Source organism: Heloderma suspectum, chromosome 2, assembly GCF_057233095.1.
Source record: "Heloderma suspectum isolate Gila_16-S chromosome 2, 16-S_ref, whole genome shotgun sequence".
NCBI lineage: Eukaryota > Metazoa > Chordata > Lepidosauria > Squamata > Helodermatidae > Heloderma > Heloderma suspectum.
Window position 1 is genome coordinate 360,859,205 of NC_139459.1, and position 71,500 is coordinate 360,930,704.

General features: G+C 49.4%; 1 protein-coding gene across 1 annotated transcript; it reads right to left on the bottom strand.

Moving 5' to 3' along the window:
- Positions 1 to 23,972: 23,972 nt before the first annotated feature.
- On the bottom strand, positions 23,973 to 55,119 carry LOC146355642 (vomeronasal type-2 receptor 1-like). Its single transcript, XM_084829950.1, has 5 exons — positions 54,588 to 55,119; positions 49,734 to 50,025; positions 47,548 to 48,092; positions 46,891 to 47,005; positions 23,973 to 24,239 (listed from the first exon to the last, which is right to left on the bottom strand). The coding sequence occupies exons 1-5, from the start codon at positions 54,803 to 54,805 to the stop codon at positions 23,973 to 23,975; spliced, it is 1,437 nt and encodes a 478-aa protein (XP_084686076.1). The 5' UTR covers positions 54,806 to 55,119.
- Between the last annotated feature and the right edge of the window lie 16,381 nt (positions 55,120 to 71,500).

Sequence of the window (71,500 nt, forward strand, 5' to 3'; positions counted from 1 at the left end):
GCACCTCCCCCCCACCGCGAAGCCAAGCTGCGAAAAGGTAAGTGACTTTCGTACATCCCTAGTTGCTAACAGTAGAGTTGTTAAGTTGTAAAAGAGGAATAAAGCTTTGAAAAGAATCCCTTTGTCTGTGTCTGGGATTGGCTACTGGATTAGACTGAAAGAGGCCACCAAGGAGCCCTTGACAGTTATTTGGGATTCAGGCAAAGATGTGCACAGCCTTATCCAAAACCATAGAGTCCAGACAATGCTTCAAAACAAATGGTCACACCACTACTCCCTTTGGAACAGCAGGCACTACCCCCACACATCGGGATGCATTAACCACTCCGGATGGATGGACTCACCTCTATCCAAGGCATGGGGGAGGTCCAAGAGCCCCCCGCCCAGCCTCCCAGCTTGCCTTGCAATGTCTGCCAAGCGAACTGCCCCACCCGCCTCCACAGGGGTTCACTGCTGGAGTCCTCAGCACACATGGGCCCAGCATGCAAGCCCTCATCTCTTCACAAGGAGGAGATGGCTAGAGAGGCTGGAGTGCTGAGGCCTCATCCAGACCATGCCAGCTGGTAAGGGCTTCCTCGACAACCAACAGGGCAACATGAGGCCTCAGTGCTGTATATGCCCTAGCCACACTTGCCATCTCCTCCTTGCAAGGAGGAGATAGTGAGAGAGGTTGGGGTGCGTGTGGTGAGAACTCGGGGCTGTTCCCAGCAGCTCAGCGACCAGCTCTGTCAGCGCCACATGGCTCGGTGAGTGGGGTCAATGGGGCTGGGTGGGGGGAGTCTGCTGGCCTCCCAGATGAAGGTGGGGCTTGTGACTTCCCCATTTACCACAGGCTGCACCCACCTGGTCATACCCCATCCTCCACAGCTAGCTTTTATTAGGAGGACATGTAATCGGGCACATTGCTGCAAACTCCCTGTGCACTTCATAAGACCACAATCAGAGAAATGGATCCCAATGGGTCTTCTACAACAAAAACATTAAGTTGACTGCAAAGTCAAGAGATTGTATCCTGATGGTGGTTCAGAAAACAACAACAACTGGTTCTCGAAGGGTCTGGGGCTTCATTTGTAAGGGGTTTTTGGAAGAGGGAAGCTACTTGAGCATGTAACAGTGGCAGAAAACAGGGTCTAGTGGCTGCCTGCACTGCCATGCAGAGGGAACAATTATCTGCTCTAACCCATATTTGGTTATCTTCATCACGAGTCTTTATGGAGGTGTCACCAAAGAAAAAGGGAATACCTGCCAGGGCTGCAGCCTTTGATGGTCCCGCCTTTCTCCTTCACCCACCATCAACATCCGCTTGGGTCAGGATGAATATGCAGCATGTAAGGCATGGGCCACAGCTTCGATGCCGCTATAAGTAACGTAGCTGTCCTGAGGCAGGGCTCTCTCAATCTCCTCCCGGGGCTGCATCACCTGTTTCTCTTTCTCCCTGCAACCTGTCCAAATTTTCATGGACAAAACATGCATTGAACTGAAACACTCAAATGTTCGATCCCACAACCATTCCAGAGAAGAGGAGACTGGCTCATAGTAGTCATATTTGGTCATTATTTTAGTCTTCATGCTGAAGGACAAAGATCCGTGGAGGAAATGGAAGTAATGAGGTTCCTGAGACAAGTTGTAGTCCATGTCCTGAAAAGCTGGCGTGATCCAGACTTTTGCCCCAGGTGGGTTCTTTTCGAGTGTTCTTTGTATAAACAGCAATGGTAAACAGCCATAGTGGGAGTCCGCATAGTAAACAATTACCTTCACTTCTTTCCCCAAGAAAGAAACGTCGATCTGGAATATGTAATTTAAGAAATGTCGTCATAGTCTTTTGGAGAAAGTGACACAACTTCCACTGCTGATCATCATGGGTGTGAAGGCACCCAGGAACCTCTCCCCATTCTCAGTGTCTGGAGCAAAGAGACCGACCCACGTCCACCTGAAAAACAGGAGCAGCTGGATGATCCCTGGGTACTGCGTTTCTTCCTTCGGGGCCATGCGGTAGAGAAAAGGGAACTGACTTTTGTCATTAGAAACAGGAGTAGCAATGCTGTAACTGATCTAGGGAGAAAAGTAAAGTAAGAGACGGTAGTTTAACATCAGTTTGTTTTCTGGATGAAAATGAAATATTTTTGGCTAAAATGGAAGGACGATTATGTGCCCCACATTGGGTTCCCTAGAGAGGAAAAAAGGCAGGATATAAATGAAATGAATGAATGAATGAATGAATGAATAGTATCTAAATCAATGCCTGTCAGTATGAGGCAGAATATGTGGACGGGGAGTGCAAAAATGTCTCAGGCTTCATTTGTGGTGCAGCCCAAGAGGAACACTGAGGTCCTGTACACGCATTCAAAACACTATAGAGTGATACTTTCGTGTTCAGAACCCCCCAGAATGAAACTTACCTGAGGGTCCAGCGGCGGCGGCGGCTGGTTTTTTGACCTGCTGCCCCGGCAGCAATTTCCATCCTGCGCTTTGCCGTGATAGGCTACATAGCCTATTTACGTAGCCTATCACGGCAAGCAAAAAACCCCTTATTTTTGCCGTAGTCTACGTAATCTTTACGTAGACTACAGGGACCAAATAAGGAACGCGAATGGTGGCTCCCTATGGGGGCCGCCATTAGCGTACACGCTTTTTTTTTTTTTAAAGTCACCCGTGATAGGCTACGTGACGATTAACGTAGCCTATCATGGCTGACTTTGCATATCTAGCCATGATAGGCTACGTTAATCATTACGTAGCCTATCACAGGGGCGTTTTTTTGTTTTAATTAAACTCCTGCATTATTTGAGAATAATTCTTTATGACAATAAGTGCATGAAACCGTCACAGCAAGCAGAGCAATCAGAATACACTAATGCCAGTAACAAACATCCATTTAATGTCTTGCATTCAGGGCTTTCCATGTGCACGCAAGCTGCAAAATACTGCTACACTGCTGCTGTTAAGGGCCACACCTTCAACAGATGCATTATTTGGACAATGTCAGTATGGTATAATTCCAGCCTCAACACTACCTCAGATGCAGATGGCGGTCACTGGCAGAGTGATAGCCCCAAGGCTCAGCTTTGCCTGTCTCCTGTAACAGAAACAATGAAACTGTGCAACTGAAGCTATAAGCACACCAACAGGCTGTGATAACTAAGATCTCACCAAACCTGTATCTCCTCCAAACCTACGCCAAATATTCTCCTACAGCTCTACTTCTATGGATCAGATGCCCTAGTTTGTTTTGAACATGATATGCTCCTTCGTATTCAGATCAGGTCTCAGTACAATGATGTAGCACTTGGGAAGAAATATGCAGCCCAACAGCCCAGCACTGCAGGCCAAGATCGAGAAGACCTGCACGGCCACCATTTATTTCCCCTTGGTGCTCAGGTAGGAGGGCACAAAGGACAGCCAAACACTGCAGAAGACCACCATGCTGAAGGTGATGAGTTTGGCTTCATTGAAGGCCCCAGGCAGCTTCCTGGCCAGGAAAGCCACTGTGAAGCAGAGGCCTGCCAGGAAGCCCATGTAGCCAAGGGCAGTATAAAAGAAGACAACAGATCCTTCGTTGCACTGTAGGATGTTCTGTCCCGGCTGGGAATGCATGTCAGAGTCAGGGAATGGGGCAGAGCTCCCCAGCCAGATGGTGCAGTGTAGGGGTGAACGAAAGTCACTTACCTTTTCTCGCAGCTATCATAATAAAAAAATAAGCGTTGCCCTTATTTTTGCCGTAGTCTACGTAAACATTGACGTAGACTACAGCAACCAAATAAGGAATGGGAATGGCGGCTCCCTATGGGGGCCGCCATTCGCGTACGCGCTTTTTTTTTTTTTTTTAAAAGTCACCCGTGATAGGCTACGTGACGATTCACGTAGCCTATCACGGCTGACTTTGCAAATCTAGCCGTGATAGGCTACGTGAATCATCACGTAGCCTATCAGGGGACGGGTTTTTTTTTTCTTTGATTGCAATGGCGGGGGCGGCAGCCGGTCGAAAGACTGGCTGCCGCTCCCGCCCCGCTCGAACACCGGACGAACTGCCAGCCGGACCCGCCGCCGGGAGGGACATTCAGGGAAGGTAAGTCCCGTCCCCGGGGGAGGTGCGGGGTGCGGGGGGGGTGCAGAGGATTTCTCCCTGAAACTTGTTCGGGGGGCCGAACACGTTGGTGCTCGGCCCCCCGAAGTTTCGGGGAGAAATTCTCCGCCATCCCTATGCAGATGACAACTTGGACACCAGAACAAGAACTTACAATGGAGTTTGCAAGACTCTTCCCCAGCCATCTCTTCACTCTGTTCCCTGGTTTTGTGGCCAGGAAAGCCAACACCACCAAAACAACACCAAAAATGTTGGTTTTGGCCAACACCGAAGAAATGGCAACTGAGAAGATGATGCTGAAGGCTGTTTGTCGGAGAAGGCAAGTCACTTTCCTGGGCCGCCCTATAAACAGGAAGGAGGACAAGAAGGAAAGCATGATGAAAATGAGGAGAATGTAGGAGAGGTCTCGGTTGTTGGCCTTGACTATTGGAGTTTCTTGGTATTTCATGAAGATTCCTAATACAAAGCCCGTGGATAAGGACAAGAATAGAGTAAAGGAAATCAGGACAATCCCCAAAGGTTCTTCATAGGTGAGGAAGGTTATCTCCTTGGGGACACATTGATCTCTGTCCTTGTTCGGATGTTGATCTTCCAGACACTTGATGCAATGGTCGGCATCTGAGAAGACGGAGAGTGAGTTCAGCAGGATTCACATCCACTGTACCTCCAGAAAAAATGTGCAGTTGGGCAGTAAGAGAGACAAACATTCCCTCACAGAGGACCTGTTTTGTGACCAGACCAGTCTATGGCCTCATCACCAGGCGAGGACCTTAGTAGTATCAGGGCCAGGAAAGGTAATGTAATATCTCTGCTGGGCATTACAGAGTGGTTGTCAGTCAGAGAAGAACAGAGAAGAGTGGGCTAGGTGGATTGATGGGCTGACTTGGAATAAACACAGCTCCCTACCTGGTTGGAAAAGTGAAAGTATTAATCCTAACATTGTTAGTGGTAAAGGAGTGTCTGTGAGGTTTTCCTGTTCTTATCTTCATAATAATCCTGTAAGACATGTAAAGCTACCTGGTAGCTGAATGGCTTGTGATTTATGTATTTATTCAACTTATGCCCCACCTTTCTACCACAAGATGGTGCTCAAGGGACTTCTGGTTACATGTGAAATCTGGAGTAGGAAACTTCCATAAAGGTTTAGTATTTTTTAATCAAGTTTTACTAAAGAGGTTTTAAAAAAACCAGAAGATTGAATCAGCATTCGGCAGGGGAGTTCTCTGATACCAGAAAGTAGGGGTTGCACCATTTTCACATCCCCTTTTCTGTCAGGAATCCCCTGCTTTCCTTCCACAGGATCACAGCACAGTGCAGACAATTCTCTGTGTATAATGGAGAAAGGCCTACCATGTCTGTACATGCTGCCCTCTCCCAATCATGGAAAAAGCAGAGTGGTTTTATTTGTGGGGCATGATTTGTACCAGGAACAGTGTGCACTAAGCTTCCCCCTTGCTTTGCACCCCAGAGATTCACTCCCGTCATCTTTTCTTTCCACTCACTTCATGGGATTAATGGTGGAGATTAAAAACAAACTGAAGCCAAGTAGGGGTCAGAGTTCCAAAAGTCTTTAGCATCTGTTCCAAAGGTGTATGAATATTTAATGTGTTAATTAAAATGTTTTTGAGACTGCACATCAGAACAATGATCACAACAATGTACAGACCAGAAGAATAAAACCTTGTAGAAGAGCAAGTAATAACAAATAAAATTAGCATTCAGTCGAATGGGACAAGTCTTCATTAAAATCACGCTATGTACTAGAAGGGCATTATGTAGGGATGTCAGAGAATTCCATGAAGGTTCATACTAGAAGAATGCCAGTGCATTCAGCCCCCCGAAATCCGTCACGGAACGAAGCCCCCCCACAAAAGGCATGCAAAACGGAGCACTTACCTGCTCCCGTCTGCGCTGCTTTGCGAATGGCGGTCGTCCTGCAGCAGCCATTCGCTACCTCCTCTTCAAACCGTGATATTTTCCCCCTGTCGTGATCGGCTACGTAAATATTTATGTAGCCTATCACAGCTCAACACAGGGACGCAAATGGCAGCGTCTACGACAGCCGCCATTTGCATCCCTGCAGGGTTGCCCAGCGGCCGGATGTCCGGTTGTGGGTTGTCGGAGCTGGCCGGAGGTGGCCGGAGGCTCTGTGGCTTGGCCACAGAGCAGAGCCTGCCGGGCAAGATTCCAGGGGGAGGGACCGAGCGCCTCCCCCCCCGTCGAGGATTCCGGCGGGTGGGAAGGAGCATCTCCCCTCCACCGCAGATGCCCCTCAGCAGAGCAAAGTAAGGGATTCATACATCCCTAGCATCATGAAGTATTTCAGGCTGAGCAGTAGTGAATGGCCAATGACCATAAGGGATTCCCATGATGTTTTACACTAGGAGCAACAGTCATTTAAGAAGCCTTCTCCTCTTACCTACTCATGGAATGTTTTGCTAAAGGGGTTTATGAGAAAAGTAAGAGAGAATAAATTGGGCTGTGAAGACTATTTGGCATATTCAAGGAGTTGCCCTAGGGAACTCCCATTCTTCTGATCTTGCCAACCTTCCTGAATGGAGATGGTTCCTTCCGCACATGGAGCGCAAGCATAGCAGCATGGTGGCTCTCCTTCTTGGACCTCCTTGTAGTATCCATAGCGACAGCTCTCAGTGCATCTGGAATGCAGCACGGTCTAGCAACAAAGAGAAGGAGCATCCAGGAAAACAGTGTATGAATATTTGTGCCTATGGAAATGAGTCCTCCAATTTAGACAGGACCCAACAGGGTTTCTAGCGCTTGTGACCGTAAGTGATTTAGAAGTGATCCCAGGTCTTTGTTTCAGAGAAGCACTATTTATGCATCACAACATGGCATGGACGTTTTTGGTTTGTTTTTTTCAAAAAGTTTATGCCACCTATACTATACATGTACTCAAGCCAATATAAAAACTGGAGGGGAAAAGGTACGACAATGATATAAACTAAAAGACAATCCCAGAATAACAGAAATTACAAACAACAGTAATAAAAGGACAAGCTTCAAGACATGTGCATGCAATAACGGTGAACGATGGGGGAGAGAGATGAGCTTTTTGTGGGAGGATAGGCACCACCATAGGAAAGGCCCTCTCCTTTTCCCTGTTTTGATCTTCATTGGCAGGGCAGAAGGCAAAGGAAGGATTGGAGGCCTCATGGCACAACTGGAGACAGAAAGGCATTTTAAGGAGTGGGGTACCTGATGGATTTATATCCCCCAAATATGTTCAGTACCTTGGATAACTGTTGTATAGTTCTGGATGGTTCTGACTAAAACCCAGAAGGGATCCACAGCCCCGCCATAATCAGAGCCATCAGTCTCCACCGTACCAAGTAGGGATGGCAGAGAATTCCACCACGGATCTCGGTGAGGCCGAATGCCAGTGCATTCAGCCCCCTGAAATCTGTGGAGGAACGGCCTGCCACCCCCCTGCCACCCTCGGATCCCCTCCGGCATGAGACTTACCTGGGGAGGATCTTCCGGGCGGCGGCGGCTCCAGCGGCGGATCCAGCAGCAGCAGCTGCGGCAGCGGGTCTTCGACCGGCTACCGCCGCCACCATTTGCAGTCTTGTCGGCGTGATAAGCTACGTAAGTCTTTATGTAGCCTATCACAGCTGACTACGGGGACGCAAACGGCGGTGCCTATGGCTGCCGCCATTTCTGTCCCTGCTAGCCAGTGGCCAGATGTCCAGCTGCTGGCAGAGCCAGCCGGCGGCTCCGCAGATACCTGAGGATTCTGGGGGGAGTCTGGAATCTGGCGAGGATTCCGGGGGGAGGGACGGAGCACCTCTCCCCCCCAGCGGAACCTGGTGGAACCAGATAAGGGAGTATCATACATCCCTAGTACCAACACACAGAATACATGGAATTGAATGAATAAAAGCACTACGTAAAAACCAACAATTCAACACAAAAGGATCACAACATGAAATTTCCATTCAAATAATAGAAAGTCCTCTTGAAACAGAAAGGACTTCCTGCTTGAGACTCATGGCAGACCAACATCTCCAGGGATGTTGCCACACCACAAAAGGACTTCCTGCCAATTGTCACCAGCCAAATCTCAGCTGGCCTTGCCACTTGGAGCAGGCCTCATCAGATGCTCTAAGACAACATATCCAAGAGTCATGTGGAAGATGCCATTTTTACTAGGTCTGTTAACCACGTCAGTCTGAAGCCTGAATCCCTAGCGTGTCTGGGTGTTGCGGTGCAACGCGGTGCAATTCCGGAGCAGGTCAGGATCAGGCCAAAGAACTCCAATATGGGTTGGATCACTCTGAAGAGCATTGGGGGTGCTTCAGCCCGATGCGGACAGCAACCCCACCCTGCTGTGTGAGCCCCTCGCTCCTTACCTGGTCTCCAGGGAATCACATGCAGCCATCACTCTCTTAGATGGAGTTGCCATTTCCTTTCAAAATGGTGACTCTTCTTCTTCCAGTAAGACAAAATGCCATTTTAAAAAATAAATGCAAGGTGACCGCCTTGCAGAAGCCAATGGGTGCAGGCACTCCCAACAGATCCAGGTAAGGAGTGGGGGTGGCAATGACAGTGGGGATTACTCTCAGTGGGGGTTTCCCCCCTTCTGCTTCGGGTCTCTAGATGTTGCTTCAGAACCGGAGAAGTGGGTAAACCCAGCTTCAGGGGCGGTTGAGGCGAGTTCATGCCGATTGGAGTCTTCTAAACTGAGATCTGAATTCGGTTGGGTGGGCTGTGCATGGCCCTAATTTTTGCTACCCTGATCTTAGAGGGCTTCAAATGGATCAGCACCTTAATCTGCACCCTGAAGCTGAGTGTTAGGCAAGGAATCTCTTTTAAAACAGGTGTGATGCTGTCTCTCCGCCCTGCCCCAGTTGTCAACTGAGGGGTCACCAGACCTCTCTCCACTGCCTTCAGAGGAAGGCCCACCTGGCACCTCCAAGCCTCCTCTCTGACCTCTGTACGTCTCGAGTTTAGAGGAACGTCTGTCTTCCTGTGCTATTGCTCCCAATTTGCTCCATCTGAATAGGATGATGGCGTTCTGCAAATGGTTGGGGGCGGGAGGCCAGGGACAAGCAATACATCCAAGCCAGATTATTTGCTATATAAATGGGATAGGGGAGATAGTAGGGATGTACGAAAGTCACTTACCTTTTCGCAGCTTGGATTCATGGGGGGGGGAGGCTGCTGCGGATGCAAATGAAGGCTGCCGTAGTGGCCGCCATTTGCATCCTGTGAAGCTGCTGTGATAGGCTACGTAAGTATTTACGTAGCCTATCACGGCAAGCCAAAAAAAAAAAGTGTACGCAAATGGCGGCGGCTATGGCGGCTGCCATTTGCATTCCGTATTTTTCGCCGTTTTAGCTTACGTAAATATTTATGTAGGCTATTACAGCAAAGAAAAGGGGAATGCAAATGGCGTAGAGGGTACCATTTGTGTTTCTTTTTCCCCCCGCTGTTTTACCCTACACAAATATTTACGTTAGCTATTACTGTGGGAAAAAAAGAAACGCAAATATTTATGTATGCTAAAATGGCGAAAAAGGGGGAACCCAAATGGCAGCCGCCGTAGCCGCAGCCATTTACGTACACTGTTTTGTTTTGAGGTTTTTTGACCTGGCGTGATAGGTTACGTAAATACTTACATAGCCTATCTCTGTTAAGGCTGGGACCCTATATGTATCCCTGCGGAGCCCATGATAGTCTACGTAAATATTTACGTATCCCATCATGGTGAGAAAAAGGGATGCAAATGGCGGCGGCTGTAGCCGCCGCCATTTTCATACACTTTTTTTTTTTTTACCTACTTTTTTTTTACCTACTTTTTTTTTTTTTTACGTTATAGGCTACATAAGTACTAACGTGGTCTATCACAGCGAAATACAGGGACAAAAATGGCGGCTGCTACAGCAGCTGCCATTTGCATCCCTGCAGACTACCCAGCGGCTGGATGTCCGGCTGTGGGCGGCCGGAGCTGGACGGCGACTCCGCGGCTTGGCCACAGAGCGGAGCTGGCCAGGCAGGATTCCAGGGGGAAGGGACGGAGCACCTCCCACCCAGCAGAAACACAACGGAACAGAAGGTAAGTTTTCCATCCATCCCTAGCCAAATCCGATCGACCATTTGTGTGCTTGACCCGTGCCCTTCATGGCTTATTAAATCAAACAAGGAGGGGATGTCCAGCTGGCTCCAGGAGTTTGTAAATTCCTCCTTGAGAGAGGGAGTGGTGCCGGCCGCTTCAAAATAGGCGGTAATCAGACCACTCCTAAAAAAGCTGAACCTGGAGGATGTTAACAATTATAGGCCAGTGGCCAACATCCCCTTCCTGGGCAAGGTGCTCGAGCGGGTGGTTGCAGAACAGCTCCAGGCACCGTTGAATGAAACGGATTATCTAGATCCAGGCTTCAGGCCTTGTTTTGGAATGGAAACTTCCTTGGTCGCCCTGTGGGATGACCTCTGCTTTGAGAGGGACGGGGGAGTGAGATACCATCTCAGAAGCGTTCGATGCCATTGACTATGATATCCTTCTGCACAGATTGTCTGGGCTGGGAGTTGGAGGTGCTGCACTGCGGTGGTTCTGCTCCTACTTGGATGGCCGACTCCAGAAGGTGGTGCTGGGGGATTACCACTCTGTGCCATGGCAATTGTGCCATGGGGTTCCACAGGGCTCTATTTTATCCCCCATGCTGTTTAACATCTGCATGAAACCGCTGGGGGAGCTTATCTGGAGGTATGGGCTGAGGCGCCATCAGTATGCGCATGACACCCAGCTCTACCTCTCTTTCTCATCAAACCCAGCTGAGGCAGTGGTGGTTCTGAATTGGGGCCTGGGCACAGTAATGGACTGGATGAGGGCCAATAAACTGAAACTCAATCCAGACAAGGCGGAGGTACTGTTAGTGGGTGGTTTGTCTGCCCGGCTAGGTGATATTCAACCTGTTCTGGAGGGGGCTGCATTCCCCCTAAAGCATCAGGTTCATAGTTTGGGGGTGCTCTTGGATCCAGAACTGTCACTTGAGGCACAGGTGAACTCAGTGGCACGGAGCACTTTTTATCAGCTTCGGCTGGTATCCCAGCTTCGCCCTTATCTGGACAGAGATAGCCTAGCTACAGTTATCCATGCTCTGATAGCCTCTCGCCTGGATTACTGCAATGGGTTATACATTGCAGGGCCTGCAGGAGAGCCAGGGCCTGCAGGAGAAGCCACCACCACCACAGGGGAAGAGGCGTGCTTGCCGCCGCTGGGCCTGCTGCCGCCGCCACTGCCACCACCACCACCAGGCCTTCCCTGTGGACTTCTGCCTGGCAGACCGCCAGTCCCTGCAGGACCAGGCCTTCAGGTACCGAGCCAGCTGTGCTGCTCCACCTGCCCCTCCCTGGAGGGGCTACATAAGCTGGCTGGCTGAGGTGGCCTGGGAGAGCCAGGGCCTGCAGGAGAAGCCACCACCACCACCACTGGGGAAGAGGCGTGCTTGCTGCTGCTGGGCCTGCTGCCGCCGCTGCCGCTGCCACCGCTGCCACCGCTGCCACCGCCACCAGGCCTTCCCTGTGGACTCCTGCCTGGCATTTTTAAGGGGATTTTAATTGTTTTGTTTGTTTGTTTTATTTTGTTGGGGGGGATTTTGTTGTGTTTTTAGGGGTGGGTAGCCTGCCTGATAGGCGGGAGCGAGGGGGCATGTGTCCACCTGATGGAGGCAGTGGGGGGAGTGTTGGGGGCCAGAACATACTGAGGCTGGGTGGCAGGCGCTGGTGGAGCGTCTAGGGGCAGGCTAGAGGAAGGGAACAAGGGGAAGATGTGTAGTATCTGTCCCCTGCTCTGGGCCTGTCCAGAGCCAAAGGATGGCTGGGGGAGGCGTGACCCCATCTTCTGGCCTTCGTTTGCTGCTCTGCAATGCCAGGTCTGTTACCCAGAAAACCTCCCTCATCCATAACATGATCCTGGATGAGGGTGCAGACCTGGCATGTATTACGGAGACCTGGCTGGCCGAGGCTGCTGCTCCAACCCTTGCAGCCATGTGTCCAGCTGGATTTTCATATGCACAGCAGCCGAGGGCTGGGGATTGGGGAGGGGGAGTGGCTGTTATCTACCGAGTGTCCTTGGTCTTCACCAGACCCCCTCTCCAGGAGACCAAGGTTGCTGAGTGCATGTATTGGAGGTTGGGCCCGAAGGGCAGTCTGGGGATTCTGCTCGTCTACCGTCCACCCCGCTGAACGACTGACTCCCTGGCCGAGGTGCTTGAGGTGGTCTCTGATGTGCGTGTACAGTCCCCTAACTTACTGGTGTTGGGGGACTTCAACGTACATTCGGAGGCCATCCTCACAGGAGCACCTTGGGACTTCATGGAGACCATGGCCTCCTGGGAGCTGCACCATATTCTAACTGGGCCCACCCATGTAGCCGGTCATGCACTAGACCTTGTGTTTGTTTCTGGAGAAGCGGGGAGTGATCTGGAAGTCGGGGGTATATCCACCACCCCCTTGTCATGGTCAGATCACTATCTGGTGATGTTGGACTTCTCGGTTCCACAACCCCTCCGCAGGGGTGGAGGACCCATTAAAATGGTCCGCCCCAGGCGTCTTATGGATCCAAATGGATTCCTGAACGCGCTTGGGGATTTTCTGGGGCATGCCAACGGCCACTCGGTCGAGACCCTGGTGGGTGGCTGGAATGCCGCAATCACTGGGGCATTAGATCGGGTGGCTCCGAAACGCCCTCTCCCCCTGAACAGGGCTCGGACTGCACCATGGTTCAATCCGCGGTTACAAGCTCTGAAACAGGAGGTGAGACGGCTACAGCGCCGGTGGCGGAAGTCTCGCTCCAAAGACGATCAGACATGGGCTAGAGCTATATCTTCAGCCTATCACGTGGCGGTGAAGGCAGCAAAAAAGGAATATTATGCTGCCTCCATCGCGTCTGCAGAGTGCTGCCCCAGGAGGCTGTTCCAAGTGGTCCGGAGCCTGGTCAGTCCTGTGGCTCCGGAACCACTGGAGAATTCTAAGGCCTCCTGTGAGGCTTTGGCAAGGCACTTTGCAGATAAAATTGATCAGATTAGGTGTGTTACTCTGCACACTGTGGATACAGTTAGTGAGCAAGAGGTGGCCTGTGGCAAACCGGTTTTGTGGGATCGGTTCCAGCTTCTTCCTCCTGATGAAGTGGACAAGGTGCTTTCATCTGTAAGGCCGACCACCTGCTTACTTGATCCTTGCCCATCTTGGCTCATTATGAGCTGCAGAGAGAGACTGGGTGAGGGGATCAAGGCGGTGGTGAACGCCTCCCTTGAGGAGGGAGTGATGCCATCAGCCCTCAAGGAGGCAGTGATAAGACCGCTCTTAAAGAAGCCCTCCTTGGATCCTCAAGTTCTGAACAACTTTCGCCCAGTCTCAAATCTGCCATTTTTGGGCAAGGTGATTGAGCGGGTGGTGGCGGTGCAGTTGAAGGCACACTTGGAAGAAACTGATTATCTAGACCCATTTCAGTCGGGCTTCAGGCCTGGGCATGGGACAGAAACTGCCTTGGTCACCTTGGTGGATGATATGAGGAGGGCTCTGGATAGGGGTGAATGCTCCTTCCTTGTTCTCCTCGACCTCTCAGCGGCTTTTGATACCGTTGACCACGGTATCCTCCTGGACCGCCTGGAGGGGTTGGGCATTGGAGACAACGTATTGCGGTGGTTCCGGTCCTTCCTCTCCGGCAGGTACCAGAGGGTAGCACTGGGAGAGGAGGTTTCGGACCCGTGGCCACTTACTTGTGGGGTGCCACAGGGTTCCATCCTCTCCCCGATGCTATTTAACATCTATGTGAAGCCACTGGGGGCTATCATCAGGAGGTTTGGGGTGCAGTGTCATCAATATGCGGATGACACGCAGCTCTACCTCTCATTCAAATCTTCACCAAGGTTGGCCGTAGAATCCCTGTCCAAATGTCTGGAGACGGTGAGTGGCTGGATGGGGAGGAATAAGCTGAAGCTGAACCCTGACAAGACCGAGGTACTTTTGGTGGGAGACAAGAAGAGGCTGGGGGATGTTGACCTGGTGTTGAATGGGGTACGGCTACCCTTGAAAGACCAGGTCCACAGCCTGGGGGTCATTTTGGACTCCCAGCTGTCCATGGAGGCTCAGGTGTCAGCTGTGAGCCGGACAGCGCTGTATCAACTCCATCTGATATGACGGCTGCGCCCCTTCCTTCCCAACCATCTGTTCCCATAGGTAGTACATGCCCTGGTCTCCTCTCGTTTAGACTACTGTAATGCGCTCTACGTGGGGCTACCCTTGAAGACGGTTCGGAAGCTGCAGCTGGTACAGAACGCGGCGGCTCGCCTGATTAAAGGCAGCCGCCGGCGAGATCACATCACTCCAGTGCTGAAGGAGTTGCACTGGTTACCAGTTGTTTTCCGGGCCAAATTCAAGGTGTTGGTTTTGACCTTTAAAACCCTATATGGTTCCAGCCCAGCCTATCTTAAGGAGCGCCTCCAGCAACACCAGACAGGCCGCTTAACAAGATCAGCCTCAGATGGCCTTCTCTCTGTCCCATCAGCCAGGACAGCTAGACTGGTGGGGACGAGGGAGAGGGCCTTCTCTGTGGTGGCCCCCACTCTGTGGAACTCCCTCCCTAGGGAACTCCGTCATGCCCCCTCTTTAATGAGCTTCCATCGTGCATTAAAAACGTGGTTGTTCAGGCAGGCATTTGGAGTGGGTTAGGGTATTTAAAAAAAAAAAATTATGGTAAAATTTTATTGTTTTAAATTGTTTTATGGTGGGTTGTACATCACCCAGAGTGGCTGGGTGACCAGTCAGATGGGCGATTAATAAATTTAATAAATAAATAAATAAATAAATAAATAAATAAATACATGGGGCTGCCTTTGAAAGCAGTCCAGAATCTTCACCTTTTGCAAAATAGGGCAGCAAGATTGTTAACAGGGACTGGCCAGTGAGCTAATATTACACCAGTACTTTTCTAGGGATGTACGAAATTGCCCTTACCTGTATCCGCCGGGTTCCGCTGGGGGGGAGGTACTCCGTTCCTCCCCCCAGCATTGCTGCCATGGGGTGGAGGCTTGAGCCCCTCCCCCCCTGGAATTCTGGACGGCCGGCTCCACTCCGAGGGGATTCCGCAGAGCCGCCGGCCGGCTCCGCCAGCAGCTGGACGTCCGGCCGCTGGCTAGCAGGGACGCAAATGGTGGCGGCCGTAGCCACTGCCGTTTGCGTCCCTGTAGTCAGCCATGATAGGCTACGTAAATCTTTACGTAGCCTGTCTCGTCTGACTTAAAAAAAAAAAAAAACATGTGCGTACGCAAATGGCAGCGGCTACGGCCGCCGCCATTTGCGTTCCTTATTTTGGCCCATCTTAGTCTACGTAAATAGTTATGTAAACTAAGATGGGCCAAAATAAGGAACACAAATGGTGACGGCCGTAGCCGCCGCCATTTGCGTACGCTAGGGTTGGCGGAGAATTTCTCCACAAATCTTTGGGAGGATGAGTGGCGACGCATTCGGCCCCCCGAAAGTGTTGGGGAAATTCTCTGCCGGCCCCTCACCCCCCCCAGGATGGGACTTACCTTCGGCGAATGTCCCTCTTGGCGGCGGGTCCCGGCGGCGTTTCGGCAGTGTTTCGGCGATGGAGGGGCGGCGGCCGGTCTCCCGACCGGCTGCCGCCACCGCCATTGCAAAAAAAAAAAGTAAAGTAAAAAAAAAACACACACCCGTGATAGGCTACGTAACGATTTACGTAGCCTATCACAGCTATATTTCCAAAGTCAGCCATGATAGGCTATGTAAATCGTCACGTAGCCTATCACGGGTGACTTTGAAAAAAAAAAAAAAGCGCGTATGCAAATGGCGGCGCCCATGCAGCGCCACCACTTGCGTTCCTTATTTTGGCACGTCTAGTCTACGTAAACATTTACGTAGACTACGGCGAAAATAAGGGAAGGCTATTGAACTTCAGGGGGAGAACTGAAGCGCCTCCCCGCCACTGCGAAGCAAGCTGCGGGACGAGGTAAGTCCCTTTCGTCCATCCCTAGCAAAAGCGTGTTTGTTTGTTTTTTAAAGTCAGACATGATTTACATAGCCTATCACGTCTGGGTTTTTTTGTTTTGTTTTTAACACTGGAAATGGCGGCAGCTGCCAGCGGTCGGAAGACCGGCCACCGCAGCCACTGCCGCCTCCAGAGCCACCGCCGCCTGGAAGATCCGCCCCAGGTAAGTCTCGTCCCGGGGGGAATCCGTGGGGGGGCGGGGGGAAGGCCATTCCGACTGGCATTCGGCCTCACCGAGATCCGTGGCGGAATTCTCTGCCATCCTTATACTTTTCCAGCTGCACTGGCTGCCAGTCCATTTCCGGCCCCGATTCAAAGTGCTGGTAGTAACATTTAAAGGCCTTAACAGCTTGGGGCCAGGTTATCTGAAGGATTGCCTCCTCCCGTGTGTTCCTGCCCAGGCCCTGAGATCATACTCAGAGGCCATTGTCCGTGCGCCCCTGCCAAGGAAGTGAGGCTGGTGGCTGGCGTGAAGAGAGCCCTTTCTGCGGTGGCTCCCCAGAGGTGGAATGAGCTCCCTAGGGAGGTTTGCCCGGCACCTACATTGTACTCCTCCTTGCGCCAGGTGAAGACCTTTTTATTCTCCAAGTATTTTAGCCTTTTAGCTTCCTAGTCTTTTAGCTTCAGTGTTTTAAATCTGTATTTTAAAATCTCTGCATTGCTGAATGATTTCATTCTGGTTGTAGTGTTCTGTTGTGGTTTCAAGCTTTCATATTTTACATTGTTTCATGCTGCGATTTGTACTTTTAATTTTTGGGAACCACTCAGAGAGCTGAATGGAATAAACAAATAAATCAAAGGCTTCTAGCACGGGCATACGTAGTGAGCCGGTTTTTGAGCAGAAAATCTGAACTCCACAGAGTGGAGGGTGAGTTGTCCTGAGTATCACAGTAGAGTTGGGCAACGCCCCCAACCCTATCCCCAGGTCAATTAGATTCCCAGGCTAAATGTTTCGAGCACCTGTTGGGTAAGGGAGAAGCCCCCGTACTCTTGTGAGTGTGTCAGCCGGTTGGTGTGAGAGAGGAGGGGAGAGGCATTGCTCATGGCTAGAAGGGGGCATCTAACAGAGACTCTTGTAAGATCCCGCTTGCTGGCTCCTTTGGTCGTGCGCTAATGAGAAATAGTCAAGCAACCAGTCTAGAGAAAATTGTGCTCCTGGGACCCTGACAGACATTCCCGGTGCCAACTGCTTTGTCACCTGAAGGGAGGTGTGGATCTTCTTTGTACATATTTATTCTTCATACATTTTCTATCCAGAAACTGCCATTTTTTGCACAATTGGCTTGTTTCAGCTTGATAACCAAAAGACTTGAAGACTGGAACTGACAGGATCAGGACTACAGTTCAATACAGCATAGAAACACCCATCCATGGACCTTAAGATCATCCTCAGCAGCCCTTCTCCGTGGGCCTCTGCCAAAGGAAGTGAAGCAGATGACTACTAGGAGGAGGGCTTTTTCTGCTGTGGCACACCGGCTGTGGAATGAGCTCCCTAGAGAGGTTCGCCTGGCACCTACATTGTATTTCTTCCTGTGCCAGGTGAAGACCTTTTTATTTTCCCAGGCATTTTAGCATTTTCGCTTTCTAGACTTTTAGCTTTGCTGTTTTAAACCTGTATTTTAAATTCTTGCACAGCTGCTAGTTTTTATTGTGGTTGTATTGTTATATTGTGGTTTGAATGTTCTATATATTTAAAATTGTTTTATTGCGGGAAGTTTGGTTTTAATTTTTGTGAACAACCCTGAGAGCTTCAGCTATTGGGCGGTATAGAAATAAAATAAATAAATAAATAAATAAATGTTTAGAACCTGGGGGTGGGGGTGTGACACACAAGACAGGGTGGATATTCTTAGAGCTTAAGAGATAAGGCCAATAATAGGACACAAATCCTTTCCCCTACCTCATTAAAATGGCTGGGCCAGGCAATGGCTTCCTGCTTAATGGTGAGTTTCAGGTCTGGAGAGGCCTGTCTCTCCACACTCCCAATAGTCACTCTAGCATGAGACTCATTGGGAAACATCATCACCCAATTCACGATATCAAACTCAGCTGCCAGTTCCCCAGTCTTATCCAGATACAATAGCACCCTCTATGCTATTTGTATGGATGGATGAAAGTCCCTTACCTGGTCCCTTAGCTTGCTTGGCGGTGGGGGGGGGCGCTCCATTCCTCCCCCTGAAATTCTGGCCAGAGGGGAGGCGACACATCCCTCCGGCTGAAATTCTGGCCAGGGAGGAGGTGCCCCGTCCTTCCGGCCGTGAAACCTCTGCTCCTGCCAGGACACAAACGGCGGCGGCCATAGCCGCCGCCGTTTGCGTCCCTGCAGTCAGCCGTGATTGGCTACGTAAATGGTTATGTAGCCTATCACGGCTGACTTTGAAAAAAAAAAAGCACGTACGCGTTTGCGTTACTTATTTGGGCACGTGTAGTCAATGTAGACATTTCCGTAGACTACGGCAAAAATAAGGGCATTGCAAATAGTGCTTCCCCCCCCCCCCCAAGTCAGCCGTGATAGGTTACGTAAAGATTTACATAGCCTATCACGGTGTTTTTTGAAAATCTAGCCGTGATAGGCTACGTATATCTTTACGTAGCCTATCACGTTTGAATTGTTGTTGTTTTTTTACACTTGGGAATGGCGGCGGTGGCACCCCATTGGAAGACCGGCTGCTGCCGCCAAACCGCCGCCGGGACCCACCACCGCCAGAGACATTCAACCAAGGTAAGCCCCATCCCGGGGGGGGGGGCGCGGGGGGATGGCGGACCGTTTCTCCAACAATTTTGGGGGGCCGAATGTGTTGGCATTCAATCTCCCGGAGATTCGTGGAGAAATTCTCCGACATCCCTAGCTATTTGCGTTCCCCTTTATTTTCATGGTCATTTGTTGTTGTTGTTGAGTCGTTCAGTCATGTCCGACTCTTCGTGACCCCATGGACCATAACACGCCAGGCCTTCCTGTCCTGCGCTCTCTCCCGGAGCGTGCTCAAGTTCATATTCATTGCATCGGTGATGCTATCTAGCCATCCCATCCTCTGCTGTCCCGTTCTCCTTTTGCCTTCAGTCTTTCCCAGCATCAGGGTCTTTTCCAGAGAGTTTTCCCTTCGCATTAGGTGGCCAAAATATTGGAGCTTCAGCTTCAGTATCTGTCCTTCCAATGAGCACTCAGGGTTGATTTCCTTTAGGATGGACTGATTTGACCTCCTTGCAGTCCAGGGGACTCGTAAAAGTCTTCTCCAGCACCACAGTTCGAAAGCATCAATTCTTCGGCGCTCAGCCTTCCTTATAGTCCAGCTCTCACAGCCATACATTACTACTGGGAAAACCATAGCTTTGATTAGATGGACCTTTGTCGGCAAGGTGATGTCTCTGCTTCTTACTATGGTGTCTAGGTTTGCCATAGCTTTCCTCCCAAGGAGCAAGTGCCTTTTAATTTCATGGCTACAGTCACCATCTGCGGTGATCTTGGAGCCCATGAAAGTAAAATCTGTCACAGTTTCCATTTCTTCCCCTTCTATATGCCAGGAAGTGATGGGGCCAGATGCCATGATTTTAGATTTTTTTAATGTTGAGTTTCAAATGAGCTTTTGCACTCTCCTTTTTCACCCTCAACAAGAGGCTCTTTAGATCCTCTTCGCTTTCTTCCATTAGGGTGGTATCGTCTGCATATCGGAGGTTGTTGATAATTCTCCCGGCAATCTTAATTCCGACCTGTGATTCATCCAACCCAGCGTTTCTCAGGATGTACTCTGCATATAAGTTAAATAAGCAGGGTGACAATAAGCAGCCTTGTCGTACTCCTTTCCCAATTTGGAACCAATCGGTTGTTCCATGTCTGGTTCTGACTGTTGCTTCTTGACCCTCATACAGGTTTCTCAGGAGACAGGTAAGGTGGTCTGGTACTCCCATCACTTTAAGAATTTGCCACAGTTTGTTGTGATCCACACAATCAAAGGCTTTAGCATAGTCAATGAAGCAGAAAGAGATGTTTTTCTGGAATTCTCTTGATGATTTCCTATTCCTCCTGTGTTGGGGATGGTGGAATATATATATATTTTTTTAAAAATAACCCTTTTTAACATGTATGCAAGTCATCAGCTGCCATTGTAGGCCTTGTTTTCATTTTGTTTTCTTCATCATGCCATGTTTCCTGGTGTTTGAGAGGGAGATCAAAATGGCAACAGCCATTAAAAAAAAAAAGTTCCCCAATTTGCCAGGGATATTGACTGTTAAAAAATGTCTGGAGGGACATGTAGCGGGTATGTACTGACCAATGAAAAGATAGTAAAGTAGGCTGGCATATTTAAAAGTAAGTAAATTCCTTTGAAGAAATGCTAATTTCAGGTCTTCTGTGTGCGCCCGTGTGTGTGGCATGCGCATGCATGGGTCTCCGGGTCTCCGTCTTCCTGCCTTTGTAGTTCTATGTGTTTCAAGGGATTTCACTTCTGGTTTGAGTTCAGCTTCACTCTCTCCATTGCCCAAAATTATCTTTAAATCACTTCTCTTTTAGCTTTGCAAGCTTTTGTTACCGAATATCACCCACAGAGTATCACAGAGATGTGAGTAATATGGGGAGGGGATGTCATAGATTAACTGTGCCCTCTTATCCATGCTGTTTCAGTACGTATAAATAAAAATAACTATTCTTTTGTTATTACTTATATAGTCCTTATAATGTATACAGTATTTGAAGTGTTACGTGCTCGGGAACATTGCCTCAAAGAACAGCTGTGTCCCACTCACTTTTACTCACTGGAAATAACATCAAAGTGGAAACTGAAAATGAAGCACTCTTCAACGCTTCTAGAAGGAAGACCATTTTTCCAGTTGGTACTCACTCAACCTGTAGAACCCTGAAAGGAGGGTTACGGACACTTGCTTTTGCCATCTTAGCTCACTGCAGACAGGATGTTCAAAAAACACAGCTCCTCAGCTCAGCTTGGTGCCCCAAATAATCAATCTGCCCCCCAGCACCCCCCCCTTGCTACCTGAAGGATCATCTCCTCCCATATACACTTGCCCAGACCCTGAGATCAGCTTTAGCAGTCTGACTGCTGAAGCCCCCTCCAAAGGAAGCAACGTTTGCAACATTTTCTGGGGTTTGCAAATTTTTACAGAAAGTTCCTGCCCAGTTTTGCTCGGCTGACTTCTCTTGTCATGGACCTCCTTAAGGGCAGGAAATCTTCTTTTCATTGGACGGCATCAGCCCAACAGGCTTTCGAGTAGGGATGGGGGAGAATTTCTCCCCGAAACTTGGAGGGGCCGAGTGCCAACTCATTCGGCCCCCCGAAATCGGTGTTGAAATTCTCCACCCCCCCACCCCCCCCGGGATTGGACTTTAGGGATATACGAAAGGGACTTACCTTGTCCCGCAGTTTTTTGCGGGGGGGGGAGGCGCTTCGCTTCTCCCCCGACTTTCATGCGAGGGGGGGTGTCTTCCTGCCTCGCCCGGCCGAAATTCAGGCCGGGCGGGAGGCGCCCCATCCCTCGCCGGCGAAAGTCAGGCCGGGTAGAAGCGCCCCGTCTACCCGGCCGTGAAAAAAACAAAACAAAACCCACCCCCGTGATAGGCTACGTAACGATTAACATAGCCTATCACGGCTAGATTTGCAAAGTCAGCCGTGATAGGCTACGTTAATCAAAAGGTTATCATGGGGGTGTTTTTTTTTTTTTTTCCTGCGGCAGGGTAGACGGGGCGCTTCTACCCGGCCTGAATTTCGCCGGCAAGGGATGGGGCACCTCCCACCCATCCTGAATTTCAGCCAGGCGAGGCGGGAAGCCTCCCCCCCTCATGAACTTCGGGGGGAGAAGCGAAGTGCCTCCCCCCCACCGCGAAAAAAGCTGCGGGACAAGTTAAGTCCCTTTCGTACATCCCTACTTTCGAGGAACATAAGAAGCTTTTTAGTTCTGAGCAGATCCTGTTACATCCCGACCCAAGGAAGCCTTTTGTAGTGCAGATTGATGCCTCTGACTTTGCGGTGGGGGCGGTGCTCTTTCAGCCAGATCGGGAGGGCGGCGGGCTGCAACCCTGCGCCTACCACTCCAGGAAACTGAACATGTCTGAGAGGAATTATACCATTTGGGAGAAGGAACTGTTGGCCATCAAGTCCACTTTGGAGACCTGGCGTCATCTCCTGGAGGGGGCACAGCACCCAGTCAAAGTTAGAACCAACCATCGCAACCTGGAACATCTTCAGACAGCCCATGCCTTAAACCAGAGGCAGATTAGGTGGTTGCTTTTTTTTTCTTGGTTCCACCTTAAGATTCGCCATGTGAAAGCCTCCGACAACCTACAAGCGGATGCTCTTTCCCGTAAGCCTGACCTCCAGCCAGGGAGTGAGGAAAATCCCCCCCTCTGATTCTTCACCCCCAAGGCCTGGCGGTAGCTGCGGTACCTCGTTCTTGGGAGGAGCTGCTTCTCTCTGCACAGGCTCAGGATGCTTTTTTTCACACAAAGGTGGAGGAATTGGGGCTAGCCTCTGCCCCCCCACTCTACCCCCTTCTCTTTGCGAGGTGGGCTGCTTTACCATTTCAGCCGGGTCTATGTGCCTTCTAGAACCCTCCATGAGAAGGTCCTCTATCAGTGCCACGACTCCCCCACAGCTGGGCATTTTGGCGTCGCCAAGACCCTGCATGGAGTGACAAGGGATCTGTGGTGGCCTCGTGTGTGTTGGGATGTCAAGTCCAATGTCGCCTCCTGCCCAACCTGCCAGAGGGCGAAGGCCCCCTCAGGCAAGCCCTACCCCCTCAGGACCTTGGAAACTGCTCTCCCTTGACTTCATCACTGACTTGCCTCACTCACACGGTAAGAGCACCATTCTGGTGGTGGTGGATTTGTTTTCTAAGATGGCCCATTTCATCCCCTGCTCTGGGTTGCCCACAGCCAGGGAGATGGCAGAGCTGTATTTGGCGCATGTTTTCTACCTCCACGGATGGCCTGAGGGTCTCATTTTTGATAGGGGGGCCCAATTCACTGCCCATTTCTGGAGGGAGCTACTGGCGTTGCTCCATGTGACGCTCCGTCTTTCCTCCGCCCACCATCCACAGACGGATGGTCAGACCGAGCGCACCAATGCGACTCTGGAGCAATATCTGCGCTGTTATGTAAATTACCAGCAGGATGACTGGTTTTCCTTGCTGCCTCTCACATAATTTGCTTATAACAATGCCTGCCATGCTTCTACCTGCCAAACTCCATTTTTTGCCAATTTTGGTTACTACCCCAAGGCTTTCCCTTCCACCCTAGCTCCCTCTTTGGTTCCGGCAGCCCATGACTTTTTAGAGAGATGTGGATGGCTGTCAAGGGCACAGTGATAGACCCAAGGCCCAGATTTGCCTGTTTGATGTTATAGGAACATGGACTCTATGCAACCTATTTGTTGTTTATTCGTTCCGTCGCTTCCGACTCTTTGTGACTTCATGGACCAGCCCACGCCAGAGCTTCCTGTCGGCCGTCGCCACTCCCAGCTCCCCCAAGGTTGAGTCTGTCACCTCCAGAATATCATCCATCCACCTTGCCCTTGGTCGGCCCCTCTTCCTCTTGACTTCCACTTTCTTTAGCATCAGCATCTCCATATAGGAGACCGTGCAGCACTCTCAACCCTGAGGGTACACTACCAAACAACGATTAGCCAAAGGAAAGCCATCTGAGCTAGTCCACACAGAAGCAATTCAAGAGACCCCGGAAACATTATCGCATCCAGAGTGAGCAATACTGTTCATCATTCTGCGGTCGCGATGGAAGCACAGAGGTACGTCCATTGGTGCGTGCCCAGCAGCAAGTGCAGCAGCGTTGTCGTGCTCGAGGATTTCACCCACCTACTGGTACTCAGTAGCGCATGGGCAAACATTGAGTATCAGTTAGTGAGTGACTCCAGCAAGGTGCAGCCCAGTGCTGGTCTCTGCTCGATCCAGGAGAGACGTAGTGGCCTCCTCGGTGTCCAGGATGCACAGCTGGCCGTAGCTTGGAGGCTCATCTGACCGCAAAGTGCTCATCAGAGGCTGAACTGAGCCTTGCACCCTGAACACAAGTGTGCTGGGGCCTTGCGGCTGTGCAGTCTTGAGTGGTGCAGACCAGGAAGTCCAGCCTAGAGGCCCGTTGTCCTTGCAAGTGCCCGTCAGGAATTGCTTGCCCAGAAAGGAGCCATCAGTGTCAGTGTTGCGGGTGAAATCTAGGGATGTTGGAGAATTTCTCCATGAATCTCCGGGAGGCCGAATGCCAACGCATTTGGCCCCCCGAAATTGGTGGGGAAATTCTCCGACACCCCCCTGCCCCCGCCCCCAGGATGGGACTTACCGTGGCCGAATGTCCCTTGCGGCAGCGGGTCCCGGCGGCGGTCCGGCGGCGGTTCGGTGGCAGCCAGTCTTGTGACATGCAGCCGCTGCCGCCATTTCCAAGTAAAGTGTAAAAAAAAAAAAAGTGAAAGGCTAAGTAAAGATTTACGTAGCCTATCACGGCTGACTTTGAAAATCTAGCCATGATAGGATAAGTAAATCTTTACGTAGCCTATCACTTTTTTTTTTTTACACTTTACTTTTTTCTTTCACGGCCAGGGAGACAGGGCGTTCCCCCCCCCCCGGCCAGAACTTCGGTGGGGAGGGGCGGGGCGCCTCCCCACCTGCCAAGAATTTTCAGGGGGAGAAACAGAGTGCCTCCCCCGCACCCCAAAAAAAGCTGCGGGACCAGGTAAGGGACTTTCGTCCATCCCTAGTGAAAACTGGAACTGTCAGCGGGGGTAGTGATAACTTTCTGCCATGGCAGCTAGGAGGTGATGATTCGGCATTCAAAAGCCAGGCATCGCAGTGCTCACAACCTTAACGCCATTGCAGATAGGGAAACTGTTGATGTTGGTCACAGGATGCAGGCTGAAAGGCACAGTCTGCTTCCTATGCCTGGGCTGGTTTCAGATATTGACGGATGCAAGGCGGGACAGAGCTTGGCTGTTGTCAAAAGGCCGAGGGGCTGCCTGCATATGCAGGCTGATGGAGATGAGGGTGGAACCAACCAGGCTGGAGTGTAAAGCTCCTTCTTTAGTGGCTGGAGGGGTAGAAGTGGTGCCCAGCAGCATGAGTTGTGCTGGGACTCATGGGTCACCTACTGGTTGCTGTTACGAATACGTTTTTGATGTCTAAGCATGTTAGTAATTCATGGAATATATTAGGGATGTCAGAGAATTCCACCACAGACTGAAATGGGATCGAATTCCCTTCAGTCCGTGCCACAGAATCCTCTGCAGAATGGCACCCCGAGGTCAGGATCTCAGAAGACACTTGGGTGAAGGGGGGAGGGGTTCCGGGGAACAGCTGGATTGAGGGAGATTCCCCACACACAAACAGAATGGAAGAATATCGTTCTTCATATTCCCTGGTTCTTCAAATATTCCTCAAATTCCTCATTTTGTCCATTCCCTGCCCTGAGCATGTGCAGAGTGTGCTTTTTATTCAAACAAAGAGAAGGTTGCTGATCTTTCCCTTCATGCTGCATTTGTACAAGTGTGACTGCTTCAGAAAGAATTCATTATACTGTCTCTTTTTCTTCTTGAGTTTCATAACAGAAGTAGGGATGGGGGAGAATTTCTCCCCGAAACTTCGGGGGGCCGAATGCCAACGCATTCGGCCCCACGAAATTGGCGGTGAAATTCTCCACCGCCCCCCCCCGCCACTCCGCCACCCCCCCCCCGGGATGGGACTTACCTTTCATGAATGTCGCTCCCGGCGGCGGGTCCCGACGGCGGTTCGTCGGGTCTTCATCAGGGGCGGGGGCGGCAGCCAGTCTTTTGACCGGCTGCCGCCGCCGCCATTACAAGGAAAGTAAAAACAAAAACAAAAAACCCCCGTGATAGGCTACGTAAAGCGTTGCCCTTATTTTCACCGTAGTCTACGTAAATCTTTACGTAGACTACAGGGACCAAATAAGGAACGCAAATGGCGGCGCCCTATGGGGGCCGCCATTTGCGTACGCGCTTTTTTTTTCTTCAAAGTCACCATTGATAGGCTACATGACGATTTACGTAGCCTATCATGGCTGACTTTGCAAATCTAGCCGTGATAGGCTATGTAAATCGTTACGTAGGCTATCACGGGGCGTTTTTTTGTTTTTTTTTTCGCAGCCGGGTAGACGGGGCGCTTCTACCCGGCCTGACTTTCGCCGGCGAGGGATGGGGTGCCTCCCGCCTGGCCTGAATTTCGGCCAGGCGAGGTGGGAAGCCTCCCCCCCCTCGCATGAACTTCGGGGGGAGAAGCGAAGCACCTCCCCCCCACCGCGAAGCAAGCTTGGAGGACAGGTAAGGGACTTTCGTCCATCCCTAAACAGAGGTATGGTGTAGTAGTTAGGGTCCAGCCCGAAGTCACCCAGTCAGTGAGATAACTAACAGGAGGTTTGCTAATGAGCTGGATGGTTCCCCAAACCTGTGGAATCCACCCTCCAGGGGAAAAGCCCATTCGCTGGTAGGGTTCATAAAAATGTGAACTCACTTAGTTCTATTGCAGAAATTCTCCAACATCCCTACTCACAAGTCTCTCTGCAAGCCTGTCAAACTTTTTTTAACCAAAATAACTGCTGGGAAGGGGCAGGGATTGGTGATCATGATTATGAATGCAGGCTTCAGCAGTGTCCAGGAGTGAGGCAAGAGTACCAACTGCACCCATTACAGAGATGCCAGATCTGATCAAGGTGACACATGCCTAAGTTATACCCTGTTTGGGTTGCAGTAACTTCCAGTATGTGGGGCTGCCTTTGGTAGGGACGGGTGAATGAGTGAGACTCGAGACTGCTCGGATCTTCCAAATATTGTATCACCTCTTGTCACTTTTCCTGTTCATGATGTCTGCTCACTCTGCAGGAACAGGAAAATCACGCAAATCAAGCAGCAACTGAATGTGAAATGTGCGCACATTTCCCAAACTTTGTAAACATCTCCTGATTTGTGAAACTTTCCTCCATAAACTAAAGTGGGGAAGGTCCGGTCTCCAGGGATATTTGCACAAATCGAACTGGGGAAGTTGTGCAAATTGAACACGAGCACACATCTGGCCATTTGCAAACAATTGGCAAGACGTGGTTTCTGTCTGAAACCCAGTATGGGTTCACAGTTCCACTGAAATCAGAGCTGCCAGCCTCCACTGGTAGCAGCCCCAAATCTCAGGCTGAGAATGTCAGGATCTAAAGTTTAAATCACCCAGGACCAAAAACTGAGCACAAGACTATCCCATGTCAAATATCTCTCTGTTTGGGAGACTGTCCCCTTCAAAAAAACCCAATTCCCTTCAATCAAAAACATCATTTCTGTGCAGTAAATGTGTGATGACCATAGATGACAATGAGAAGCAGGGAAATGGAAGTACCGAATTAAACTCCTGCATTCTTTGAGAATAATTCTTAATGACAACAAGTGCATGAAACCGTCATAGCAAGCAGAGCAATCAGAATACAATAATGCCAGTAACAAACATCCATTTAATGTCTTGCATTCAGGGCTTTCCATGTGCACGCAAGCTGCAAAATACTGGTACACTGCAGCTGTTAAGGGTCACACCTTCAACAGAGGCATTTTTGACAATGTCAGTATGGTATAGTTCCAGCCTCAACACTACCTCATATGCGGATGGCGGTCACTGGCAGAGTGAGACCCTCAAGGCTCAGCTTTGCCTGTCTCCTGTAACAGAAACAACAAAACTGTGCAACTGAAGCTATAAGCACATCAAAAGGCTCTGATAACTCAGATCTCACCAGGCTTGTATCTCCTCCAACCCTATGCCAAATATACTCCACAACTTTACTTCTATGGATCAGATGCCCTAGTTTGTTTTGAACATGATATGCTCCTTCGTATTCAGATCAGGTCTCAGTACAATGATGAAGCACTTAGGAATAAAGATGCAGCCCAACAGCCCAGCACAGGAGGCCAAGATCGAGAAGACCTGCACGGCCACCATGTATTTCCCCTTGGTGCTCAGGTAGGAGGGCACAAAGGACAGCCAAACACTGCAGAAGACCAGCATGCTGAAGGTGATCAGTTTGGCTTCATTGAAGGCCCCAGGCAGCTTCCTGGCGAGGAAAGCCACTGCGAAGCAGATGGCAGCCAAGAAGCCCATGTAGCCAAGGGCAGTATAAAAGAAGACAACAGATCCTTCGTTGCACTGCAGGATGTTCTGTCCAGGCTGGGAGTGCATGTCAGAGTCAGGGAATGGGGCAGAGCTCCCCAGCCAGATGGTGCAGATGACAACTTGGACACCGGAACAAGAACTGACGATGGAGTTTGCAAGACTCTTCCCCAGCCATCTCTTCACTCTGTTCCCTGGTTTTGTGGCCAGGAAAGCCAACACCACTGTGATGGTTTTGGCCAACACCGAAGAAACGGCAACTGAGAAGATGATGCTGAAGACTGTTTGTCGGAGAAGGCAAGTCACTTTCCTTGGCCGCCCCATGAACAGGAAGGAGGACAAGAAGGAAAGCATGATGAAGATGAGGAGAATGTAGGACAGGTCTCGGTTGTTGGCCTTGATTATTGGAGTTTCTTGGTATTTCATGAAGATTCCTAATACAAAGCCCGTGGATAAGGACAAGAATAGAGTAAAGGATATCAGGACAATCCCCAAAGGTTCTTCATAGGTGAGGAAGGTTATCTCCTTGGGGACACATTGATCTCTGTCCTTGTTTGGATGCTGATCTTCCGGACACTTCATGCAATGGTCGGCATCTGAGAAGACGGAGAGTGAGTTCAGCAGGATTCACATCCGCTGTACCTCCAGAAAAAATGTGCAGTTGGGCAGTGAGAGAGACAAACATTCCCTCACAGAGGACCTGTTTTGTAACCAGACCAATCTATGGCCTCATCACCAGGTGAGGACCTAGTAGTAGCAGGGCCAGGAAAGGTACTGTAATATCTCTGCTGGTCATTACAGAGTGGTTGTCAGTCAGAGAAGAACAGAGAAGAGTTGGCTAGATGGACTGATGGGCTGACTTGGAATAAACACAGCTCCCTACCTTGTTTAAATATGGAAAAGTGAGGGTATTAATCCTAACGTTGTTCAGGTTAAGGGAGTGTCTGTGAGGTTATCCTGTTCTTATCTTCATAATATTCCTGTAAGGCATGTAAAGCTACCTGGTAGCCGAGTGGCTTGTGATTTATGTATTTACTCAACTTATGCCCCACCTTTCTACCACAAGACGGTGCTCAAGGGACTCCTGGTTACATGTGAAATCTGGAGTAGGAAACTTCGATAAAGCTTTCTTGTTTTTTATTCAAGTTTTACTAAAGAGGTTTTAAAAAACCCAGAAGATTGAATCAGCATTCGGCACCATTTTCACATCCCTTTTTCTGTCAGGGACCCCCTGCTTTCCTACCACAAGATCACAGCACAGTGCAGACAATTCTTTGCGGATAATGGAGAAAGGCCCACCATGTCTGTACATGCTGCCATGTCCCAATCATGGAAAAAGCAGAGTGGTTTTTTGGGGGGGCATGATTTGTACCAGGAACAGTGTGCACTAAACTTCCCCCCTGCTTTGCACCCCAGAGATTCAATCCCATCGTCTTTTCCTTCCACTCACTTCATGGGATTAATGGTGGAGATTAAAAATAAACTGAAGCCATGTAGGGGTCAGAGTTCCAAAAGTCTTTAGCATCTGTTCCAAAGGTGTATATATATTTAATGTGTTAATTAAAATGTTTTTGAGACTGCACATCACAACAATGATCACAACGATGTACAGACCAGAAGAATAAAACCTTGTAGAAGAAGAGCAAGTAATAACAAATAAAATTAGCATTCAGTCGAATGGAACAAGTCTTCATTAAAATCATACTATGTACTAGAAGGGCATTATGTAGGGATGTCAGAGAATTCCGCAAAGTTTCTTACTAGAAGAATGCCAATGCATTCGACCCCCCGAAATCCATCGCGGAACGAAGCCCCCGCCCTCACCCCACAAAAGACATGCGAAACGGAGCACTTTCCTGTTCCCGTCCACGCTGCTTTGTGAATAGCGGTCGTCCTGCGGCAGCCATTTGCTACCTCCTCTTCAAGCCGTGATACTTTCCCCCTGTCGTGATCGGCTACGTAAATATTTATGTAGCCTATCACAGCTCAATACAGTGACGGAAATGGCGGCGGCTACAACAGCCACCATTTGCATCCCTGTAGGGCTGCCCAGCGGCTGGATGTCTGGTTGCGGGTTGCCAGAGCTGGCCGGAGGCTCCGCGGCTTGGCTGTGGAACGGAGCCGGCGGGGCAAGATTCCAGGGTGAGGGGCTGAGCGCCTCCCCCCCATTTAGGGAAGGAGCAGCTCCCCTCCACCGCGGATTCCCCTCAGCAGAGCAAGGTAAGGGTTTCGTACATCCCAAGCATCATGAGGTATTTCAGGCTGAGCAGTAGTGAATGGCCCATGACAATAAGGGATTCCCATGTTGTTTTACACTACGAGCAACAGTCATTTCAGAAGCCTTCTCCTCTTACCTACTCGTGGAATGTTTTGCTAAAGGGGTTTAAGAGAAAAGAAGAGAGAAGTAAAATAGGGCTGTGAGGACTATTCGGCATATTCAAGGAGTTGCCCTAGGGAACTCCCATTCTTCTGATCTTGCCTACCTTCCTGAATGGAGATGGTTCCTTCCACACATGGAGCGCAAGCATAGCAGCATGGTGGCTCTCCTTCTTGGACCTCCTTGTAGTATCCACGGCGACAGCTCTCAGTGCATCTGGAATGAGGCACGGTCTAGCAACAAAGAGAAGGAGCATCCAGGAAAACAGTGTTATGAATATTTGTGCCTATGGAAATGAGTCCTCCAATTTAGACAGGACCCAACAGGGTTTCTAGTGCTTGTGACCCTAAATGATGTAGAAGGGATCCCAGGTCTTTGTTTCACGGAAGCACTATTTATTAGGGGTGGACGAAAGGCACTTATCTTTCGTCGAAGCTTGTTCGCGGTGGGGGGGAGGCGCTTCGCTGCTCCTCCCGTGAAATTCAGGCCGGGGGGAAGGTTTCCCGCCTCACCCGGCCGAAATTCAGGCCGGGGAGGAGGCTTCCTGCCTCGCCCGGCCGCGAACTCCATTGTTTTTTTTTAAAAGCCCCCGTGATAGGCTATGTGACGATTAACGTAGCCTATCACGGCTAGATCTGCAAAGTCAGCCATGATAGGCTACATTGATCGTCACATAGCCTATCACGGGTGACTTAAAAAAAAAAGAAAAAAGCGCGTACGCTAATGGCGGCCCCCATAGGGAGCTGCCATTCGCGTTCCTTATTTAGTCGCTTATTTATTTATTTATTTTTCTTTCATTGCAATGGCGGCGGCGGCAGCCGGTCGAAAGACCGGCTGCCGCTCCTGCCTCGCTCGAACACCCGCCGAACCGCCGGCCGGACCCGCCGCCGGGAGGGACATTCGGCGAAGGTAAGTCCCGTCCTAGGGGGGGGTGCGGGGTGCAGGGGGGTGCGGGGGGGTGCGGAGGATTTCTCCCCGAAACTTGTTCGGGGGGCCGAACACGTTGGCGCTCGGCCCCCCGAAGTTTCGGGGAGAAATTCCCCGCCATCCCTACTATTTATGCATCATAACATGGCACAGACATTTTTGGTCTTTTGTGTCAAAATGTTTATGCCACCTATACTATACATGTACTCAAGCCAATATACTAACTGGAGGGGAAAAGATATGACAATGAAATAAACTAAAAGACAATCCCAGAATAACAGAAATTACAAGCAACAGCAATAAAAGGACAAGCTTCAAGACATGTGCATGCAATGATGGTGAACGATGGGGGAGGGAGATGAGCTTTTTGCGGGAGGATAGGCACCACCATTGGAAAGGCCCTCTCCTCTTCCGTGTTTTGATCTTCAGTGGCAGGGCAGAAGGCAAAGGAAGGATCGGAGGCCTTATGGCACAGCTGGAGATGGAAAGGCATTTTATGGAGCGGGGTACCTGATGGATTTATATCCCCCAAATAAGTTCAGTACCTTGGATAACTGTTGTATAGTTCTGGATGGTTCTGACTAAAACCCAGAAGTGGTCCACAGCCCCGCCGTAATCAGAGCCATCAGTCTGCACTGTACCAACTAGGGGTGGCAGAGAATTCCGCCACAGATCTTGGTGAGGCCAAATGCTATTGCATTCGGCCCCCCGAAATCTGTGGAGGAACGGCCTGCCACCCCCCCGCCACCCCCGGATCCCCTTTTTTTACAAGACGTGATAGGCTACGTAAGTCTTTATGTAGCCTATCACAGCTGACTACAGGGACACAAACGTTTGCGTCCCTGCTAACAAGCGGCCAGATTTCCGGCTGCTGGAGGAGCCAGCCGGTGGCTCCGCGGATCCCCGCGGAGCAGAGCTGGCTGGCCAGGATTCTGGGGGGAGGGACGGAGTGCCTCCCCCTCCAGCGGAACCCAGCGGAACCAAGTAAGGGGAGTATCGTACATCCCTAGTACCAACACACAGAATACATCGAATTGAATGAATAAAAGAACTACGTAAACCCAACAATTCAACACAAAAGGAGCACAACATGAAAATCCCATTCAAATAATAGAAAGGCCTCTTGAAACAGAAAGCACTTCCTGCTTGAGACTCATGGCAGACTAACATCTCCAGGGACGTTGCCACACCACAAAACGCCTTCCTGCCAATTGTCACCAGCCAAGTCTCAGCTGGCCTTGCCACTTGGAGCAGGCCTCATCAGAAGCTCTAAGACAACATATCCAAGAGTCATGTGGAAGAGGGCATTTTTACTAGGGCTCTTAGCCACGTCAGTCTGAAGCCTGAATCCCTAGTGCGTCTGGGAGCTGCGGTGCAAAGCGGTGCAATTTCGGAGCAGGTCAGGACTAGGCCAAAGAAATCCAATATGGGTTGGATCACTCTGAAGAGCATTGGGGGTGCTTCAGCCCGATGTGGATAGCAACCCCACCCCACTGTGTAAGCCCCTCACTCCTTACCTGGTCTCCAGGGAATCACATGCAGCCATCACTCTCTAAGAAGGAGTTGCCATTTCCTTTCAAAATGGTGACTCTTCTTCTTCCAGTAAGACAAAATGCCATTTTAAAAAATAAATGAAAGGTGACCCACTTGCAGAGACCAATGGGTGCAGGAACTCCCGACTAGGGATGGCGGAGAATCTCTCGAGATTCGGCCCCCTGAATTTGGTGGGGAAATTCTCCGCCGGCCCCCCACCCCCCCCGGGATGGGACTTACCTCGTGCGAATGTCCCTCTCGGCGGCGGGTCCCGGCGGCAGTTCAGCGGTGGTTCAGCCGGGGCGGGGGTGGCGGCCGGTCTTCTGACCGGCTGCCACCGCTGCCATTGCAAAATAAAAAAGGAAAGTAAAACAAAAAAAACACCCGTGATAGGCTACGTAAAGATTTACGTAGCCTATCATGGCTAGATTTCCAAAGTCAGACGTGATAGGCTACATAAATCGCCGCCATTTGCGTACGCGCTTTTTTTTTTTTCAAAGTCACCCGTGATAGGCTATGTGACGATTTACATAGCCTGTCACGGCTGACTTTGGAAATCTAGCCGTGATAGCCTTCGCAAATCGTTACGTAGCCTATCACGGTTGTGTGTGTGGTTTTTTTACTTTCCTTTTTTTTTCGCGGCTGGGTAGACAGGGCGCTCCTCCCCGGCCTGAATTTCGGCGGCGAGGGATGGGGCGCCTCCCCCCCGACCTGAATTTCAGCTGGGTGAAGCGAGGCGCCTCCCCCCCCTCGCCTGAACTTCGGGGGGAGAAGCGAAGCGCCTCCCCCCACCGTGAAGCAAGCTGCGGGACCAGGTAAGTCCCTTTTGTCCATCCCTACTCCTGACAGTTCCAGGTAAGGAGTGGGGGTTCTGTGTGGTGGCATTGACAGTGGGGGGGTCACTTTCGGTGCAGGTTTCACCCCTTCTGCTTCGGGTCTCTAGATGTTGCATCAGAACTGGAGAAGTGGGTCACCCAGCTTCAGGGGCGGGAGAGGTGAGTTCAGGCCGATTGGAGTCTTCTAAACTGAGATCTGAATTCGGTTGGGTGGGCTGTGCATGGCCCTAATTTTTGCTACGCTGATCTTAGAGGGCTTCAAATGGATCAGCACCTTAATCTGCACCCTGAAGCTGAGTGTTAGGCAAGGAATCTCTTTTAAAACAGGTGTGGTGCTATCTCTCCACCCTGCCCCAGTTGTCAACTGAGGGGTCACCAGACCTCTCTCCATTGCCTTCAGAGGAAGGCCCACCTGGGGGGTGGAGGGGAGCCGCTCCGTCCCTTCCCCTGGAATCCTCCTGAGTTCCGGCTGCGGCTGGGCTGCAGCGGCCACTAATGGCGGCTGTTGTAGCAGCCGCCATTTGCGTCCTGCCAGGCTGCCGTGATAGGCTACTAAGTATTGATGTAACCTATCACAGCAAAGAGCAGGGACCCAAAGGGCATAGCGGTGGCCATTTGTGTCCCTGCTCTTTGCAGTGATAGGCTATGTAAATACTTACATAGCCTATCACGGCAGCCTGGAAGGATGCAAATGGTGGCCGCTACAATGTCCGCCATTTGCCGCCACAGCAGCCGACCGAGAGACCAGTCGCTGCCGCCGGAGCCACCGCCACCGCCTCTGCCTCGGTCCCAGGTAAGCTTTGTCTCAGGGGGATTCCGTGGGGTGGAGGGGAGTGGGAGGCCATTCTGCCATGGGTTTCACCACCTCTTTAATGCAATCCTATTCTACCCACAGTGGGGCCATAATTCATCAGTACAGCACCTGATTTACATGCACAAGGTCCCAGGTTCAATCCCTGGTAGGGCTGCAATAACTCTTGCCTGAAACCTCATGACTGGGCAGGAGGATGGTGATGTGAAAGTGGAGGAATTAACATCTGTCCATTGTCATGGTCAGATCACTTCCTGTTGATGTTTAGACTCCTGGCAGCCTTTTCCCTCTGCAAGGGTGGGGGACCTGTTAAAATGGTCCACCCCCAGAGGCTAATGGATTCCGATGGATTCCAGAGGGCTCTGGGGGGGTTTCTGCTGGTATGGCTGGTGCTCCTGTTGAAGCCTAGGTCGCTCTGTGGAATGCAGAGATGACTTGGGCGGTTGACATGATCAGGCCCAAGCGCCCTCTCCATCTGAGCAGAGCCTGGCCAGCTCCTTGGTATTAGGGATGGCAGAGAATTCAGAGAATTCAGCCACGTATCTCAGAGAGGCCGAATGCCAGTGCATGTGGCCCCCTGAAATCCGTCATGGAACGAATCCCCCCCACCTCACCACCCCACGAAAGGTATGTGAAACGGAGAACCTACTTGGTGCCATTCGCGCCGCTTTGCGAATGGCGGCCAGGGCTGCGGCTGCCATTCGCTTCACCATTTTCCCTGTGATAGGCTACGTAAATATTTACGTAGCCTATCTCGGTTAATGCCGGGAACCCATATGCATCCCTGCGGATCCCATGATAGTCTACGTAAATATTTACGTATTCCATCATGGTGAGAAAAAGGGATGCAAATGGCGGCTGCTACAGCAACCGCCATTTGCGTCCCTGCACAGGACAGCAGCAGCCGGATTTCGTTATGGGCAGCCCCGTCCGGTGGCTCCGTAGATTCGTTGCGGAGTGGAGCCGGGTGGCAAGGATATTGGGGGGAGGGACGAAGTGCCTCCCCCCCCCACGGATGTCATGAAATGAAACTGGTAAGTTGTTTCCTACATCCCTACTTGGTATACAACTGAGCTGAGGGCAGTGAAGCAAGTGGGGAGACGGCTAGAATGCAGGTAGAGGAAAACTCATGCTGAGTCTGACCGAACACAGGTAAGAGCCCACTAGCAAGCTATTTGTGTTCCCCTTTCTTTTTGCCATAATAATCGACGTAAATATTGCCGTAGACTAAGATGGCAAAAATAAGGAACGCAAATGGCGGCTATGGATGTCCAGCTGTGGGCGGCCGGAGCTGGCCGGCGGCTCCGCGGCTTGGCCACAGAGCGGAGCCAGCCAGGCAGGATTCTGGGGGGAAGGGACGGAGCGCCTCCCCCCCCGTCGAGGATTCCGGGGGAGGGATGGAGCGCCTCCCCACCCCAGCAGAAACACAATGGAATGGAAGGTAAGTGTGCCATCCATCCCTAGCCAAGTCCGATCAACCACTTGTGTGTTTGACCCTTGCCCTTCATGGCTTATTAAATCAAACAAGGAGGGGATGTCCAGCTGGCTCCAGGAGTTTGTAAATTCCTCCTTGAGAGAGGGAGTGGTGCTGGCCACTTTAAAAGAGGCGGTAATCAGACCACTCCTAAAAACGCTGAACCTGGAGGATGTTAACAATTATAGTCCAGTGGCCAACATCCCCTTCCTGGGCAAGGTGCTCGAGCGGGTGGTTGCAGGACAGCTCCAGGCACTGTTGAATGAAACGGATTATCTAGATCCGGGCTTCAGGCCTTGTTTTGGAATGGAAATTGCCTTGGTCACCCAGTCGGATGACCTCTGCTTTGAGAGGGACGGGGGGAGTGAGATACCATCTCAGCAGCGTTCGATGCCATTGACTATGATATCCTTCTGCACACATTGTCTGGGCTGGGCGTTGGAGGCACTGCACTGCAGTGGTTCTGCTCCTACTTTGATGGCCGACTCCAGAAGGTGGTGCTGGGGGATTACTGCTCTGTGCCATGGCAATTGTGCCATGGGGTTCCACAGGGCTCTATTTTATCCCCTATGCTGTTTAACATCTGCATGAAACTGCTGGGGGAGCTTATCCAGAGGTGTGGGCTGAGGCGCCAACAATATGCGGATGACACCCAGCTCTACGTCACTTTCTCATCAAACCCAGCTGAGGCAGTGGCTATTCTGAATCGGGGCCTGGGCACGGTAATGGACTGGATGAGGGCCAATAAACTGAAACTCAATCCAGACAAGATGGAGGTACTGCTGATGGGTGGTTCATCTGCCCGGCTAGGTGATATTCAACCTGTTCTGGAGGGAGTTGCACTCCCCCCAAAGGATCACGTTCATAGTTTGGGGGTGCTCTTGGATCCAGAACTGTCACTTGAGGCACAGGTGAACTCAGTGGCACGGAGCACTTTTTATCAGCTTCGGCTGGTATCCCAACTACGCCCTTATCTGGACAGAGAGAGCCTAGCTACAGTTATCCATGCTCTGATAACCTCTCGCCTGGATTAATGCAATGCGTTATTCATGGGGCCGCCTTTGAAAGCGGTCCAGAAACTTCAGCTGGTGCAAAATGGGGCAGCAAGATTGTTAACAGGGACTGGCCTGTGAGCTCATATTACGCCAGTACTTTACCAGCTGCACTAGCTGCCAATCCATTTCTGGCCCCGATTCAAAGTGCTGGTAGTAACATTTAAAGCCCTTAAGGGTTTGGGTCCAGGTTATCTGAAGGATCGCCTCCTCCCATGGGTTCCTGCTCAGACCCTGAGATCATCCTCAGAGGCCATTCTCCGTGCGCCCCTGCCAAGGAAGTGAGGCAGTTCGCTGGTGCAAGGAGAGCCCTTTCTGCGGTGGCTCCCCAGCTGTGGAATGCGCTCCCTAGTGAGGTTCGCCTGGCACCTACGTTGTACTCCTTCTGGCGCCAGGTGAAGACCTTTTTATTCTCCCAGTATTTCAACGTTTTAGCTTCCTAGTCTTTTAGTTTCAGTGTTTTAAATCTGTATTGTAAAATCTCTGCATTGCTGAAAGGTTTCATTCTGGTTGTCGTGTTCTGTTGTGGTTTCAAGCTTTCATATTTTGCATTGTTTCATGCTGCGCTTTGTAGTTTTAATTTTTGGGAACCACCCAGATAGCTTTGGCTCTTGGGCAATATAGAAATGGAATAAATAAATAAATCAAAGGCTTCTAGCACTGGCATGCGTAGTGAGCTGGTTTGTGAGCATAAAATCTGAACTCCACAGAGCTGAGGGTGAGTTGTCCTGAGTATCACAGTAGAGTTGGACGACTCTCCCAACCCCATCCCCAGGTCAATTAGATTCCCAGGCCAAATGTTTTGAGCACCTGTTGGGTAAGGGAGAAACCCCCCCTACTCTTGTGAGTGTGTCAGCCGTTTGGTGTGAAAGAGGAGGGGAGAGGCATTGCTCATAAGTAGAAGGAGGCATCTAACAGAGACACTTGTAAGATCCTGCTTGCTGGCTCCTTTGGTCGTGCTCTAAGGAGAAATAGGCAAGCATCCAGCCTAGAGAAAATTGTGAACCTGGGACCCTAATAGACATTCACGGTGCAAACTGCTTTGTCACCTGAAAGGAGGTGTGGATCTTTTTTGTATATATTTATTCTACATCCATTTTCTATCCAGAAACTGCCATCTTTTGCACAATTGACATATTTCAGCTTGATAATCAAAAGACTTGAAGACTGGAACTGACAGGATCAGGACCCCAGATCAATACAGCATAGAAACACCCATCCATGGACCTTAAGGTCATCCTCAGCAGCTTCTCCGTGAGCCCCTGCCAAAGGAAGTGAGGCGGGTGACTACTAGGAGGACGGCTTTTTCTGCTGTGGCACCCCGGCTGTGGAATGAGCTCCCCAGTGAGGTTTGCCTGGCACCTACATTGTATAACTCCTGGTGCCAGGTGAAGACCTTTTTATTTTCCAAGGCATTTTAGCATTTTCGCTTTCTAGACTTTTAGCTTTGCTGTTTTAAACCTGTATTTTAAATTCCTGCATTGTTGCTAGGTTTTATTGCGGTTGTATTGTTATATTGTGGTTTGGATGTTCTATATATTTAAATTTGTTTTATTGCGGGAAGTTTGGTTTTAATTTTTGTGAACCACACAGAGAGCTTTGGCTATTGCTTGGTATAGAAATAAATAAATAAATAAATAAATAAATGTTTTGAAACTGGGGGTGGGACACGCAAGACAGGATGGATATTCTTAGAGCTTAAGAGATAAGGCCAATAACAGGACACAAATCCTTTCCCCTACCTCATTAAAATGGCCGGGCCAGGCAATGGCTTCCTGCTTAATGGTGAGTTTCATGTCTGGAGATGCCTGTCTCTCCACACTCCCAATAGTCACTCTAGCACGAGACTCATTGGGAAACATCACCCAATTCACGATATCAAAGTCAGCTGCCAGTTCCCCAGTCTTATCCAGATACAGTCCGCCCATGGAGGCATTAGAAAACTGGATGTCTCGTAAGGAAGTGTGAAGCTAGAATGACAGAGAAAACAGCCCCGATTTAGAAATCATGAAAATGTAGTCCATATCTTAGGCCTCATCACTTTGAGCTGTGATTGTCCATGTTCAATGCACATCCCATCAGGGCTCACAATGCCATTCTTTCGCTGTTCACAGTCACAACTAGAGTTGTCAGAATGATCCGCAATCAATTCAAAAGTGATCATATTTAAGAGAGGGCTTTTCCCAAGTTGCACAGATTAGGAAAACCTGCAGGACTTTTTGTGGGTGTTTTACGGGGGTGGGGGAGGTGCAAGTGCACATTAGTAAAAAGCGCACTTTGGCACATGACCAAAATCCTCATACACAAAAGTGCATCCCATCAATGAACAGAGGGCAGAAGTAAAGATGCCTGATCATTTGCAGAGATTTTAAAACAAAACCTGCCCATTTCTACTCATAATGAAGATACCAGGCATGTTCAGACATCATGCTAAGCCGTAATGGTTAAGGAATCTCTATTCACCTTGGTGGCTAAGCGTGTCATGTGGGGCAGAAAACCACATTCCCCATGCTTAGTAAGCCACCCCAACTAACCATCCCTCTGCAAAAGTGTTAAGGGTCCCAAGGTGACTTATCGTGTCATCTGGCGGGCTCCCCAGGGTTTCAACAGGTTCCAGAGGACTTCCAGGCCATGACCATAGAGTCTGCTGGATAGAGTCTCTTCCACTCTGGCAATGCTCTAACTGCCATGGGCTTTCTCCTTGGCCAACTGCTATTTTGGACCCTGGAGCGGCCACCAGGAGTGACTGCCAGGAGCTGCTTCATGCCACAGAAGATGGGATGCTCACAAAACACATCAAGATGATAGCCAGATAAAACGGAGAGAGGATGGTTACCAAAATGAAAACAAAATTGGTGGACAATGTCATATACCGTCTGGGATGCCACAGCTCCAGAGATCAAAGAATGATCACTGAATCTTAATATCTGAAACCACCCTTTCAGGTAGCAGGGGAACTGGAGTTCAGTGCCTCCAACACCAGTGTATAAGGCTCAGAAGGATACAAGGTTTGATGGTAAAATCTTAGAATCATAGAATAGTAGGAATGGAAGGGGGCTATAAGATAATTGTGTCCAACCCCCTGCTCAGTACAGGAATCCAAGTCACACAATCCCAGAGAGGTGGCTGTCCAGCCTGATCAGTTTCTCCTGATGTTCAGCTGGAATCTGGCTTCCTGTAACTTGAGCCAATGATTCCGTGTCCTGCACTCTGGGATGACCAAGAAGAGATCCTGGCCTTCCTCTCTGTGACAACCTTTCAAGTACTTGAACAGCACTGTTCTATCTCCCCTAGGGATGGCGGAGAATTTCTCCCCGAAACTTCGGGGGGCCGAGCGCCAACGTGTTCGGCCCCCCGAACAAGTTTCGGGGAGAAATTCTCCACCCCCTGCAGCCCCCCGGGACGGGACTTACCTTTGCCGAATGTCCCTCCCGGCGGCGGGTCCGGACGGCGGTTCAGCGGGTGTTGGTGCGGGGCGGGAGCGGCAGCCGGTCTTTCAACCGGCAGCCGCCGCCGCCATTCCAATGAAAGGAAAAAAAAACAAAAATGCCCACGTGATAGGCTACGTGACGATTAACGTAGCCTGTAACAGCTAGATTTGCAAAGTCAGCTGTGATAGGCTACGTAAATCGTCATGTAGCCTATCACGGGTGACTTTAAAAAAAAAAAAAAAAGCTCATATGGATAATGGTGGCCCCCATAGGGAGCCGCCATTCCCGTTCCTTATTTGGTCGCTGTAGTCTACGTAAAGATTTACGTAGACTACAGCAACCAAATAAGGAACGCGAATGGTGGCTCCCTATGGGGGCCGCCATTAGCATACGCGCTTTTTTTTTTTTTTAAAGTCACCCGTGATAGGCTACGTGACGATTTACGTAGCCTATCATGGGCCGTGATAGGCTACGTTAATCGTCACGTAGCCTATCACGGGGGCGTTGTTTTTTTTTTTTAAACTTTGGAGTTGGTGGTCGGGCGAGGCCGGAAGCCTCCTCCCCGGCCTGAATTTCGGCCGGGCAAGGCAGGAATCCTCCCCCCCCCGGCCTGAATTTCGGCCAGGCGAGGCGGGAATCCTCCCTCCCCCCGGCCTGAACTTCACGGGGGGAGCAGCGAAGCGCCTCCCCCCCACCGCGAACAAGCTTCGACGACAGGTAAGTGACTTTCGTCCACCCCTAATCTCCCCTCAGTCTTCTCTTCCCAAGGAAAAAGATGCCCAGTTCTTTCAGCCTCTCCTATTAGGGCGTTGTTTCCAATCGCCCAATGATCTTTCCTGCCCTCCTCTGAACCCTCTCCAGTTTGTCTGCAACCTTCTTAAAGTGTGGTGCCCAGAACTGGACACAGCACTCCAGATGAGGCCTAACCAGTGCTGAGTAGAGGCCAACTTGTACTTCATGTGATTTGGAAGTCTCAGATTCAGCTAGTGATAGACAACAATTCCAAGATCCTTCTTGCTTGTTGTCCTTTGGAGCCAAGTATTCCCCACCTTGTAACTGTGCATTTGGGTTCTTTTTCCTTGGTGCAGAACTTAGGCATTCATCCCTACTAAATTTCATTCTGTTGTTTTCTGCCCAGAGCTCCAGCCTCTCAAGATCACTTTGAATTCTGTAACTTCTTCCATGATATTAGCTATCCTGCCCAATGTTGTGTCATCTGCAGATTTGATCAGCATTCCCTGCATCTCGTCATCCAACTCATTAATAAAAATGTGGAAGAGCACTTGGCCCAGGACTGAGCCCTGTGGTACCTCACTTGATACCTCTCCCCAGTTTGAGAAGGCCCCATTGATAAGCTCTCCTTGAGTCCGATTCTGTAGCCAACTGTGGATCCACCTGATGGACCCTTGCCACTGGTCCATCTTCCAGGAAATGTAGCCCACCATCCTGGCCTCCAAATTTCTCATGCCAGCACCACCTTCATAGCCAGTCATTCACCTGGAGTATTTTTCTTTCCCTTTTTATCCCTCTTCCAACTACTGGAAGGATGGATGAGAAAACTACCTGGGACCAAAAGTTCTTGAGTTTCCTTCCCAAAGCTTCAAAGTCTGATGTGAGTTCTTTGTAGCTCTGCTTGACGGTGTCATTTTTTCCCACATAGATGAGAAGAAAGGGATACCTGTCATTGGGCTTTATGAGCATTGGGAACCCTTCAGACACATCTCTAGTCCATCCCCCTGGGAGACAGCTTACCTGGTGAGTCCATGGGGCTTCACGACATACTTAGGTTTTGATCCCAAACAGCAAGGAATCTCCCACTACTAGTAGTCATCTCTTCTTCCTGTTGTAAGCCTTGCTTTCATTGCCTCTGTTTGACTGACCTTCAGCCTCTTACTTGCTCTCAGCGGGGTCCCCTGTAACTCTTCCTCTGCACGGTGTCTTCCAGCCTCATCCTCAAGTACCTGGAAATGATTCTGTAGTTCCAATGCTTCCACTGGTCTAGAGTGGCTTCCAGTTGTTCTGCTCCTAATTGTCACGGTTTTCCAAGGAGTATCCTTTTCTTCATTTTTCTTCGCCTCAGCAGTTTCCTATTCTGTCTGAGCTTGCTGTTGCTCTTCTAGCTTTATGTTTCTCACTTTCTGATTGTACTGGAATAGCCTGTGCTTCGTCCTCTATTGACTGGAAGTGAAAAACACAGCCCCACTGGTATGGAAGTGTGTGTTACAAGGAAATGATTAAAAAAATAAATAACCCCCCCCCATCATTAGCTGCCTCCCCCTTGACCTCCCCTGCTGAACTCCCCTGGCCAACTCCTGTTTTCCCTCCCTGTTCACTCCCTCTGATGGCTTGCTGTTTGGGAGCTGGCTTCCTTGCATAGTCCCTAGACCATCCGGAGCAACTTCCTCTGCTCTGCTCACCTGGGAGGTGGGACACAGGCTGAAACTTCCTGCCCACACAGCTGCAGGAATCACTCTGGCCACACCCCCTCAATTCAATTTTAGCTCTCAGGAGCACATGGGGTGCACACGGAGACTCAGAAGGGAAAGGAAAGCCCCCTGGGCTTACTCCAGCCCAACTCCCTGCTTTGCCTTCATCGCCTCTTCCCCTGCAACTCCCTTGGCCAAGTCCTGTCTGCTCTCCCTGTTCACTTGCTGTGATCGCTCCCTCTCTGGGAGCTTGCTTGCTTCTATAGTCCCGAGACCAGCTGGAGCAGCTTCCTCTGCACTGCTCAGCTAGGAAACAGGAAACAGACATGTCAAAGGGGATGTGAGATTGAGTAGAATCAGCAGCGTGGATTTCCCCTTGTTTCTTTTAATGGTCATCCTTCCTGAGACCAAGACAATCCTTCTTGGATTGGTCATCCTTCCTGAGGCTAGACAATCAGGAACTGCATCTGGGCTGCCACCGCCCTCCCTCTTGAGACCACTAGCCAAAGGGGGGTATTAGGGCTGGCAGCAGTTATCCAAAACCAGAGCTGTGAACACAGTCCCCATCACAGTTTGGATGTGACTTTGGACCATCTGAAGCAGCCCTGCTTTGCTTCAGGCTGATTCTGACCCCCTCCGCTTCTCTTCAGACCCCAATCCAAAGCTCGATTTGGATATCCAAATCATTCTGATATGACATGTTCTCTTTGACTGGCATTGAAAAATAGAAATGGCTGTCAGGTTTACAGTTTTTGTGCTAAACACATGAAATTTGGGAACCTGGCATCCCCCATGGAGGGGATTCCACCTGCCAAATTTCATACAGTCTGGCAAAGGAGTTGTTGCACTAGGCACTGCTACAATGTGCTTTTCTCAGAATTACAAACCAAACTCAGCAGGGATAATAATGTGAGAAGTTAGTTGTTGGAGTGGAGGAGGTCACTGTCCCTGATCTCTGCTGTAGGTTGCTGTGAAGTGCCTCCTCGGTCAGTGACCACTGGGCACTGCAACTTGCCTCTGCATTCAGCTGCCCCACTACACCAGCACTCACTATCTGGACCGGGGGAGCAGCTGACTGCCCCATATTGGGCTGGCTTGCTTTGCAACACAGGGTGGTTTTGAGTTATTCAAATGATAGATGTTAGTGTGTGTGTAGTGCTTTGCCTACTGCTTTTTGAAATGTGGACTGTGTCATACTTTGACACACACTGCTTGCTTGAGCACAACACAAAGACAAACACAAAAACAAACACACAAGGAGAGAGAGCGAGCGAGAAGCAAAAGAAAAGCAAATGCTGGACTACCTACAAGCAAGGCAGGAGGACAACAGAAGACAACGTGGTTTTTAACTGTTCTTGTTCTTGCTGTTGTTTAAGGGAAATGTGATCAAAAATGGGAAAGGAAGGAAAATGGGAAAGGAGGAGGGGGGCAGGTGGAGGAGAGCCAAGAAAAAGGACAGGAGAGGAGTGTGTGTGCTTGTGTGTGAGTGAAAAATCTAGGCAGAATGAAAGTAAGGGCAAAGAAATTGAGAAGGGTGTCGTGAAAGTGAAAGAAGGAGGCAAGGGAAGGAAAAGTAGTTTTTATTGTATTTCTCCTTTTTGAAATAAACAGTAAAGAAAAGAATGAAGTGTAAAACGTATTAGAGAAGGGGGAGGGGAGAGACAAAGAACCAGGAACCAGAAAGAGGGAAACTCAAACTCCGTACTTTTCAAGTGTTTGGTTTTTCAAATAAAGGATCTACGAAAGAAAGAAAGAAAGAAAGAAAGAAAAGAAAAGTTGGATTTGGAAGGATGAAGAAAGTACAAGCACGCACACCATGTACGCACAACACGCCATAAACCAAAACCACCAACTAATTAGTGCTCTCTCTCTCTCTCACACACACACACACACACTGAAATGAAAGCAGACTGAACTCTCCAATGAATCCACTCCAATTCTGCCCCCCTCCTCCACCACTGTCACTGTTTGGAGACTGCTGGGTTAAACTCTGCCCTTATTTGGCAATTGGAGATGCCATTCACCAAGGCTCACCATTTCCCCCTCCCGCCTCCCCCTCCTCTCCCCCTCGCATATCTTTTGCAAGTTGCTACCTTTTGGAGATGGGCTGTGTGTGCTTCAAAAGGCATCAGAATGCCTCTGAAGATCCAAGTGGAACTGAGGAGCCTTGGCGACGAGCTGCTTCGCTTTCGGGATGTACGAAAGTTCTGCCATGGATCACAGGAGGCTGAATGCCAGCGCATTCGGCCCCCCGAAATCAGTGGCGGAATGGCCCTCCGCCCCTCCCGGGATGGGACTTACCTGGGGCAGATCTTCCTGGCGATGGTGGCTCCGGCAGTGGTTCGGCGGCGGCAGCTGCGGAGGCCAGTCTTCCGACGGGCTGCCACCGCCACCACCATTTCCAAGTTAAAAATAAAAAAAAAACGTGATAGGCTAAGTAAAGATTTACGTAGCCTATCACGGCTAAATTTTCCAAAACACCGTGATAGGCTACATAAATGTTTACATAGCCTATCACGGCTGATTAAGAACATAACACGCGTGTACGCAAATGGCAGCGCCCATGGGCGCCACGATTTGCGTTCCTTATTTTGGCTCATCTTAGTCTACGTAAACATTTACGTAGACTACGGCAAAAATAAGGGGAACGCGGAGCAGAGCCGGCCAGCCAGGATTCGGGGGAGGGGAGGGATGGAGTGCCTCCCCCCCCCGGCCAGAATTTCAGGGGGAGGGACGGAGCGCCTCCCCCCAGCAATAGCATAATCCGCAAACAGGTAAGTGACTTTCGTACATCCCTTATTACCATCGTCTCTTTGCAAGGAGAAGATGGCTAGAGAAGGTGGTGTGCTGAGGCCTCATCCAGACAATGCCAGCTGGTAAGGGCTTCCTTGACAGCTGATAGGGCAAGATGAGGCCTCAGTGCTGTATATACCCCAGCCACATATGCCATCTCCCCCTTGCAAGGAGGAGAGAGTGAGAATGGTTGGGGTGCGTGTGGTGAGAACTCGGGGCCGTTCCCAGCTGCTCAGCGCCCAGCTCTGTCAGCTAGGGATGTTAGAGAATTCCACCATGGATCCCAGGGGGGGCGAATTACAGTGAATTCGGCCCCCTAGAATACATGGTGGAATGGAGCTCCCCACCCCTCCACCCCACGAAAGCCCCATGAAACAGAGCCTACCTGGCTGCTGCTCCGGCTCCGGCGATGCCTCCGATGGCTGCTGGGCTGCTGCGGCCGCAAATGGAGGCTGTCGTGGCAGCTGCCATTTGCGTCCCTATGCCAGCCCGTGATAGGGAACATATATATTTACGTAGCCTATCACGGCTAAAGCAGGGATGCAAATGTCTTCCCCTACACCATTTGCGCCCCTGCTTTAGCTGTGATAGGCTACATAAATATTTACGTAGCCTATCACGGGCTTGTGTAGGAACGCAAATGGCATCCCCTACGCAGGACGCCATTTGCGTCTGCACCAACATGGCAGCGGCTGGAGGCCCCGCTGTGGGTTGGCCTGGCTGGTGGCTTCACAGCCTGGCCACAGAGCGGAGCCAACCGGGCAGGATTCCAGGGGAAGGAATGGATCACCTCGCCCCCATCGAGGATTTTGTGGGGAGAAACAGATCGCCTCCCCCCACCTGTGGAACTCAGCAGAGACAGGTAAGAGGTGTTTTGTACACCCCTTCTGTCAGCGCCACATGGCTCGGTGAGCAGGGTCAATGGGGCTGGGTGGGGGGAGTCTGCTGGCCTCCAAGATGAAGGTGGGTGCTTGTGACATCCCTATTTACCACAGGCTGCACCCACCTGGACATACCCCATCCTCCACAGCTAGCTTATATTCGGAGGACATGTAAGAGGGGGCACATTGCTGCAAACTCCCTGTGCACTTCATAAGACCGCGACCAGAGAAATCGATCCCAATGGGTCTTCTACAACAAAAACATTAAGTTGACTGCAAAGTCAAGAGATTGTATCCTGATGGTGCTTCAGAAAACAACAACAACTGCTTCTCGATGGGCCTGGGGCTTCATTTGTAAGGGATTTTTTGGAGGACGGAAGCTACTTGAGCATTTAACTGTGGCAGAAAACAGGGTCTACTGCCTGTCTGCACGGCCATGCAGAGGGAACAATTATCTGCTCTAACCCACGTTTGGTCATCTTTATCATGCGTCTTTATGGAGGTGTTGCCAAAGGAAAAGGGAATACCCGCCACGGTTGCAGCCTTTGACGTTCCCGCCTTTCTCCATCACCCACCAACAACATCCGCTTGGGTCGGGATGAATATGCAGCATGTAAGGCATGGGCCACAGCTTGGATGCTGCTATAAGTTACGTAGCTGTCCTGAGACAGGGCTCTCTCAATCTCCTCCTGGGGCAGCGTCACCTGTTTCTCTTTCTCTCTGCAACCTGTCCAAATTTTCATCGACAAAACATGCATTGAACTGAAACACTTAAAAGTTTCATCCCAAAACAGTTCCAGAGAAGAGGATAATGGCTCATAGTAATCATATTTTGTCATAATTTTAGTCTGCATTATGAAGGACAAAGAACCGTGGAGGAAATGGAATTTAGAAGGTGGAAGAGACAAGTTGATGTTAATGTCCTGAAAAGCTGGTGTGATCCAGAGTTTTGCCCCAGTTGGGTTCTTTTCGAGTGTTTTTTGTATAAACGTCAATGGATAGAGGCCATAGTGGGAGTCCGCATAGTAAACAATTACCTTCACTTCTTTCCCCAAGAAAGAAAGGTCGATCTGGAATATGTAATTTAAGAAATGTCGTCGTAGTCTTTTGGAGAAAGCGACACAAATTCCACTTCTGATCATCAGGGGTGTCAAGGCACCTAGGAACCTCTCCCCATTCTCAGTGTCTGGAGCAAAGAGACCGACCCACGTCCATTGGAAGAACAGGAGCAGCTGGACGATCCCCGGGTACTGGGTTTCTTCCTTCGGGGCCATGCGGTAGACAAAAGGGAACTGACTTTTGTCATTAGAAACAGGAGTAGCAGTGCCATAACTCATCTAGGGAGCAAAGTAAAGTCAGAGATGGTGGTTTAGTTTCAGTTTGTTTTCTGGATGAAGGTCAAATAATTTTGGCTACAATAGAAGGATGATTATGTGCCCCACATTGGGTTCCATAAAGAGGAAAAAAGGCAGGATATAAATGAAATGAATTAATGAATGAATAAATAAATAAATAAATAAATAGTATCTAAATCAATGCCTGTCAGTATGAGGCAGAATATATGGACAGGGAGTACAAAAATATCTCAAGCTCCATTTGTGGTGCAGCCCAAGCGGAACACTGGGGTCCTGTACACGCATTCAAAACACTGTAGAGTGATACATTTCAGGAACCAGTCAATGGAGGTTAGACCTGCTCGCTGCCTTGCGTCAGGGAACTGAAAAGGATAGATTTACCCTCGCCCCCAACTATGTTCTAGATTCTGTTTGGGGAGCACACAGGAGCTTTATTCAAGAATTAAAGCAATCCAGGGGCCACATGAGAACCAAAGAAACCCACTTTGGGTTTCAACCTGGTTACTGGACCGAATCAGCCTTGGTTGCTCTGCTGGATGATCTATATCAAGAGATGGATGGGGGAATGCCACTCTGCTAATTCTGCTCCATCTCTCATTGGCTTTAGGTACCATGGACCATGGTTTCCTGCTGGATCGAGGCTGTGGGAAGGGCAGTGGAAGAAGTGGCTTACAATGGTTTCACTCAAACGATGGGGCTGATTTGAGGGAGTAATGTTGGTGTCCATTTCTTGACCCCTTGGCAGTTGAGTTACAGGGTTCCACAGGGCACCAACTTGTCCCCAATATTGCTCAACATCTGTATGAATTCACTGGGAGTAGTCATGAGGGGATTTGGAAGAGGACGGAAGCCCTGTGGGTCACTGGTTCCCAAGTCCAGGAGATAGGGCCATTGCCTCTTCTGGATGGGGCTGCACTCCCCTTCAAAGATCAGGTTTGTAATCTGGGGGGAGTCCTACATCCATCGTCCCTGCAGGCCCACGTGGCCCATGCAGCTTGGAGTGTCTTTTGCCAACTTCAGCTGGTTCACCAGCTACGGCCTCTCCTGGATGGGGTAGCTTGTTCACCATGGTACAGGTGCTTCAGAGGAGCCTTGAGGGCAGCCCCACATAGAGTGCATCTCTATGTGGGGCTGCCCTCAAGGCTCCGCTGAAAGCTGGCGATAGTTCAGAAATCAGGAGCTCGGCCGTTGTCGGTAGGGATGTATAAAAGTCACTTACCTTTTCAAAGATGATACCCAGTGGGAGGGAGGTACGGAAATCCTAAGACAGCTGGCTTTGCTCTGCGGCGACTCGGCAGAGCTGCCAGCCAGGTGCATTCGCAGGCATGCAGAGCCTGCGGATGCAAATGTTGGTGGCTATGGTGGCCGCCCTTTGCGTTCCTGTTTTTTTGCCGTGATTGGCTATGTCTAGTACAGCTTCCGTGGTCTCCTGCCATCCCTGCCCCCAGGGATGCCTGGCCTCCCATCCCAGAGCTCCACCACTGCCATGACTCACCTCCAACACGCGCTCCAGAGAACCATTATTCCCAGGAGGCACAGGGACTGAACAGCGAGAGCTGAGCCCAAGCAGGGCTCAGCTCCCCTTTCTATGCACCTGGCCTCCTGTCCGCTCCCCATTCACACCTGTGGGATTTTGTAGATGCTCGACATGGAGGAAATGTGGAGGGAGAGGTCCGATTCAGCCCCTTCAAGGACGGCCAGCAGGTGATTCTTCCTCCCGCAGCTGTAATGTGGCATGTTGCTTTCACCCCCAGCAAGGAGCTGCAGCATGGCGTAGGAGGTGGCACTTCCGTCAAAGAAGGACTTGTAGATGTTGTAGCCCAGGGTGATGTTGGGTAAGAGCCTGGGGTTCCGGTTGATCTCCTGAATGGCAAACATGAAATACAGGATGTGCCAGTGCCTTGTAGCGTGGAAACTGCAAAAAATAAACAAAAATTAAATGCAATGCCTTGTGCTGTCGTTCTCCATTGAACAAAAACAAATCTCAGTTTCTTTCTTTTATACCCTCAAATTCTTTTTCATGCTTTTTCAATCCCAGTAGGCCGATCATCACATAATGCTTTGGACATTCATAGGGAACAGCAAACATACCTGTGTTGCAAGGTAATTCAATATCCTTTTACCTGATGAAAGGAAAGATGGAGATATTTGTACCACATTCCTTGAGCGGGGATGTTGGCAGATTGCAAGGATCAAGGAGATAAGTGTCTGTCTGACTATACTTAGATAGGTAATCTCTCTCTCTCTCTCTCTCTCTCTCTCTCACACACACACACACACACACACACACGCGCACACATCTCTTTTGTTAAGGCTTATCTGTAAAAACAATCATTCTGTCATGTAGAATCCTAATAGGGGTGGGGTATCATTCAGAATGGTTTCACCAATGTTTTTGAAAAATACATGTGCCAGAAGAAGTGTTGCGTTTACATGCCATGAAATTTCCAGGTCTATTGGTGAATTATGGGGAGAGAAACCGGAGGATAAAAAGAAAAAGCAAGCAAGCAAACAAGCAAACCCCTCTCTCTGTCCAGAGTGACTTCGAGAGTTTGTACCAACAACCTTTTTTCGATCTGAGTTTGTGGAGAAAAAACAAATCTTTTTGTTTGTTTGTTTTAAGTATAAAACATTGATGCTTTCCTATACCTCATGAGTGTGGTGGGGATGGTGGAAAACTTTTTTTAAAAAAATAATCCTTTTAATTTGTATGCAAATCAATAGGATCTCCTGTCACTTTTTGATTTTGGATGTTGAGGAGGAAGGGTAGAAAACCTGCAGCCATTGTAGGCCTTGTTTTCATTTTCTTTTCTGCATCATGCCATATTTTCTGGAGTTTGAGAGGGAAATCAATATGGCCACAGCTATTTTAAAAAAAAAAGTCCAAAAAGTCTCTCTGTCCAAAGTGACTTTGGGAGTATGTTTCAGTGACCTTGTTTGGATCAGAGTTTGTGAAGAAAAAAAGCACTTTTTTTAAAGTCTAAAACATTAATGATTTCCGATTCCTCCTGTGTTGGGGATGGTGGAATATATATTTTTTTTTAAAAAAATAACCCTTTTTAACATGTATGCAAGTCACTAGCCACCATTGTAGGCCTTGTTTTCCTTTTCTTTTCTGCATCGTGCCATGTTTTCTGGTGTTTGAGAGGGAGATCAAAATGGCAATGCTAGACGCTACGCTATTTGCGTTCCCCTTATTTTCGCCATAGTCTACGTAAATATTTAAGTAGACTGCACATGCCAAAATAAGGAATGGGAATGGCGGCGAACATGGGCGCCGCCATTTGCGTACGCGCGGTTTTTTGTTTTGTTTTTCACTCAGCCGTGATAGGCTACGTAAACATTTGCGTAACCTATCACAGTATTTTTTTAAAATCTAGCCGTGATAGGCTACATAAATCTTTACGTAGCCTATCACGTTTCTTTGCTTTTTTTTTTTTTTTTTACTGGAAATGGCGGCGGCGGGTGCCGGTCGGAAGAGCAGCGTCCGCCGCCGCCGCTGCACCGACACCGATCCGACGCTGAACGGCCGCCGAACCGTGGCTGGAGCCGCCGCCGCCAGGGAGATTCACCAAAGGAAAGTCCCGTCCCGGGGGGGCGGGGGGGCAGACCATTTTGCCACCAATTTCGGGGGGCCGAATGCGCTGGCATTCCTCCTCCCCGAGATTCATGGCGAAATTCTCTGACATGCCTATGAAAAGTGTCTGGAGGGACATGTACTGGGTATGTACTGACCAATCAAATGATGGTAAAGTAGGCTGGCATATTTAAAAGTAAGTAAATGCTTTGAAGAAATGCTAATTTCAGGTCTTCTGTGTGCACCCGTGTGGGCATGGGCATGCACGGGTCCACGGGTCTCCTTCTTCCTGCCTTTATCGTTCTCTGTGTTTCAACTTTCAAGGGATTTCACTTCTGGTTTGAGTTCAGCTTCACTCTCTCCTTTCCCCAAAATGATCTTTAAATCACTTCTCTTTTAGCTTTGCAAGCTTTTGTTACTGAATATCACCCATAGAGACTTAAAAGTGAGTAATATGGGGAGGAGATGTCATAGATTAACTGTGCCCTCTTATCCATGCTGTTTCAGTATGTATGAATAAAAATAACAATGTTTTTTATTATTACCTACATAGACCTTATAGTGTATACAGTATATGAAGTGTTAAGGGCTCGCGAACGTCGCCTCAAAGAAAAGCTGTGTCCCACTCACTTTTACTCACTGGAAATAACATCAAAGTGGAAACTGAAAACGAAGCACTCTTTAACGCTTCTGGAAGGATCACCATTTTTCCAGTCGGTAGTCACACAACCTTTAGAACCTTAAAAGGAGGGTTACAGACACTTGCTTTTGCCATCTTAGCTCACTGCAGACAGGATATTCAAAAAACACAGCCCCTCAGCTCAGCTTGGTGCCCCCGAATGCTCAATCTGCCCCCCCGACACCCCCCCTTGCTACCTGAAGGATCGTATCCTCCCATCTACCCTTGCCCAGACCCTGAGATCAGCTTTAGCAGTCTGACTTCAGAAGCCCCCACCAAACAAAGCAAGGTGGGTGGCTAGTAAGACAAGCGCCTTTTTGCCTGTGCCACTCCAGTTGTGGAGGAGAAAACTGGGGTATCGTATTCTCTTATAAGCAGAGGTTGGGGGTGGGGGAGTAGATTCTATTCCTTATGTTGAGAAAATGCCTCAACAGACCAGTCTGAATCTTCATAGTGGAGGAGAAGTGTATTTGAGGTTGGCCTGTGGCAATTTTGAAGTAGAACTGGTCAGAAATTGCTTTTTTCTAGGAGGTTTAATTTTGATAGGCGAGCTCCTGCAGTTTGACAGATTTTGTCTGGATTTTTTTCCCACAAGAGTTACATGGGCTACTTGGGAGGATCATTTCTCCTGTTTGTACAGTGTCTCTTGGAAAACAGTTTGTCCTCTTAGGAAGGAAGAAAGTGTAGAATATACAATGCCTCAGAAAGCTATAAGGCATTTCAAGGTTTTTACCCCATTTTAAGACGGCATTCAAATAGAAGAGAATTTCCACACCAGCCACTCAGCCAGTCTGGGATATTAACTAGTCCTTAATAGCACGAAGGATGTTAATAGTCTTAACCCACGTTATATTCAGCGGGAGGAGTGGGGGAAGAAGAAGAGATCTACATATTAATAATCCAAGAGGGGTAGCGCGGTGCTGATGATCTGCAACCGTATATTTGATATACACGGATATAGATGGACAAAATTTGGAGACACATTATACAGATTCTTAATTCTCCTATTTCTAATAACCTAAATGAACAGATCAGCAAAAAGATAACCAAGGGCTTTGGTTCATTGCCATCCCAGAAGCCTTTTCTCCATTATAGGGAATCTATGCACAGAACACAAAATGACTAAACTGGTGTTTGGCTTGAATCTCTTCTAACGCAGGAGCAACCACAGGCTTCTGCAGTCTTGATTCAGAGAATTGATGATACTGAGTGACAGAAACTACACTCCTGCCCAGCAGAACGTTTTCCCCCAGTGACCACATGTGACGCTGCCTACTTCTGGTACTTCACCCTCGTCTTTGATGTCTCTTCAGAATAAACAGGGCCATGAAGCATTCATTCATGCAAGACATAATCTTTGACCAGCGGCAGCATTTCAAGGGAGGTTTTGGGAAACTCCATTGCAAAGCAGATCATGTCTGTGTAAGGCAGGAGTCCCTGCAACTCTGACCCAAGGACTCTTTCATTGTAATTTTTATTCTGATTTGAGAGGCCATATGCTGTATGCTCTGCTGACTAACTTCCCAGGGCATTCTGAGGAAAGATTGGTCATTCACTGTCCTGGGAAAAGTCAGCTACCTTAACGAAGAGGTGGCTAATTATTTTCTAATCATCATGCGTATGAGCACTCAGCTGATTGTACGAGCTAAACTGAAGAAACTCTATCCCTGTGTCCTGATATTATCTCTTGTGTTTTATCTTGAATGGGTCTAACGCCCATTACATAAACACACACACACACACACACACACACACGTGGTTTCCTCAGAAGTAAATCCCACAGAGCGCAGTAGGATTTACAGTCACGTACTGTGGTGGATGAGGAAGAAAGATGCTCAGCCTTAGAACTATGGCCCTGTAATTATTCCAGACAGGGAACCTCTGTGCGGACATTTGCATTTGGACCACTCCCAAGAAAGAACCTCCCCAGCTCCAGCCTGTTTCTTAGCACAACATTTACTATCAAAGAGGCTGCTGGTTCTTTTGGCTGAAACAATGCAAGGGAACCCCATGGATCCAGTCATACATGAGCGTACTGAACTAAATGATGCTTTCACTTTAATGAAGCTCCGAATTCTTCTTCAAAAAGGACAGAGTGGCAAAAGTCAGGAGAGCAATTTATCAGGGATGACCAGAGATACCAGAAAAGATGGACAGTCTCCCCTAAATGGGGACAACCGGAGTGCGCATTGGGAAGCATTACATCATCAGCATCACTTACTTGACAACCCTGGTTAAAGGGGACTCAGAGAAAACGTATGGTTTGTTGCAAACGAAATACTGTGAAGACAGGACTCCGCTGATGAGGTAGTCTCCTGGCCGGTAATAATAGGACCCTAACTCTTGGTCTTTCTTCTGAGTCCTCAGGCAGTCCGTCTCCTGCAGTTGACCGGCCGCATAAGGAAGCAGGAGCAACAGCAGCAGCAGCAATGATATCATTCTGGGTCTGCCTCCCTCCTGCTCCTGTTCCTGCTTTCTGAGTTTCCTTTCACCTCCACAGCCAGCTAATCGGGAGACGTGAGAAAAGTCTTGCGAGAACGAGGCTGCAGTGTCTTTACAACGACATCCAATTCTGAGCCATAGGCAGCGGTGGGAGGTGGTGTACTAAACTACCCCACAGGGATGGCCATCTCGGCCTGTCTAAATCTGAGCCCAGGCTCTCGGGAGCACAGGAGATTTTTATTCACCAAGATTTTCAGGCATGGTGCAGGAGGGTTCCTGGAGCTGCCTTTCATTCTGATGTTGACATCTCCAAGGAAAACAGGAAGCAAAACATCTCTTGAGCTTTGGCAAGACTTAGAATAGATCACTGTGTTTTTGATAATGATCAGGGGAAGCTTCACAGCTGCAACTTCATGGACTCTCTGAGTGCCTCAAGGCGAGCTGCAGAACTGGAGAAAAACATGTTTGTGAGAAGTCACACAGGCAGCTCCATCTTCTGGTTGTCCAGGGGGAAAGGTGAGCCTGCCCTGGCTTGTATGCAAAAAACTCACACAAAAGAGCCAAGATCAAGAAAATCTCTAAGGATGTATACCAGTGATTGGGAACGTGTGGCCCTCCAGATAGCAGTGGACTGCACTGGACTGCACATTCAACAGCCCAAACTAGCCTAGCCCATGGGGAAAAATGATGGGTGTTGCAGTCCGAGAACATCAGGATGGCCACATCTTCCCCATTCCTTATTCGCATGAAGGTGCACACTACTTGGGGGAGTTTCCCAGCCAGGATTACCAGTGATCAAAGAACGAATGGTGGTTGCCATACAACGGAAGGATCTCCCCCTATTAGTACTTCCAGTGAGCTCATCAGAACTGTGCATCATCTTGTTCGGGAAGAACTAAATTATATTCAACAAATTGGTTAGTTATGACCCCAGGTAGCAGAGAAAAATGAAATGTAAAGATAAGTTTAAGGAAACTAACTTTATTATTTGAAACATTCCAAGTGTTACATCTTTGATCTTTTCAAAACTTCCTTAAATACTGTGTTCTTGGTGTCGACTCCAGGGATGCCCCTGTAACGTCCTTGTTCTGGTCCATCAGTCATTTGATTCTTAAGGTTTACCAATGAGTGCATGTGACTCATGACAACATAGAATCATAGAATCATAGAATAGTAGGGTTGGAAGGGGCCTACAAGGCCATCGAGTCCAACCCCCTGCTCAATGCAGGAATCCAAGTCAGAGCATCCCTGACAAATGGCTGTCCAGCCTCGTCTTGAAGGCCTCCAGTGTGGGAGAGCCCACCACCTCCCCAGGTAATTGGTTCCATTGCCGTATTGCTCTGACACTCAGGAAGTTTTTCCTGATGTTCAGTCGGAATCTGGCTTCCTGTAACTTGAGCCCATTATTCCGTGTCCTGCACTCTGGGATAATCAAGAAGAGATCCTGGCCTTCTTCTCTGTGACAACCTTTCAAGTACTTGAAGAGCGCTATCATATCTCCCCTCAGTCTTCTCTTCTCAAGGCTAAACATGCCCAGTTCTTTCAGTCTCTCTTCATAGGGCTTTGTTTCCAGTCCCCTGATCATCTTTGTTGCCCTCCTTTGAACCCTCTCCAGCTTGTCTGCATCCTTCTTAAAGTGTGGTGCCCAGAACTGGACACAGTACTCCAGATGAGGCCTAACCAGTGCTGAGTAGAGGGGAACTAGTACTTCCCGGGATTTGGAAGCGATGCTTCTATGAATGCAGCCCAAAATAGCATTTGCCTTTTTTGCAGCCACATCACATTGTTGGCTCATATTCAGCTTGTGATCGACGACAATTCCAAGATCCTTCTCGCTCGTAGTGTGGTTGAGCCACGTATCCCCCATCTTGTAACTGTGCATTTGGTTTCTTTTTCCTAGGTGCAGAACTTGGCATTTGTCCCTATTAAATGCCATTCTGTTGTTTTCTGCCCAGCACTCCAGTCTATCCAGATCACTTTGAATTTTGTTTCTGTCTTCCAAAGTATTAGCTATCCCTCCCAATTTTGTGTCATCTGCAAATTTGATCAGCATTCCCTGCACCTCCTCCTCCAAGTCATTAATAAAAATATTGAAGAGCACTGGGCCCAGGACTGAGCCCTGCGGTACCCCACTCGTTACCTCTCCCCAGCTTGAGAAGGTCCCATTGATAAGCACTCTTTGAGTCCGATTCTGTAGCCAACTGTGGATCCACATGATCGTTGTTTCATCTAGCCCACTTCGAGCTAGTTTGCTCATCAGGATATCATGGGGCACTTTGTCGAAAGCTTTGCTGAAGTCGAGGTATATGATGTCTACAGCATTCCCACGGTCTACAAGGGAGGTGACTTGATCAAAAAATGAGATCAGATTTGTCTGGCAGGACTTGTTTTTGACAAATCCATGTTGGCTTCGAGTAATCACTGCATTGTTGTCAAGGTGCTTCCAGATGGATTGCTTTATGATCTGCTCCAGAATTTTCCCAGGGATTGATGTCAGACTGACTGGTCTGTAGTTCCCAGGTTCCTCCTTTTTACCCTTTTTGAAGATAGGGACAACGTTAGCCCTCCTCCAGTCATCTGGCACTTCCCCGGTCCTCCATGATTTCTCAAAGAGAATAGACAGCGGTTCTGAGAGCTCTTCTGCCAGTTCCTTTATGACTCTAGGATGCAGTTCATCTGGCCCTGGAGATTTGAACTCATTCAAAGTAATGAGGTGTTCCTTGACCATATGCCTGTCGATCTCAAGCTGCAATCCTGCCCCTTCAGCCTGTACTTCGCCTTTGCCAGGGGGGTCATAGACCCTCTTTTGGGAGAAGACTGAGCCAAAGTAGGAATTGAGCACCTCTGCCTTTTCTTTGTCATCTGTTATCATTTTGCCATCCTTATTTAATAGCTGAACAACCATTTCTTTCCTCTGCCTTTTACTATGCACGTAGCTGAAGAAAGCCTTTTTGTTGTTTTTAGCATCCCTCGCTAACCTCACCTCGTTCTCCGCTTTAGCCTTCCTGACGCCATCCCTGCAATTCTGTGCTACCTGCCTGTACTCTTCCTTTGTTACTTGGCCTTCTTTCCACTTCCTATATGTGTCCTTTTTTGTTTTCAGGTCATCCCTAAGCTTTTTGTGAAGCCACATTGGCTTCTTCTGTTGTCTTCCACCTTTTCTTCTTGTTGGAATTGTTTGTGATTGTGCCTTGAGAATTTCCTTTTTTAAAAGTTCCCACCCATCTTGGACTCCTTTTCTCGCTAGCATTGCTTGCCATGGGACCTTACTGATCATTGTTCTGAGTTTATTAAAATCAGCTTTCCTAAAATCCAGGGTACGCGTTTGAGTACACTCGGCTTTTGCTTCCCTTAGAACCAAGAACTCAAGTACAACATGGTCGCTTTCCCCCAGAGTTCCTGTAACTGCTACTTTATCCACTAAGTCATCTCTGTTGGTTAGGATCAAGTCAAGGATAGCCGATCCTCTAGTTCCTTCCTCTACTTTCTGTAGGAGGAAGTTATCCGCCACACAAGTCAGGAATTTCCTGGAGGGGCCATGTTTTGCAGAATTTGTCTCCCAACAAATATCGGGGAAATTGAAGTCCCCCATTACTACTACATCATGCTTCCTTAAAACATTGGCTATTTGCTTTTCAAAAGTTTCATCCTTGGCTTCTCCTTGATTGGGTGGCCGGTAGTAGACTCCGACCACCAGGTTCCTTTTATTCTTTGCTCCATTTATTTCAACCCAGATGCTCTCGATGGGGCTACCAAGCTCCTCCTCCTGTATTTCTGTGCAGAGATATGTATTTTTCACATACAGTGCAACCCCGCCTCCCTTTCTGTTCCTCCTGTTCTTTTTGAACAAGTTATATCCTTCAACTGCTGTATTCCAGTCATGAGAGTCATCCCACCAAGTCTCAGTTATACCTATCAAGTCATAATTTCCCTCCTGTATTAAGAGTTCAAGTTCGTTCTGTTTGTTTCCCATACTCTGGGCATTAGTATATAGACATCGAAGACCATGTGCTTCATAGTCTGGCTTTCTTCCTACATGTGTCTGAAGACTATTATTGGGCGCTATCAGCGCTGTTCTCTCCATTGCAGTGCATGCGCCTACGTCCATTGTTACCCCCAACATTACATCTCCCTTCCCCGTAGGATTCAGTTTAAAGCCCTCCTGATGAAGTTCTTCATGCTGTGGCCAAACACATTCTTCCCAGCCTTTGTGAGGTGCAACCCATCCCTAGCCAACAGCCCATCTTCCAGGAAGTATAGCCCGTGGTCCCAGAATCCAAATCTCTCTCGTCGGCACCACCTTCGTAGCCAGTCATTCACCCGGAGTATTTTTCGTTCCCTTTCTATCCCTCTTCTAACTACTGGAAGGATGGATGAGAAAACTATCTGGGCCCCAAAGTTCTTGAGTTTCCTTCCCAAAGCTTCAAAGTCTGACGTGATCTCTTCGTAGCTCCGCTTGGCGGTATCATTTGTTCCCACATGGATGAGAAGAAAGGGATACCTGTCAGTGGGCTTTATGAGTGCAGGCAACCTTTCAGTCACGTCTCTAATCTGTCCTCCCGGGAGACAACATACCTGGCGAGTCCACGGGTCTTCGCGACATACTTGGGTCTCGATCCCACGCAGCAAGGAGTCTCCCACTACTACCACTCTTCTCTTCTTCTTCTTGTAGGCCTGGGTTTCATCGCCTCTGTTTGACTGACCTTCAGCCTCTTGCTCACTCTCATGCAGGTTCCCCTGTGATTCTTCCTCTGCAGGCTGTCCTCCAGTCTCATCTGCAAGTACCTGGAATCGGTTCCACAGCTCCACCGCTTCCACTGGTGCAGAGTGGCGTCTAGTTCTTCTTCTCCTAACTGTCACCGTTTTCCAAGGAGTATCCTCTACTCCATTTTTCTTCACCTCAGCATTTCCCACTGCCTCATCTTGCTGTTGCTCTTCAAGCTTCTGGTCTGCCCTTTGCTGCTGTAGTTCCCCCATTCTGTCCAAGAACTCTTCGTGTTCTCTTATTCCCCGGAGGGTTGACAGTCGCCGCTCCAGTCCACTTACTTTTTCCTCCAGCAGCGTGATCAACTTGCACTTGTTGCAGGTGTAGGCCATGTTGTTCTCAGGCAAGAAAACAAACATTGCACACACCTTGCAGGTCACCACCACTGGAGAGTCTTGTCCTTCCATAGCCTCTTCTCCCTTTTTGTGTCTAGCTTTGTGATTGTTCTAGACTAGCCTGTGCCTGCTCCTCTACTCAGTAGAGGTTAAAAGCAGAGTCCCACTGGTGTGGAAGTGTGTGTTACAAGACAAATAAATGAAAAAAAGTTAGTAAAAAAAATAAAAAAAAAATGTTAGGGGCCTCCCCCTTGACCTCCCCTGCCGAACTCCCCTGGCCAACTCCTGTTTGCTCCCCCTGTCCGCTCGCTCTGGTCGCTCGCTCTCTGGGAGCTTGCCTGCTTCTGTAGTCCCTGGACCAGCTGGAGCAGCTTGCTCTGCTCTGCTCTGCTCAGCTGGGAGGCGGGAAACAGACTGAAGCTTCCCGCCCAGTCAGCTGCTGGGAGTACTCAGGCCACACCCCTCCAATTCAGTTGGAGCTCTCAGAAGCTCCTGGTGAGCTCACAGCCAGTCAGAAGGATAAAGGGCAGCGCCCTGGGACATAGTCATGGACATAGTCATGGACATAGCGTTGTCCATGGCAGAAGAGAGGTGTAGGCAGACAACCATCAGCCAGAGGAAAGCCATCCAAGCTAAGAACACAGAAGCAATTTCAGAGACATGGGGAACATTAGATTTACAGACTGAGCCAGAAACTTCATCATTCTGCCATCGTGATGGAAGCACAATGATACGTCCATAGGTATAGCAAATGCAGCAGAGTTCTCAAGCTCAAGGACTTCACTGACCTGCCAGTTCTCAGTAGCGCATGGGTAAACATTGAGTAGCAGGTTATTGAGTGGCTCCAGCAAGGTGCAGCCCAGTGTGCTGTTGAGCCATAGTGGCCTCATCGGGGTCAAGGATGTCCAGCTGGCCATAGCTTGGAGGCGCATCTGACCGCACTGTGCTCATTGGACGGCAAAGTGACCCTTGCACTCTGAACACAAATGGATTGGGAGCTTGTGGCTGTGCAATCTTAACACAGTTGCCGATATCAAACCTGTCGAGGTTGGTTGCAGGACGCAGGGGAAAAGGCACAGCCTGCCTCCCGTGCCTGGGCTGGTTTCAGATGTTGATGGATGCAAGGCTGGCCAAAACCAAGGGGCTGCCAGCATACACAAGCTTCTTGAGGCGGGGGTGGAATCATCCTGGCTGGGCCACAAAGCTTCTTCTCTAGCTGGAGGGGTAGAATTGGTGTGGTGGCACGACGTATGCTGGGACTCATGGTTCACCTACTGGTTGCTGTTACCAGTAAGCATTTGATGTCTAGGCATGGTAGTAATGTGTGGAGTACTGTATATAAAGTAGGGATGTCAGAGAATTCTGCCACAGATGTCTGTGAGGCCGAATGCCAGTGCATTCAGCCCCCCGAACACCGTGGCGGAACGGCCTGCCACCACACCGCCCCACCGTGGATCCCCCCCGGGATGAGACTTACGTGGTGCGGATGTTCTGGGTGGCGGCAACACCGACGGCTTCCGACCGGCTGCCGCCGCCGCCATTTCCAGTCTTGTAAAAAAACAAAAAAAACCGACGTGATAGGCAACATAAATCTTTACGTAGCCTATCATGGCTGGGTGGGTTTTAAAAAAAACAAAACTGCGTACGCAATTGGCGGTGGCTACGGCCGCCGCCATTTGCGTTCCTTCTTTTTGCCATCTTAATCTACATAAATATTTACGTAGACTGTGATACTGCCCTTCCGCACAATTTCCGCGCAACACAACTACACACTGCCGGCGACACACTAATGTGTCGCGACACACAGTTTGGAAAGCTCTGGTCTACGTAAATATTTATGTAGACTAAGATGGCCAAAAATAAGGAACGCATATGGTTCCTTATAAAATCTCACCAAAATTCTATTGCACCCTGAACACAAGTGCGCTGAGGCCTTGCGGCTGTGCAGTCTTGAGTGGTGCAGACCGGGAAGCCCAGCCTAGAGGCCCGTTGTCCTTGCGAACGCCCTTCAGGAATTGCTTGCCCAGAAAGGAGCCATCAGTGTCAGTGTTGCGGGTGAAATCCGGACCTGCGAGTGGGGGGGCTAGTGAAAACTTTCTGCTGTGGCAGCTGGGAGTTGATGATTCGGCATTGAAAAGCCAGGCGTTGCAGTGCTCGCAAACCTTAACGCCATTGCCGATAGGGAAACTGTTGATCTTGGTTGCAGGACGCAGGCTGAAAGGCACAGCCTGCCTCCCATGCCTGGGCTGGTTTCAGATATTGACGGATGCAAGTAGGGGTGGACGAAAGTCACTTACCTGTCCTCGAAGGACGATTCGCGGTGGGGGGGAGGCGCTTCGCTGGTCCCCCCGCGAAGTTCAGGCCGGGGGGGGAGGCTTCCCGCCTCGCCCCGGCCGAAATTCAGGCTGGGGGGGAGGCTTCCCGCCTTGCCCCGGCCGAAATTCAGGCCGGGGGGGAGGCTTCCCGCCTCGCCCGGCCGCGAACGCAAAAGTAAAAAACAAAAACAAAAAACGCCCCCTGATAGGCTACGTGACGATTCACGTAGCCTATCACGGCTAGATCTGCAAAGTCAGCTGTGATAGGCTACGTCAATCGTCACGTAGCCTATCACGGGTGACTTAAAAAAAAAAAAGCGCGTACGCTAATGGCGGCCCCCATAGGGAGCTGCCATTCGCGTTCCTTATTTAGTCGCTGTAGTCTACGTAAATGTTTACGTAGACTACGGCGACCAAATAAGGAATGGGAATGGCGGCTCCCTATGGGGGCCGCCATTATCCGTACACACTTTTTTTTTTTTTTTTTTAAAGTCACCCGTGATAGGCTACGTGACGATTGACGTAGCCTATCACGGCTGACTTTGCAAATCTAGCCGTGATAGGCTACGTGAATCGTCACGTAGCCTATCAGGGGGCTTTTTTTTTTTTCTTTCATTGCAATGGCGGCGGCGGCGGCCGGTCAAAAGACCGGCTGCCGCTCCCACCTCGCTTGAACACCCGCCGAACCGCCGGCCGGACCAGCCACTGGGAGGGACATTCAGTGAAGGTAAGTCCCGTCCCGGGGGGGGGTGCGGGGGGCGGGGGGGTTCGGAGGATTTCCCCTCAAAACTTGTTCGGGGGGCCGAACACGTTGGTGCTCGGCCCCCCAAAGTTTCGGGGAGAAATTCTCCGCCAACCGTAGATGCAAGGCGGGCAGAGCTTGGCTGTTGTCAAAAGGCCGAGGGGTTGCCTGCATATGCAAGCCCTTTGAGGTGGGCGTGGAAGCTTCCAGGCTGGGCCACAAAGTGCCTTCTCTAGGGGCTGGAGGAGTAGAACTGGTGTGCAGATTCCCACCCTGAGGCTGAGCCCCACTCAATTTCCCCCCTGTCCAGTGGCCCCCTCCACAATTTCTGAGTGGATGGAGTAACCATGATGCAAGGTGATGAAAGGTAATGAAACGGGCAAAGGCGAAAGCACAGATAAGCAGACAGAAGTCAAAACAGTTGGGCAGTCAGATATATTACACAGTCCATAAGCAGAGTGAAGAAAAATGGAAAGGATCAGTACCACCGAGCATCCATCACAGGGCAAGGTCCAAGCGGCAAGACAGAGGCCACAGAACCTGAAGGAACACCACTGTTTCTAGCACTAGCTAGGCAGACACTGAAGTCTTTTAACCCCAAAGCCTGCTGAGCCCCACCCAGAGCACAGCTGCAGTACATTAGAGTTCTCTGGTCAGAGCCCTACTCATGAGAAGGCACTTTCTCCCAAGGAGACCTTCCTTGCAGTTGGGCACTTCTTACAGGAGCCCTGCTGATTGCCCTCTTTAGGTGATGATACTCCCTGTGACTGGTGGGGGGGGGGTTGTTGCTCAGCCTCTGTTTCTAAGCAGAGCTCCCCTCTTGCTGTGGGGATGTACCCATGGTCCTCTCCCCGAAGGGCCCAGGCTCCCCCAAGTCTCCTGATATACATGGTTCAAAGGCATCACCCTGTCTCTGGGAGGTCTACGTCCGAGGAGGAGGAGAAGTCCAGCAGGGTCATGACTTCCCCTGACTTGGCCACCTCTAATCAAGCCACCTTTACACTCCCCACCATGTCCCTTTGGTACCATTACTCTGGGGCACTGGGGGAGATTAAAAGAGTGTTTAGACCCAGCCAGGTAACACTGCTTGGAGTGCTGTCACAGCAGCAGGACTCATGGCTCACCTACTGGTTGCTGTTACCAATAAGTGTTTGATGTCTAAGCATGTTAGTAATTTGTGGAATATATTAGGGATGTCAGAGAATTCTGCCACGGACTGAAATGGGATCGAATTCCCTTCAGTTCGTGCCAAGGAATCCTCTGCGGAACGGCACCACGAGGTCCTGCGGAGCCAGCAGTCATGCGGCTTTTTTTTTTGTCATCCGCACAGAGTCGCGAAACTTTCGTAAATAAAAACGCAAGGCAGTATATTCTGATAATAAATATGTAAGTTTTTTTTTTTTTTTAAATGGATTGTGCTCACTGCCTTGTTTGTGGGTGTTCTTTTTCAACTGAAATCCTCCGTCTGCGTTTACTTTCAGCCAAAACACTTCCTCCTCCTCCTCGTTGCTTCCCAAAATAGGCTGCCCTAGGTGTGCCTGAGCGATGCACTCTTTGTTGAAAGCAACACTGTTTGAAAGAAAGAAAGAAAGAAAAAAACTTTTGAAAAGGCCATGCTGGTCTGGAGCCCTGCACAAGTATTATTCCCCCTGCTAGGCTTTCTACTTCCACATCCAGCCTTGTTGGTGACATTGTGAGTCTAAAATGGAGGGAGAACCAACCTTGTACATGTCTACTCAGAAGTAAGTCTTATTGAGTTCAATGCGACTTAATCCTACACATGTCAGCAGCCCACTTGCCACCATCTCAGCTTTGTATTTCCACATCCAGCTCAGGATCAAACCTCCCGTTAGTTATCTCAGAAGGCCCTTCAGTGAATGGAGGGGGGGGGGTTTCCAGGGAACAGCTGGATGGAGGGAGAAGCTGCACACACACACACACACACACACACCCCTAATGGAAGAATATCATTCTTCATATTCCCTGGTTCTTCAAATATTCTTCAATTTCCTCATTTTGTCCATTCCCTGAGCATGTGCAGAGTGTGCTTTTTATTCAAACAAAGAGAAGCTTGCTGATCTTTCCCTTCATGCTGCATTTGTACAAGTGTGACTGCTTCAGAAAGAACTTTCCATTATACTGTCTCTTTTTCTTCATGAGTTTCATAACAGAAGTATGGTGTAGTGGTTAGAGTCCAGCCCAAAATCACCCAGTGAGTGAGATAACTAACAGGAGGTTTGATCATGAGCTGGATGTGGAAATACAAAGCTGAGCTGGGGGCAAGTGGGGTGCTGATATGTGTAGGAGTAAGTCTCACTGAAGTCAGTAAGACTTACTTCTGAGTAGACATGCACAAGGTTGGTTCTCCTCTCCATTTTAGCCTCACAGGGTCAACAACAACACTGGATGTGGAAATATCAGGCTTAGCAGTGGGAATATTACCTCCTGCAGGGTCTAGACCGGCATGGTCATTTTAAAAGGTTTTTTCTTTCTTTAAAACAGCGTTGCTTTAAACCAAGAGTGCATCACTCAGGCACACTTAGGACAGCCTTTTTTTGGGAACCCCTAGGAGGAGGAAATGTTTCGGCTGAAAGAATTACTGCACGTCTCAGGGCAGGGGAAAAAGTATGTAAATATCTACAAAAAATAGCCTTTCTTACGGAATTTATGCAGACTCACGGAGATGGCTGGGCACCGGAATTACGGTTGTTGGTATAGATTTATCTTCATAATTTTCAGAGCGGAAAAGAAGAGGAGAATTCCGGGAGCTTGTGAAGGACGGTACGGAGCACTGGCCGCAAACTGCGGGAGTCAAGCGGCGTGGAAGGTACGCAATTCGTACATCCCTAACCCTGTGCTCTCTCAAGAGCATTTTTCTGTATTTGTGCCTCTCCCACCCCTTGCCTCTCTGGTTTCCCTTTCTCTCTCCCTCCCTCTGACATTCCATTCTCTACCTTTGTGGCTGCTTTCTCTCCTATTGTGCCCTTCCTCTCTCTTGAGCCCTGCACCACCCTTCTTTCTCTGCCATCAGCCTCTGATGCTGGTTCTTCTGCATTCCGAACTCTTCCCCCAGTTGCAGCCTGACCACCACAACTCCCGTTCCCAGGTAGGGAATTAGGGATTGTGAAAAACCTCTTCATTTCGTGGATTGTCAGCCACTTTCTATTCCATCGTCCTCCCGTCGACAGAGTCTGATTTTGCTTAGTTTCCAAACTTCTGAAAATTTGCATGGGCAAAATGCCCCCCCCCCCATGCACAAATTCCCCCCAAATATGCATTTTAACTCCCTAACCTATGGGGAAAATGTGCATTTTCAGGCAGGTTTTTTTTTAAATTCTGACATTTTTTTACAACAAAATTTGTGCAAAACAGTCGAAGGTTAAAAACATGGTTCCCCAAATCTGCGGAATCCACCCTCCAGGGGAAAAGCCCATCCGCTGGTAGGGTTCATAAAAATCTGAACTCACTTAGTTCTCCTGCAGATTCCTCCAACATTCCTACTCACAAGTCTCTCTGCCAGCCTGTCAAAAAATGTTTTTAAAAAACAGCTGGGAAGGGACAAGGATGGGAGATCATGATCATGAATCCAGGTTTGAGCAGTGGCCAGGGGTGAGGCTAGAGTTCCAATTGCACCCATTCCAGAGATGTCAGATGTGATCAAGGTGACACATGCCTAAGTTACACCCCGTTTGGGCTGCGCTAGCATCCAGTATGTGGGGCTGCCTTTGGTAGGGACGAGTGAATGAGTGAGACACGAGACAGCTAGGATGTTCCAAATATTGTATCATCGCTCGTCATATTTCCTGATCATGATGTCTGCTCACTGTGCAGAAACAGGAAAATCACACAAATCAAGCAGCAACTGAATGTGAAATGTGTACACATTTCCCAAAATTTGTACCCATTTCCTGATTTGTGAAACTTCCCTCCATAGACTAAAGTGGGGCTGATTCAGTCTCCATGGAAATTTGCACAAATCGAACTGGGGAAGTTGCACAAATTGAACATAAGCACACATCTGGCCATTGGCAAACATTTTCACCAGACGTGGTTTCTGTCTGGAACCCAAGATGGGTTCACAGCTCCACTGAAATCAGAGCTGCCAGCCTCCACTGGCAGCTGCCCAAAATCTCAGGCTGAGAATGTCGGGATCTAAAGTTTAAATGGCCTAGGACCAAAAACTGAGCACAAGACTATCCCATGTCAAATATCTCTCTGTTCAGGAGACTGTCCCCTTCGAAAAAAAACAATTCCCTCTGATCAAAAACATCATTTCTGTGCAGTAAATGTGTGATGACCATAGATGACAATGAGAAGCAAGGAAATGGAAGTACCGAATTAAACTCCTGCATTCTTTGAGAATAATTCTTAATGACAACAAGTGCATGAAACCGTCATAGCAAGCAGAGCAAGCAGAATCCACCAATGCCAGTAACAAACAAACATCCATTTAACGTCTTGCATTCAGGGCTTTCCATGTGCACGCAAGCTGCAAAATGTATGAACATCACTTACCTTTTTGCAGGTGTGATTCACGGTGGGGGGGAGGCGCTCTGTCCCTCCCCCCGGAATCCCTCCCAGAGTTCCGGCCACAGACGGGATGCTGTAGACGCAAATGGTGGCCACTGTAATGGCGTATATTTGCGTCCTGTGAACCTGCTGTAATAGGCTACGTAAGTATTTACGTAGCCTATCACGGCAAGCAAAAAAACAACAGCATACGCAAATGGCGGCGGCTACAGCGACCGCCATTTGCGTTCGCGATTTTTAGCCATTTTAGCCTACGTAAAGTTTATGTAGGCTATTATGGCAGGGGGGAAAAGGAACACAAATAGCGCCCACTATGCTATTTGCATTCCCCTTTTTTTCGACGCAATAGCCTACGTAAATATTTATGTAAGCTAAAACGGCTAAAAATAGGGTATTCAAATGGCGGCCACTCTAGCTGCCGCCATGTGTGTACGCTGTTTTTTTTTGGGGGGGGGGCTTGCCGTGATAGGCTACATAAATACTTACATAGTCTATCATGGCAGCCTCGCAAATGGCGGCCGCGGCAGCTGGTCGAAAGACCAGCCGCCGCTGCTGCCGCCGGAGCCGCCGCTGCCTCTGGAGCCCCAGGTAAGTTTCGTTCCAGGGCTATTCTGCCAGGTGGCGGGGGGTGGGAGGCCGTTCCGCCATGGGTTTCAGGGGGGCCGAATGCCAGTGCATCCGTGGCAGAATTCATGCCATCCCTAGGACTCAAGCTGCAAAATACTGGTACACTGCAGCTGTTAAGGGCCACACCTTCAACAGATGCATTATTTTAAGGATGGACGAAAGTCCCTTACCTGGTCCTGCAGCTTGCTTCGCGGTGGGGGGGAGGTGCTTCGGTTCTCCCCCCGAAGTTCTTTGAAAATCTAGCCGTGATAGGCTACGTAAATCGTTACTAGCCTATCACATGTTTTGTTTTGTTTTTTTACTTTACTTTGTAATGGCGGCGACGGCAACCGGTCGGAAGACCGGCCGCTGTCCCCGCCCCCGTCAAAACACCACCAAAACACCGCCGGGACCCACTGCCGGGAGGGACATTTGAAGGAGGGAATTCCCATCTCGGGGGGGGGCGGAGAATTTCACCAACAATTTCGGGGGGCCGAATGCATTGGCATTTGGCCTCCTGGAGATTCGTGGAGAAATTCTCTGCCATCCCTACATTATTTTGACAATGTGAGTATGGTATAGTTCCAGCCTCACCACTACCTCAGATGCGGATGGCGGTCACTGGCAGAGTGATAGCCCCAAGGCTCAGCTTTGCCTGTCTCCTGTAACAGGAAAACTGAAACTGTGCAACTGAAGAGATAAGCACATCAAAAGGCTCTGATAACTAAAATCTCACCAAAATTCTATCTCCTCCAAAGCTACACCAAATATTCTCCTACAACCCTACTTTTATGGATCAGATGCCCTAGTTAGTTTTGAACATGATATGCTCCTTTGTATTCAGATCAGGTCTCAGCACAATAATGTAGCACTTGGGAATAAAGATGCAGCCCAACAGCCCAGCACTGGAGGCCAAGATAGAGAAGACCTGCACAGCCACCATGTATTTCCCCTTGGTGCTCAGGTAGGAGGGCACAAAGGACAGCCAAACACTGCAGAAGACCAGCATGCTGAAGGTGATCAGTTTGGCTTCATTGAAGGCCCCAGGCAGCTTCCTGGCCAGAAAAGCCACCGTGAAGCAGATGGCAGCCAGGAAGCCTATGTAGCCAACAGCAGTATAGAACAAGACAACAGATCCTTCGTTGCATTGTAAGATGATCGGTCCAGGCTGGGAGTCCATGTCAGAGTCAGGAAATGGGGCAGAGCTCCCCAGCCAGATGGTGCAGATGACAACTTGGACACCGGAACAAGAACTGACAATGGAGTTTGCAAGACTCTTCCCCAGCCATCTCTTCACTCTGTTCCCTGGTTTTGTGGCCAGGAAAGCCAACACCACTGTGATGGTTTTGGCCAACACCGAAGAAACGGCAACTGAGAAGATGATGCTGAAGACTGTTTGTCGGAGAAGGCAAGTCACTTTCCTTGGCCGCCCCATGAACAGGAAGGAGGACAAGAAGGAAAGCATGATGAAGATGAGGAGAATGTAGGACAGGTCTCAGTTGTTGGCCTTGATTATTGGAGTTTCTTGGTATTTCATGAAGATTCCTAATACGAAGCCTGTCGATAAGGACAAGAATAGAGCAAAGGAAATCAGGACAATCCCCAAAGGTTCTTCATAGGTGAGGAAGGTTATCTCCTTGGGGACACATTGATCTCTGTCTGTGTTTGGATGCTGATCTTCCGGATACTTGTTGCAATGGTCAGCATCTGAGAAGACAGAGAGTGAGTTCAGCAGGATTTACATCCACTGTACCTCCAGAAAAAATGTGCAGTTGGGCAAGGAGAGAGAGAAACATTCCCTCACAGAGGACCTGTTTTGTGACCAGAGCAGTCTATGGCCTCATCACCAAGGGAGGACTTTAGTAGTAGCAGGGCCAGGAAAGGTACCATAATATCTCTGTGAGGCATTACAGAGTGTCAGTCAGAGAGGAACAGAGAAGAGTGGGCTAGATGGATTGATGGGCTGACTTGGAATAAACACAGCTCCCTACCTGGTTTAAATATGGAAATGTGAGGGTATTTATCCCAACGTTGTTCGGGGTAAGGGAGTGTCTGTGATGTTATCCTGTTCTTATCTTCATAATAATCCTGTAAGGCATTTAAAGCTACCTGGTAGCGGAGTGGCTTGTGATTTATGTATTTTCTCAACTTATGCCCCACCTTTCTACCAGAAGACGGTGCTCAAGGGACTCCTGATTATGGTTGAAATCCGAAATAGGAAACTTCCATAAAGCTATCTTATTATTTTAATCAAGTTTTACTAAAGAGGTTTTAAAAAAATGGAAGACTGAATCAGCGTTCAGCAGGGGAGGACTCTGATCACCAGAAAGTGGGGGTTGCACCATTGTCACATCCCCTTTTCTGCCAGGGACCGCCTGCTTTCCTGCCTCAGGATCACAGCACAGTGCAGACAATTCTCTGTGTATAATGGAGAAAGGCCAACCATGTCTGTACATGCTGCCCTGTCCCAATCATGGAAAAAGCAGAGTGGTGTTTTTTTTTGAGGGGGGGCATGATTTATACCACGAACAGTGTGCACTAAGCATCCCCCCTGCTTTGCACCCCAGAGATTCACTCCCATCATCTTTTCTTTCCACTCACTTCATGGGATTAATGGTGGAGATTAAAAATAAACTGAAGCCAAGTAGGGGTCAGAGTTCCAAAAGTCTTTAGCATCTGTTCCAAAGATGTATGAATATTTAATGTGTTAATTAAAATGCTTTTGAGATTGCACATCAGAACAACGATCACAATGATGTATGGACCAGAAGAATAAAACCTTGTAGAAGAAGAGCAACGAATAATGAATGAAATTAGCATTCAGTCGAATGGGACAAGTCTTCATTAAAATCACACTATGTACTAGAAGGGCATCATGAAGTATTTCAGGATGGGCAGTAGTGAATGGCCCATGACCATAAGGGATTCCCATGATGTTTTACACTAGGAGCAACAGTCATTCATGAAGCCTTCTTCTCTTACCTACTCATGGAATGTTTTGCTCAAGGGGTTTAAGAGAAAAGAAGAGAGAAGTAAAATAGGGCTGTGGAGACTATTTGGCATATTCAAGGAGTTGCCCTAGGTAGGGATGTCAGAAAATTCCGCCACGGATCTCGGGGAGGCTGAATGCCAGAGCATTCGGCCCCCCAAAATCAGTGGTGGAATGCTCGGCCCCCCGCCCCCCCCGGGATGAGACTTACCTGGGGAGGATCTTCCTGTCAGCGGCAGCTCCAGCGGCGGCAGCGGTTCCGCGGTGGCGGTGGCGGCGGCGGCGGCCGGTCTTGTGACTGGCTGCCACCATCGCCGTCATTTCCAGTTAAAAAAAAAAAAAGTGATAGGCTACGTAAATGTTTACTTAGCCTATCACAGCTGACTTAAAAAACAACAACAACAACTCAT

Coding starts and splice junctions, on each gene's coding strand:
- LOC146355642 (XM_084829950.1), bottom strand. CDS start 54,805: ATGATATCATTGCTGCTGCTGCTGTTGCTCCTGCTTCCTTATGCGGCC. Junction 48,093..49,733: donor GCATCTACAAAATCCCACAG/GTGTGAATGGGG, acceptor TTTGCTCCCTAG/ATGAGTTATGGCACTGCTAC. Junction 47,006..47,547: donor TTATCCTCTTCTCTGGAACT/GTTTTGGGATGA, acceptor TTTTTGTTGTAG/AAGACCCATTGGGATCGATT.